A 72,089-nucleotide genomic window follows, 5' to 3' on the forward strand; every position below is an offset into this window, starting at 1 on the left:
TTAAGGCGTTTAAAAGAGCTCAATTTTACCAAACAGTTTACGAAAAGTATAATCTAATATGAATTTGGAACTCATTCTGCCTTTTCACATTAAGGGTGTAATGCCACTTTTTACCACAGGATGGAGTTACAAATCTGTGATATCACAGGCTGATACCTGGTGAACGGAAATGAACACCAAGGGATGGGATTTTATTAAAGATATCTAAATCATTGTTGTCTTGGTTTATATTTGTCTCTTAAACTAGAATATGTATTTTTACGGATTAAAATCAACTTGGTCTAACCTTAAATGTTGTTTTTAAGACAATTACATCATTTTTAAATTGCTTAATTGAAGTGTAACTGCTTGTTATTACCTCACAAAGACATGTCATCATAATTGTGTTAAGCCCTGGTCTGTACAAATAATAGTAATACAGAATGAATGGTTACCTGGTGTGATATTAACAGATCACCATGGTACTAAAATGTGTTTGCAGCACACTCATTGGTCAGAGTGCCAGCGTGTGATTTGTCTTAGTGGCAGCGGGCATAAGGTGGCCAGAGATTAGTGTTAAGTAGTTTGTGGAGACGGTCTTCAGATTGGAACAGATTGGAGTTTAAGTTTTCTAAGAAGCAAAGCTTTTGTTCCTGCAAAATGTATCCCATTGGCTGATTTAAACTTCTGGAGGCGGAGCTTAAGGAGGCGTGGCCTAGTTAAATAGATACGGGTGTTCTTTAAAATCAAAGTTATGTTAACATTCTCTGTCACCAAAATAAATTGTGTGTATCCTTGTGTGTAATTGTATCTGTTCTGTCCCTCCGCTAGAAGGAATTTCTTGAATATTTCAAAGTATGCGTTGTTCACATTCATGCAGCCTTCATCTTTCTTTACTGAGGTTTCAGAACAAATAAAAAGAACAATGGGAAAGCCTGTCACTCACATCCCTATGTGTCTGCACAAAAAATAAAAATAAATAAAGAAGTTACTCAGATAAAAAACCCTCAAGGACAAGGTACCCTAAAGACAGGCCGTGCTATGGGAAGCTACTTAGAATGTAGCATGTAGCAGTTAGCTAAGTTAGCGTGTTAGTTAGCCTTATCTTTTATCTTACACAACTAGAGTAAAAGATGTCCATTATTTTTATATTTTGTCCATAGCTCAAACTTTTCCACTAAGAAGACATTACAGCTGGATACAAACAAGATGTGCTGAACAAAAGAATATCACAAAGGTTATTCAATGTACGTTTGGAAGTAGATGGCGATTTCTATTGGCTCTACTAATTTTGACAAGAGCAAATAAGGACTTCAGGCGTGCAATTATCATTTGTTTTAAATAGATTTTAACAGCAACAGAATGAGGAACTTAAAGGATAACAATAATTAATAAAAATTTAAGGGAAAAATATCTGTCAAACACCAGATGAAGTGAACTAACATTTGTCACAGACCGGATGCAATGCATTGAGCTGTAGTGATGTCTCTCTGAGTGTGTGGCTCAGAGTGTGGAGACGCAGAACAGAGCCGAGGCTGATGAGCCTCCTCTGGAGCTCCACAGCTCTGAAGAGGAAGTTGGTGAATAGGATTTTGGGGGGTGACAAATTGAAGGGGGATTAGGTGTGCGTGTGTGTTGGTGTGTGTGCTACACCAGCTGGCTGAGTCCTCCTTCCCATTAACTGAGGAGTGTGTGAGGTCGTAACCACGCATAATTCCCCTTGTGATGAACCCTTAACATTTTTCAGCACATAATCTATAGTTAGTGAAATATGAGCCATATGTATATTCAAAAAGTGTAGTTTTTCAAAGTACACATTTGCTTTACTTTAATAGCTTATATGATTTTATGTTTAGGATTGCTTAAGCATCGACACTGAAGGTGAATAGTTAAACCAAAACTTCCCCAGTTCATAACAGACATAAAGCCATTTTTTGTATTACAAGTTTTCTGAAATATTAAGTTTAAATATACAAATGCAATGTAGTCTAATGCTAATACATGAAGAAATTATGGAAGTATTTTTCATTTGTTTTCCCTTTTTAAGGAGGACTAAATATAACTTTTCCAAATATTAAAACGGCAGGACAGAGCTGCTTTTTCTTAACGTAATGATTTTGTTAACATTTTAAGGTAAGGTAATGTGTGCAGCTTGGTTTTGGAATCAATATACAGTTACTACTGAAGGCAGTAAGCTAGTTAGCTGGACACGCTAACAATGGTTGGTTACATTAAAGCAGATAAACACAATATGTTACATGTTTTTGTTTTTGGAAAGGATAGGAAATATCTCTCCAAGTGATTTAGATGCTGCAGAGTATGTCTCTCATTCAGCCCCATGCTCTTTTACAAATTGACAGGCCTGCTGTGCCTGGTGACTGTTGCTAGGGCTGCTATTGGTCAATCAGGGGCTTTCAGCATTGTGCTTTTACACGTTTGTAATAATTGGCATGCACTGAATTGACAAAAACATCTCTGACCTGCCTAACTCCTTTAGAAATGTTCTCATGACCAAAGTGCAAAAACACATTAAAAAATAAATAAACTCAGCATTTATCTTCTTGATTTTACCACACTCTGTGCACAGTGTTCTGCTGATTGTTCTGCATTCAGCTGCTAGCCTCGATCGATGCCCTGCAGAGGTTCTCCAGTCTAATATTCTGTAACAAAAACTGACCTTCAGCATGGCAGTGAAACACTTCTTTATGTGCCTCACTTTAAATCAGCTGTAGCAAAACCTTGGATCTGTTATTTACTTCCCCATTGTACGCTGGAAAATAAATGCAAGGAGCCAGGAGACGGATTTTTGAAAAGCAATTTGCCACAAGGGCGAATCCTGCATGTCAATGGTCAATCAATGCCGAGTCGAGTGTCTGCGTGCGGCCTGTGAAGATAATTACAGCGCAGATAATTGGCTTGTTGATTCAGATGCTCCAGTGGAAGCAACTGCTGCAACATAATACACACTAGTCAGATTTTCTCTGCAGATTTTAATGTTCAAATGTGTGGATGAGCAGGCCTGACTACATTGGCAGTACAGTATCTCAACATGATGAACAGAGGTGCATTTAAGTGCAACAGGGGGAAAAACGTAGACACACAAATCAGGAACAACAAATGTTCTCAGTTTTGGTTGAATGAGTCAAACGTTGAAATGGAAAAGCCTGAGACAATACAAGACACCAGTGATTTCAAACGTTTCACCTCATCCACTTACATTGTACCATTACATACATATAAAATGGAATATATCTACACTGCAAAACAGTCTTATTTCTTAATTCCTGGACCATTCATTTGTGATTTCATTCTGTTGGAAATGTAGCTTTAGCAGACACACACCCTGCACAGATCCATAACTTGTGAATTCTGAATAATGAGGAGGTGTGCATATCTCTTTCACACTTCTTGACTTGTGGGAGCCGGAAAAGCTCAGGTGGAATAACATTAATAACCTCTATCTGTTCAAGTGTCATACAGAGCAGCCTAAGGAATTGGAAGGACAAAAATGAACAGGAAGCAGCATTTATTAATACACCGGTGTTGTTTGAAGTTGTGACATGTCAAATTGCGTGCAGTGAAAAAGGAGTGTTAAATGATGGAGTGACTGTTCAGAAAATGATTTAAAAAGGGCATGCATTTATGTGAATACAACCTTGGTTAGATCACTCACTCACGATTGTACATTCATAAATGTAGTTTCTTTGTTAAATTCGTGACTCTAACCTCAGACTATCTGCATCTTCAAATGTTAAATGTTTCACAGAATATTACCCACATCTTCTGGTACACTTGTATCTGATATGAAGGACTTTTTTGTAAAAAACACAAAAAAGGTATTCTAGTAAACCTGACATAACTGCCTATGTATCATGCTATACTGTAACTGAAATAAAAAGTGGAAGCAAAACAACAAAAAACGTTATTTGGCATTATTTACTTTGCTAGGTGTAGTGAGGTATATCATGTTGGTGTAAAGCAATGTAGTTCCTTGACTAAAAAAAATAACATTAAAACAATTTAGAGTATTATCCTCAAAATAACAGACTGTACTACCATAACTCATGTGGAACAACTCAAGTTTGGATAACTACACCCCCCTGGCTTGCAGCAATCTTTCTGACAGAAGATTTAGGCCAGACTTGTATAAACCAGCATTCTTAATTCATATAGTTTCACAGGTAACAACACTTAGGATATGTAGTAAATCTTCCATATTTCTATTGTGTCCTGCATATTTCCCATTCTAAAGGTTGACAGGTGTAACAGTAGAAGGCAAACACGTTCTCTGTTCACACTGCCTCAGTGAACATATGTCAGAACATTAAATCTGATATTTTGTGAATGAGATTGTCCCTCTCCTCCTAAAGGATGAAGGGGGGGGGGGGGGGGGGTGGCAGGAAGTACCTGGAAAGAGACCTTCTTTGTGATGTAACACACGCACTCTGTTGTATGCATGTATCACCCCCCCCCCACCCCAACACTCCCTTTAAATGCACCGGGGGTGAGGAGGCCGGGGTGAGGAGGCAGGTGCTGCTGCAGGGGAACAGTGGCCCACTTGTGGCTCTTTTGAGTGTCTCTCCACACCAGTCCATCTCTCAGCATCTCCCCCCCCCCCCCCCCCACCCTCTATATTCACATCACCTCACACTGTTCACCCCCACCATCATCACAAACAGGTGTGAGGCCTCCCCTCCCCCATCCTCATCATTTTCTTCTTCTTTTAACCTCTACCTACACAGTCTATTTATGGGTTAACTGAATTCTGATTGGTTCGTCTACATATGTACATGTCAAAGTCACAGAGAGGGCATACACTGTACATGTTGTAACATACATACGTTTACAGGTTTATTGTAGTACAATGCATACATATTTACTTGACCTTATATGGTGATATAACATTTTAAATAATATATTTTTTAATATTCTTTTTGCACATGTTTTTATTTAAATCTTTTTTTTTTAAGGAATATTTGTATTCTATTTTTCTCTTTCTAATTGCAAATGTTTCATTTAACTTTTTATGTAATGTTTAATGTAAATATTTTCTAATGGATATAATATATATATATTTTTAAGCAATATTTGACACTTATTGTGATGGCATTTAATTAACTTTCAAACTAAATCAAATAATTTAAATATTTATTTTCCTTTAGCTTTTTTTTAATTTACTCTAAAGTTAAACAACTGTCACCAAACCTTATTCACCCCTTGGATAAATAAAGTGTTCGGAATCTGATTCAACCTGAGCACAGATTATATTTACGCCATATTTCCATGCCTGCTGCAGCTTGGAAGGTGAACATTAAGGAAAATAAAGCCAAACATTTATTTATGAAATGGCTGAAAGTCAGAACACAGTGATTAATTGGACAAGAAATCATTACACAGACCCCGAACTACAGTCTTTCAACTTAGTATTTTAGCTGTGTTGTTGCATTGTGTTCTCTCCCCGTCACCGCGAACAACACCTGCTCAGCAGACGATTCTCTCAGCAGCGTGACTTTTCTATCAAGGGTAATGTTCTCTGAGAGGCAATGAACTATCAAGAAGTGATCAAACTCTCATTCACAGCTCATCTCTATCTCCCCACAGACTGATGGCTCTGACAAAACATGGAAACCTCACATTTTACACTCTTCCTTTACCCTCAAAGCTGCTGTTTGACATGTTAACGTCAAATCAATATCCAGTGCGTGTAGCAGGTCTGTGAATATCCTTTAGATTGAATTGCTGACCTTCATGCAGTCACTGTAAACACAAAAAGGCTCAGTAACAATGACCTATCCTAGAACATAATTGCTTATGCATAAATAATGCATGTTAAAACGAGTTATTTGGCATTTCCTCCAAATGTCAAACAATAGAAGTACATTATGTTGTGTAGCCTCTGCTACTGAACTGCACAGTGTTTGGAAAGATATTAGCAGTTTGTTGTGGGACTGTTAAATATCATCTACCTGTTTAATTATGAAAACAACTGAATGTCACTGAATAATTTGCATTAATATAAGCTTTATTAGCTTTAAGCATCCACAGTTGGGGATACAAGTTGCTACCACTGTATTGACAGACTGCTAACAATTGAAAAGTTGCTAACATGGAAATACATAATACTTAAATATTATAAAGAGGACAAATGGTGGTGAAATCGTCGCCAGATCCACGCCAATTCAAAGAAGAACTGGGAACAAAGTAGCAGTGTATGGGTTCTTATTTTATTTGGTTTTAATGTTAAAAATTCCCCATGAAATGTAACTTAATGCGTTGCTAAAAACAGATGAGTCAATGTTAACAAGAAGATATTATTTAACAGAAATACAGAACAAACTGTTCTAGCTTCGTAAGATAATGTATGTTCATGTAAGCCCCATCACTTTTAAGATGATGATTGAGAAAGTAGGTTTTAAGGTCTATTTAAGACTGTATTTTGGCAGTTTTTCGCAAAAAAGGTGAAAGATCTGCATTGATAGAACGATAGGTCTACTTAATCGATCCGAAATTAGGAAATAATTGAATCATCTATGACTAGACAGAATCATTAAAGTCCAAACCTTTAAATGTAATCCACGCCTCTCTATTCATGTTTCATTAGCTCCCACTCTGCAGCCAACATCCAGTTACCCTGATTGTATTCCACATGACTCACACTACAGTCATTTAAAGCTTTTGTGCCATTGAGGGGATAACTAAAGGCATGAAATACAGAGTGCCTGAACGCCTCTCATCACACCTGAATCCGGCCTTGAATCCCTCGCCCTCTCTCCAGCTGCAATCTATTCCTCATTCTCGTCCCATTGTTGACACGCTGTCATTGCAAAAGCCTCGCTGCCTAGCAACAAAATCCATGCTGACGTTTTTCCAATCTCCTGTCAGTGTGACGCTCCGCCCTCTCCGTCCCCGAGGAATGACTGAAAGGTCACCTCACTTCCTGTCTGACAGCACACACATTATCTTTTCTGAAAACACTGAGATTGTGTTGAGGAGGGGGCGGTTCACAGTGGGTAGAAAACTGTCAGTGAGGGGTGGGTGGAGGCAGAGAGGAGGGGTCTGCTGGGGATCGATAATGCCATGCTATCCTCATCACACACTGATGTGGCCTCCATACAGTGGTGCAGGGATGAAAATGTTACAATATTTTTATCTTGTGTTAACAACAGACCATATTTCAGGCATCCAAACCAATTAAAATAAGATTTGTTTTGCAGACGAGGGGTTCAGAATTAACTAAATGCTAACTCATTTCCTTGTTTTAGGACTCATTTCCTCTGTTTTTGTTCTCTTCAGAGGGCAGAGGCCCTGTAGAGTGGGATTTAAGGACACTGAATACTGACTACTATTAAAACAGCTTAACAGTGGAGCCTAGGGCAAGGACATAGATAGACCAATATAATATCATTATATTGTGATAGAGTAGATATTGTCTTTGATTTTGGATATCTCAATATGTCAAAAGTGTTGTCTTTTACTGGTTTAAAAGGCTGCGTTACAGCAAAGTGGTGTCATTTTCAAAATGTTATTATTTGTCTTTACCCTATTACTCATTGAATCAACATAAATTATAATAATTCATCAAGATTCTCACCGTGAAAATATTTTTAGAGCACAAATAATCAACGAGACAACACCATTGTAATATCCATATTGAGCTATTTGGTCAAAAATATCGTAATATTTGATATGCCCCATATAGCCCATGCCCCAATTGTCTTTTTGGTCCATTTGATGCAGAAATGCAAAAATGCATATTGTACTTTATTGCATTATTATTTCCTCACACACAGGATTCCATTGCACCAGTAAAATATGTCACTTAAAGGAAATGTATAACATCAAAACTTTGGACTCAAGTTTTGTACTGCATTGCCAATCAAAATGCTTAAAGGAGGTTGAAAGATCTGCATTATGAAAAATACTCAGCGTCCCCCTTTAATCTATAGATCTCTGACCAGATCAATAAAGTTCCACATCATAATCAAAAGGAAGAACACACAGCTACAGTCAGCAGAGTACTGGTTGTACAATGGGGGGGGGGACATAAGAGGCTGTGTCTCATTAACATTCCCCACAGTAACTTTCAACAAAACATCTGCTTTCACCAAGTGTCTCCGTTATCATGTCAGAATATTAAATGCGTCATCAAAGTGACTGCTCGTTCCTGGCACAGAGAAAAATTAAGCCAGAGTCTTGAGAGGTAATATTTACATTCTGCCTCCAAGTTTGATACCAGAAACAATCCTGATAACACCTGATTGTATTGTGAAGGCATTGTGGACATTCCTTGCTCTCTCTGATTGAATCCAAGTCTCCTAAATCCTCGCTCTGTTTGAACGCACCCCAGTTAATCAAGCATGTGTTCCTCAGAGCAACCGAGAAACACTTTTTCTGCAGCCAGCACAGCGATGGAAAAGCCATTTATAAGCAGCAAACTCAACATTTTGGAAAACATGTCAGAGAGAGGTGAGGAGATCAATATTCTTTTAGGCAAGATTGATTTTTAAATTTAACAAAATGCACTTGAAAATCAGGAACAGAAACAGAAGCCCAAAACCTACAGACACTGCAGTATTAACAATATAATTGAATGACAGAAATAAAGAAGATATATGAATATACATCATTCAGCATGTATACATAGCACAGGTACATAAATACATAGGATAGAGAGGAAGCAAAGAGTGACTGCTGGAGATGGAACACTTTCAAAAAGAAGGAGGTCATGGCAGAAATGTAGAATTGGTCCAAAGCATGCATTCATGTCACAAAGGAAGATGACAACAGTACTGGGAGTGTTTTTAAAATGCAACTATTAAACATACATTCTTCACACTCTCGTGGCACTGGTGTCATTCAAATCTTATCAATTCCATAGGCATTGCCTTCAAAACAAATGAATAGGAAACTTTTAAAGGGGCCCTTGTATTCTCATTTCAAGGTTTTATAATTGTATTTTGTGTCTCTAATGTGAAATGTCTCCATGCTTTAATGTTCAAAAAGCTCTTTATTTTTCTCATACTGCAGCACCTCTATTCACCCTCTGTCTGAAACCAGAGACCAGTCTGCTCTGATTGGTCAACCGCGTAGAGATGTTTAGCCTATCATGTGCAATATGGTAGAACACTAGCCAATAGAAGGGAGAGTGTTACATAGTGATGTCACTTGAGTGTGTGTGGGAGAACTTTGGGATTTTAGCCTTTGCAAACTATTTACATGCACACCAACCTATATCACACACTAAAGGAAATAAACAAACCCCCAAAACATACTAGGGCCAATTTAAACAAGGCACTGTGTTCTTTGCAATGTTCAAAAGTCATTCAAAGAAAATGCCTTCATCTGAGATGGTACAGCGGCAGCCTGAGGAACCAAGTTTTTGCAAAAGACATCCATTGCAAATATTAGCGGAAGAAAAACAAGCTTATTTCCCTTAATATGGAATTATTTCTTTGAGTCAAATCCAGATAAATAAGGAACACAAAGTCCCAATATATTGGCCTGTGCACTCATTTTTGCACAAAGTTGGAACAGCAGGTAAGGCATTTGTCAAAATGATTTTCTGTAGGCTGCACATCCTTTAGGTAACATAAGTAAAGAGAAAATGAACAGACATTACATTTCTTTCGCTATTTCTAAAATGAGGTATTTTTGCCTGCAGGAGCTGCAGAGACTAACGCAGCCGAACCTGTTAGAGAGCCAGAGGGCGACAACATGAAGATAAAACCATCATCTGACACGGCAGCTGATTGTAGCAAAAAATGCTCCGACAAAGCCTCTGCACGCACCAGACAGCAGACACACACTGAAGCAAGCAGCTGCTATAAACACTTCAGAAGAGGAGATACTATAAGCGAGCCTGAGCATGCTCTGGTTTCATGTGTTGCTTTTAGAAGAGTGTGCCAGAGGTTAGCCAATATTGATGTTTCACAGCAGTGCAGCACAACCCACAGGATCACTGATTTAAAGTAAAAAACGGAAAAATCGTACCTTTACCTCTGCTAGTTCTCACCCCATGTACTTTTCTTCCATTATTTGCCTAAATTCAGTGTCAATGTGATAAGGAACACATTGACACTTACTTACTCACAATAGGGCAATACAGTAGAGACCAATGTTAACAGTTTTTCTAGCCGTGTGATATTAAATAATAACTGTAAAACAGTGAGAGAAAAAAGTTGGTACACAAAGGCTTTCTGTTGAGGCCATCTTGGTTTTTGACAGTTGCCATCTTGCATTTTTTTGGAACAAGAAGTGACACTAGAGGGTGGAGCTAAGAACTGAACATTTTGAGGCAACCGAAAATGTTCAAATGAACTTTCATGAACTGAAAACACTCTATGAAAGGGTAAAAATTGTAATTTTGCTGTATTAATAATAATAATAAATGGGATTTATATAGCACTTTTCTAGACCCAAAGACGCTTTACATTATGAGTCAGGTCGACAAACAAAACAAGAACAAGAACACAAAAAAAAAAAAAAAAATTTTTGACTTTCAACTAAGACATTACACTTATTAGGAAAATAATTACGATGGTGTTACTGTGAGGAGTAGCCTACAATCTTTTTTTCATAGACTTCTATAGAATCACACTTTTTTTGCAATCAATATAGTCACCCACAAAATTAAAGCGTTTCAAACCTGCAGATTTCCAGATTTTTTAAATCTAATTGTTGTCAAGAAGGCCAATAAGCACATGTTGTTCTTATTTCTCATTTATTTGTTGTAATTGTTTTGCCTTTAATTGTATGTAAAGCAAAAAGTCTCATACAAATACATTTTATTATAACTATTACTAAGGCTGAAGGAGGACATGCATACACTGTGGTTAGTGCACCAGCAGCACCTCTACACCTTTGAGTTTCTCAGAACTGCTTTCAGAGACTTTACATATTGCTGCTTCACCTCACTGTCCACAGTCTGAGTCATTTCCTCTGCAGACAGAAGCATGGCCACGACCAACTGACTCCAGTGTTTCCATGGCCTCGGAAATCTAATTCAACATGCAATCCAACCCCTGATCTAACTTTATTCAGTGCACGTCATTTTGTGATTACTTGGAAAGTGGATTCCTCTTTCACAGAATCGTGGGGTTTGTCACCACCAATGCCTCCGGCGTCACACCTGCTGTCTGACACCGCAGGAGACACAGAGCTCGACCAATCACAGCCCTGATCTGGACATCTTATCCAGAGGTGGTCCAACAGCTGCAGCGTGTTTCTGACACTGCAGTTCCTTCAGATGTCTGCATTGGTCCTGAAATGCGTCATGGATGCAGAGGAAACTTTTTGTAAAAGCCAAAAGTAAACATGGCAGTTTTAATAAGACATATTTTTCTTTCTCAGTGAGGCTTCAGGAGGATGAATTTGAGGAAGCATGGAAAAGTGAGAGCTATATTTCACAGAGACGACCCTTCTTTTGATTGAATATGCTTTTGTAAACTGTCCGTCTCATAATAGTAGACATTTTTGGATTGAACAAGCAGATATATAAATACTATGTGACTCCAAATAAGGCATTGACAAGAGAAAGTCCCCAGTGAAAAAACTTGCAATAGGAATTCTGGTATTAAAGCATTAAGTTACGTGTTATCCCTAAAGTACGAGACATATTGTGATTTGTGCAACTTAAGTTTTATTCCTGGAGCCGTACACACTTGCTTAAGTTTCCTTTACAGACTGAATAACAGCTGAGAGAAACTAAAATAAGTTGAGACCATTTCAGGCAGTCATTCCAGGATAAAAATGTGCAGTGAATTTAATGGAAAAACACGTTCTAGCTGCAGCTATCTTCCCTGGAGGATATCAGCGATTTATTTCTTCCACAAAGTTTCTCTTAACACCCAGAAAAGCTGATGACAAAAACTATTTTTTCCCCACCAAAAACCTCTCTCTGTACAGAAGGCAGAGTTACACCCCCCCACCCCCCCAGATAGTTTGAAGGGCCAGTTGTCTCACCGCTGACTGATTTCTCCTCTCTCACATAAATGATCTGCAGCTGGCAGCGCTCCAGCTCGGATGTATTGGACAACTTTGGAGTAATTTGGCTCCCGATGGGAAAGTGATATCTGCTGCAGGGAATTAGTGACTGTTTTTATTTTTCCCTGAGAAACTGATGCCAAAAAAAGTGTAAAAGGAGGGAGATGTACAGCAGGACCAGTACAGTCACAAAAGGTCAGTGAAGCCCCGCCCCCTTCTTGTCTTTAATGGAAGACGTTACAATAAACATTTATTCCCAGGGCCAAAAACCTGTTTACTGACGCTATTTATCGCCTGTGATGGAAATATAGATCTAATTTTAATCCCTTTTCCGGCACGATGCCTTATGCAATGCGTTGAAATGAATTAATTATCATTTAAATCAACAGGGGTATAGACAATTATTTATTATATGGAAAAAGTAGTTTGACCTAGCTGATCTCTGGAACACACACATTTCACAGCCAAAATCTGTCTTTGTGGTTCCTCTATTAGAAAATCACCTCTGCTGGTTTTGGAGTTTAGAAGAAAGACTGAATAAGTCACTGATATTAAAGAGAAGGAACTTTCAACCCTTCACTTTTTTGAGGTACCCCAGGAAAGCCCGACTGAAAACATACTTGTTTACTGGCAAAGGGATAGGAGTCCGTTGCATATCTTTAACTGGTTTTTATCATGTTTAAAACCTGCATATGAGCTTATTTTGTAAAGTGTATCATTAACACATTATTTAAAAAAGGCAAGCTGGGCTAGCTAGCCTAACCAGCTAGCAAGTTCCCCCTACTTAGTCTTTATGCTAAGCTAAGCTAACCAAGCTGGCAATAGCTTAATATTTGTAGGAAAGAAGCAATAGTGTTTTCTTGTCGAAATCACAGAAATATATATTTCAGTATTTCATAAAAACTTCAGACTATTCTTATCATATTTTCTCAAATGCTGTGAGCTCTATAAATCAATTGCATTGGGGTAATAGGAGAAATCTCAGGAATGGTAACTTTGTACCTATATTTTCAGATCCTTTCAGACAAACAAACGTATACACACCCAAACGTATATAAATGACACAGAGTCCAAACAGTTCACATTTAATGCCCTGGGCTTTATTGTCTTATTTTAGTGAGAGTTCTGTCACATTTTTTTTTGTTTTTCAGCCTCCAGGTGGGACAAGTAAACCTCAAGGATAAATCCTGCCATTGGACTGGGCATTCAGATTGTGACAAAGACGAGAAGCACTACTAAGTAATGCTGCCTTTGTGCCTAACTCTTCACAGAAGAGAGTACATTAAATTCCCCAAAGGAAGGCACCCAATACTTGTGGTTTTTGGCCTTGCAGCCGTCTGGAGATTATTTTTTCAAAGAAAATAAAGAAAAAGGGGAAGTGAGAGTGGAGAAAACTGCCGTTCTTCCCACCCCTGCCCCCTCGTTAGCATTTTTTGTTATTAAAAAATGGAATGATGAAACACGTACAGCGATAACTGCCCATTCACCTCCCTTATCACCTATGCATGAACAAGTAACAAATTAACAAAAGAATGAAGTCTTTCAATTAACGGAAAGCTTACAATCAAGTTTACCACAAGAACAAAATAAAAATACAAAAATAACTGAATTTTTGTTTTACAAAAAAAATGTCTGTGATAAAAGAAATATAAAAGGTTGCATGAAAATGAAGAACAACCCCTTTTAAAAAAAAACAAAAATACAAAAGCAGCATTAATATTTATCAAAACCATGAACGAAAACATCACAAAAAATAGTGCTTTAATCAGAAGCAGCAAAGGCTTCTGGGAAGAGACTTCATCCCTGTTTTGTTACTTGTGTTTGGGACGATGTTAATGGAAGCTCCAGGAAGAGGGGCGCCTCGTCTTCCTCCTCCTCTTCCTCCTTCTCCTGGACTCCGGTCCGTATGTCACCATTTATTTTCACATGATCCACAGAGAGAAGCACAGGGACCCGAAATAAACGTCGTGGGGGAGGGGGGAACCTGCTTTGTGTTCACAATATACAAAAATACCCAGGAGTCCGTAGCTACCTAACATTTACTACAGCACAGAAACCAACAAAGGTACAGTATACAAATAAAAAACAGAACAAAGCAAAATAAAGAAACTGTAAACACAGCACAATAAATAGATAAAACAGCAGGCTCCGCACCATGCACATGATGATAAAACTCTTGTCTATACACGCCTCTCACCGCCACAGGTTACTTGGCTTTCTTTTTTTTCCCAAGTGCAAAACATCACAAATGGACAGTTCTGTATTTCAAGTAATATATACAAGGGGGATATTACAAATATGTAGTTACTGTACAGATACTAATTTTTGCCATATTCATAATTTACATGTTGATCTTTTTACTTTTAACAAAAAAAAAAAAAAAGGTTGAAAAAGTATGCGAGATGAGGATCATTCTGTCAGTCTGCATCAGAGTCCTGCTGTCCCTTTGCATTCCCGATGCTACGATGCACAGCACCTAAAGAGGGGACCCCCCCCCCCCGCTACTACGTCACCTCCATGGCCACTGTGTTGTCTGCTATACTGTTCAGTGCTGGCTTCTCCTCGTCGTGATTATCCCTGAGGACAGAGGAACATCTCAGTCAGGGTTCATTCAGGATACAAAAAATAAACGGCTAATTTATTCATAGAATCAGAGGTGGGAGCCAGAATGTGCAAAATAAAAAAACATAATGTATTTATTTAGTCATTCTATGGTTTATAGAAACACAAATTAATAGAGTAAAATGCCCAATAAATATATATTAAAAAAATAGTATACAATGTGCATTAAAAATATAAAATGAAAATATATTTCAAAAATATATATTTATTTAAATATAAGTTAAAGTATAAAAGTTCATATAGTTAAAATAAAATTAAGATATGTACATTGACACAAGTTAAAGTCAGTTGTCCAATAAAAGATGAAAATAATTATGTAAAAACTATTATATGTATTTATTGTACTGCAATATTTAATATGTACATTACAGTTTAAACAACGGTAAAATAGTATGAATAAGATATCAGGAGAAGGTAGCAGGGTATATGCAGGAATCCTGAAGTCAAATTTAATACCTTTTAAGACCTTTTTTAAGACCCTTTCCATACATTTTAAGACCTCATCGCAACTTTGAGTTCTAACCGGTTACATTGGCAACACACTTTACCTCACATTTACTATATTGATTGTAAGATAGCAAAACTAAACAGAGTGTAGACAGACTACTGAAGCCTCCTCTCCACATGAACTTCAACCTCTCTGTGAAGGTCAGGTTTAATGCAGTATGCTGCTTTGTTGCTTCTGTACTCTGTGCTCTTTCATTCCAGTAAAACTCCTCAGAAAACATCAGAAACCAGTATTTGACCAATAAACAAAACAATTGACAAAACTTTGAACTATGAAATATATTAAACTTTGGTGAGCTTCAGCGGGGTAATGCCATATAGGAGCTCCCTCACAAATACCCAGGGGTTAAATTGGGCTGGGGCTGTCCGGGGCTAAGCCCTGGCACATAGAGGATGCTCTGACGTCATCACCCTCACACATTTGTCATATGTTTACAAAAAAGGATATATATGTTAAGACTTTTCTCGTTCTTAATATAGACTATATTTAGGGTCTATATGTGTTGACTTTACTTTAAAATAGCAGATCTCTGTGACCGTATATAGTTTGGCTTAGACCCCGGCCCCACACGGTAAAACGCATACGGTAAAACGCATACGCAAGCGCAAAAAAGGCTTCCTTTCACACGCATTCGATTCATTAATGTGTCCGTTAACAGTAGACCGCTGGAAATGCTGGAAACGATGTAGTACATATGTCATGCCTGTAAGTGGCGCTGCTGCCGCCCGAAATACACCAAAAGCAGCGAAGAAGAACCCGGAGCATGGTTGCCATGGTTGCCCTTCTGTTTATTCTCCTCGGTGGACGGCGTGTTCTCCTGCTGTATCTCTCAGGTAGTCCACCAGCAGATGAAAAACACCCACCTCTCCGCCTTTTCCAAGGAACGAGGGGACCGTGCGGCAGTTTCCGTAAAAAAAATGTTCCGCCGGTCAACATGTCCGTTAAAGTTTAAATCTTCCGTACAAAATTAGGAAAGTGCCGGTCAGAGGTCTTCTTTGTTATTTATTGAGCTTTAAAACAAATTGATAACGACTCTGTTCTCTGTATAATAATATAAGAATATTTAATAAACGGTGACTGCCTCTCTTTTCCTCCCCCTCTTCTGACAGCCCAGCAGCAGCAGGAGACGTGGGGAGAGGGAGGCGGGCTCTTTCATCGTTATCAGAAAAAGATCATATAGGGCACACACGGAGCCGTTGGACCCCCAGAGCGTTGCGTATGCCGGTCTTCCCACCTTGGGACCCGTTACCGTAGTCGTTTATTCCCCCCCCCCCACACACACACACAGAGCGGAGCAAGGCAACGAAACGGCGCGCTATGCATGGGGCCGCCTTTTGGGGTTTCCCGACATGTCGTTTCAGTAAATTAAAGGGTGTTTCATGTTGTCGTTGCTGTGGGACTTCTTAATACCTTGGAAAATGCCATTTAATACTTTTTAATACTTTTTAAAAGCCTTAATTTTCGCTAAATTGATTTATCAACTTTTAATACTTTTTAAGACCCCGCGGACACCCTGGGTAGGTAGGCAGAGTTTAACTAGGCTGATGTCTTTCTGTTTTCACTTTCCTAACGAGGTATCTCTAACTGTCCTGTATATCAGTCAGTGATCTCTAAAGGAACACTCATTTCTTCTTTCAGACGGATTTATGTGGATTCACATTTCTCTTTGGCAGACTACACGTCGGCTTATTTCGACTGAACACAGGGATCGCCTGCTGATGCAGAGGCTTAGCTCACTCATCCACAAACAAACAATAAGTAATCCAACACTGCGTCAACAAGAGGGGACAAACTTACAATAAAGTTATCTTGTGTTGCATATTTAAAAACACATTCCTGCTTTTTATGTATTTATATATTAACGGGTGTTTTTCTGTGGTGTCTCGTCTGATCGCCCACTTAGTGCGGCAGCTTTGGTTCTGCTGATTATTCCCGCTTGTGGCTACACATGTGTTTATTCTGCATCAGTACGAAGTAATGCAAAAACAAATATCTTCTTTTGTCATTCATTCGAGAGTAATGTCAAACTGGTGTTTGTTCACATAGATTCAAGACTTTAAGACTTTTTTGAAATGTCTGAGCTATCCGGATCTGCATGGTGGTAATGCGTAAAGGGTTTTGTCAAAAAAAATGCAGTTCAACAGATTCATATATTTTCCCGTAGTCTCCCAGGTATTTGAAAGACTATGAAGGATATTTTATACCAATGATTGTGAGAAAATGCTACCTGTGTTCCCCTCACCTCGAGCCCAGCTCCATGGCCGCCGCCCCGGAGACTTTGGGCATGGTCAGGTTGGTGGAGGCCGACAGCTTTAAGGCAGAGGATGGCACGGGGCCGAGGGTCCGGGGGATGTGGCGCCCGCTCAGACAGATGTTGTTCCCGATGAGGACCTGAGTGGTGGCGGGGGTGGCGTTGGCGGCGCTGCATCCCAGAATCCCCAGCGCGGCTGCTGCGTGGGCGCCGGGGGTGGAGGTGGAGGTGAGGGAGGTGGGGACGGCCGGGGACGCCGAGTTGGAGGAGGGCTGCAGGAAGGCGGGGGCCATGGAGGGGGGGGTGCGGGGAGACTGGGTGGTCTGGTGGAGGGCGGGGGGCCCGGAGAGATGCAAGCCCTTGAAAACACCTGCAGAGAGAGACAATTATGGAAATGTAAATACAAAAATTCAAGATGAATCCACAGAGCATGCTTCTATCACATCTTTGTCCTGCGGGACATAGAGCAGGTAACATTTAGGGTCTCCTACCTGCCCCCGCCATGACCCCGTTGACCCCGCCCCCCAGAACCAGCTCCTCTTTGGACTTGAAGGTGAGCAGCTGGTTTGTGGTGATGAGCGCCGACGCAGCAAACTGAGCGCTGGCCTGGTCCAACGTCTTGGACATGAGAGCCTGGAGACCGGAGAGACAACATGTGAGAGTGGGCCAACGTTTAACGCTCGGGTACAAGGTTATGGAACAAACTCCCCCAGATAATAAAAACCTCGGCCTCAATAGAGATCTTTAAGGGGCAGTTAAAGACCCACCTGTTCCGACAGGCCTTTGGGTCGTCGGAGGTGGTGAGTTAGTGGCTGTCTTTTTATTGGTGTTTTATCCTATGTATTACCTGCTGCTGTTTTATGCCTTTTATTCTACATGTTATAGTTGTACTTTGAATTGTGTCCTGTGTACTCTAAAGCACTTTGTACATCCGTGTTGAGAAGGATGCTATATAAATAAAGTTGTAATTACTTATGTATAAAAACTGCAGAGTCAGCACCTCTGCTGCCAGACAGGAAGTAAGCCAATGGTATTAACACTGCTCGTGGGAATGAGGATGTGTCCCTTTTCCTGAGGAAGGCTGAGCTGACCTTCACCTGGGAAATATTTCCATATAGAGTCTTGCAGTGATGACGTATGTTTGTAGGATGCCAAAGCAGTGGGATTTGTTTTTTGATTGGATTTTGGAATATCACTGAAATGAACCTCTGTATATATCAGGATAATCGCAACAAATTAACAATACTTTAATGATATCTTAAATGAAATCACCAGAAGGAACCAGCTAATATTTGGCTATAACTACATCAGTCGCATTACTTTATGTCAACACCGCTAAGCTAAAGGTGGCTAATGATCGGCATGATGACGTTGAGTAGTCTCATTGAGTCGCTTGATAACAAATGTTAAATGCACCAGTGAGGTGTTAACTGACATATTTTATTTCGTAAAACAACATTTCTTCAGATTGTGTTAACAGCAGACCTTTTTTTTCGGGAGAAAGACCAAATCAAAAAGCCCATAATGCACCATGGCAGTGCTAATATGCCTCTCAGTAGTTTTACACCCATAACATTTGATATTGATCTGTTTAAAAGTTCAACTCAGGGGATGCAGAGGTGTGTTCCGGTGCTCCCAGGTGTGTGTGTGTGTGTGTGTGTGTGTGTGTGTGTGTGTGTGTGTGTGTGTGTGTGTGTGTGTGTGTGTGTGTGTGTGTGTGTGTGTGTGTGTGTGTGTGTGTGTGTGCGCTCACTGACCTGTGTGTTGTGTGTTGGGACTGCAGGGTTGTTGGCTTGCTGCTGTTGGCTCTGCTCCAGCTGCTGTTTCTGCATGAGGGCCAGCTGCTCCTGGTGCTGCTGGTACTGCTCCGCCGTGAACACTGAGCACAGGAGGGACACCGGTCACAACCACAACTCTGACATCTCTTACCGAGGGGTTCATTCAGTTGACTTGGCATTTAGCAGAGCAGAGCAGTGTGCACAGAGAGCAGACATAACAGAAAGGGTTTGGATTTGTGAACGGCAAACAAAGATTTGTATGCATGCAAAATGTATGCCTCAATGTTCTGAGAAACTGACAGAAATTAATGTATGTGAAGGAATGCTTTCACAGAGAGAACACAACCACACAAGTGTCTGGAGATGTGGGCGTGATGCTCCAGGGTTCAAGGTAAACTAAATGATCACAAGCTTGAAAGTCCAGTTTGAGGCTTATCAAACACACAGTTTACCCTCCTGAGGCCACAATGCAACGGTTTTTTCTGAATTTGCATAATGGTTCAGGCTACAGGTTCTTCTACCTGTGGGTTCAAACCGTGTGTTGCATTAAAAAAACTGGTTGCGTCACAAAAAAACATAACCAATGAAGTAAAACCATTTTTTGACAAAGAGAGTATTTTACTTAATCATAAATCTGTAAAGACAACACACTTTAAATAAAGCTAAAAGTGCACATCTGTACAGACACTGTGCAAATATCTTAATTTAAAACAACTGTCACCGGTCTTATTGATAAAAATCATGTAAGTTGCCCTGACAGGCGACAGAGATCCACAGTTGCCCCGCAGCGAGGCTCCCCCCCTCCCTCCCGTAGACAGTTCACCCAGCTCAGTCACTTCATAACACCAAAGATGGATTGCGGTAAACGCTCTAAAGTGAGGCTCCACTACACTAAGAAAGAAAAAGACAAGGCACAGTGTAATGCCTGTTAATAGCTGGCCACATGCATAGCTCAGTTCAAATAAAGCGCAGCTATTGTGCAATACATTTGTATTGCATGTATATTTTTTATTTGTAAAAATGTCAGTTAAAGCTTAAAAGAATGAAGATATTTTTGTTATCTAAAAGTTTGACCTCTTTCTTTTACAATTTTGGAATCGAAACGGGGAATCGATAAGAACCGGAATCGATAAGCAGAATCGGAATCAATACATTTCAAACGATACCCATCCCTATTGGCGACACACTTTACCTCAGATTGACTATATACAGGATTGATTGTCCTTCCTCCTTATCTTCCAACCGTTTGGATGCAAATGTCCCCATAACGATGTTTAACAACCGGCGTAAACGGAGCTTCGTGCGGTATCAAGCAGTGAGCGTGCGATGTCCTGTTCAGATCACGTTAAATCCAACGGGATTCCATAAATAAACTCCACAGAATCACACTACACACCTACGCAATGATTACATTCAGGAACACTGTAGAATACAACCTCTTTGGACAATTGATATACTTATTGGAAATAAGCTGCAAAATGTAATACCTTGGAAAATGCTTTTTAATAGCCTTAATTTTTGGCTAAATTGATTGATCAACTTTTAATACTTTTTAAGACCCCGCGGACCCCCTGACAATGCATCAGAGAGGCCTTCACAGAGAATAACACCTACTCCAACTGAGGGGGGAAAGGAAGGATACATTCCCAAATCAGTGAGTTTAATCCGGAGATGAATGAAAAAGAAAGCAACACCCACTCATACCTCCAAGCTGTGGGCTTAATCCTCAACAAATAATCTATGTCTTCAACCTCATTCCACTTTAATGACTGGAATAGCCCTCCATGCAGCAATATGTATTTCTTCTACAAATACAAGCATCGATCACTAACATGAAAAACTCAAATAAGGTCTCCTCTTTTCCCTGGAGACCTTTTGCAGACCGCCACGTTTAACTAGTTTGAAGATGTTTTGTCAATAAATACAAACATGTATCAGATGCACAATACTCATCAAGCAGTGACCACTTCATCAAAAAGGAATATTTAAAGACACAATTGCGATTAAAGTTGGCTTGAGTGCCATGACACTGTTCATTTTTACATGCAACAGTGTCTTATGGTTAAACCTGTTTAAGCGTGTACACCGGACTGGCAAATCTGGATCGATCCAACTTTACCAACTACGCTGAAATCAAGACTTATTGATGGTGTTTCACATATTCACCCAGTGCCCCTTTCTGCAGCCACCAGCCCAGACTCAGGCCAACACCTCTCAGGAATCTATTCATAAAATAACTTTTCTAATCGACTCCACCATGACATGGGAGCAGGAACTAATGTATTGTGATATGGAGCGGGGGATGAAAGAGAAACCTTGTGTGATTCACCAGCAGAGCAATCTACCTTAGACAAAAAGAAAAGCGGCAAGCATTCAGAGTTATGCCATTAGCTTATATAAATGGTGATACAGCGCACAGCACAGGATTACATGTCATAGCAAAAAGTAAGATCACATTGAAGAACAAGCTGAAAGATAACCTGGCAGCAGGTTTAAACAAGAAAAACTTCAAGCATAAATAAATGAAAAATAAGTAACACTAAATTAACTTAAAGAGCATCTTGCAGGTTTTTTTTCTTCTACATTTATGCTTAAACTGGCTTGAAAATTATAATTAAAAAAGTGAATGTAGGATTTGATATGTTTTACGAGACATAAGGGCAGGAATTCAGAGGGAAAGGAGCAACTTTGAGCTCTGCTCTTAAAAACGGCTTTTTTTTAAGGTCATACGTCAAACGCGTCATATTACATCACAAAGGGGACACATCTCCGCTCTCTGACCGCGGGTATAGTTAGTACCGTAATTTTCGGACTATAAGCCGCACCTGAATATAAGCCGCAGCAGCGGCATACCACTCTCGGTTCCACTTTTACTTTTGAGCGCTACCTGTCTCACTCTTTTCCGGCCTCCAGCTTTTCCTGCTGGAACCCGCCGCTTAAAGGTGGGGGTCCGCGGACCGGCCATAGAGCCCATAGAGTTAAAGGTGTTGGCCGTTAGCTGTAAAAATCCATAGATTAGCCGCACCGTTATATAAACCGCAGCGTCGAAATATAGGAAAAAAGGCGCGGCTTATAGTCCGAAAATTACGGTAGTTGCGTTGAGTTGAGCGGTTGTGTTTTAGTGAGCTGGTATTTTTCGGTAGTTTTACATTGTATTTCACCATTTGTAATCATGGTGCAGTATTGTGTTTGTGCAGGTTGCACAAATACCAGCCTGTCAGGACATCGAGTCCACAGTAAAAAGGACCGGAGCTAGCGTTCGCTCCTGGGTGCGTTGTGCATCCACCTCCCTGCAGCACATACACACAGCTTTATCAGGAAACCGTATTACATCTCTCTCCCCCCCCCCCCCCTTCGCTGCGCTCTCTCTCTCTCCCCTCCGGTACACGGCACCGTAAGACGTGGAGTTTCATTAGGTAACGCTGTGGTGGCTGTACTACTCCAGCCGTCTCTTTTGTGTTTGTTTGTTTCCCCCTGTCTGTGTTGTTTGTGTGGGCGTGGTGGCTGTCACTCCTGGCTCCCGGCTCAACCTCCACTCACCTGCTGCAATCAGCTGTGCACCCTCCCCGACTACACACCTGCTTTCCATCAAGCCATTTACAACGGCATATCAACGGAGGCTCCACAACCTTTCTCCGCCAGATCGTCAAGTATCAGCCGTATCTCGTGTCTCTCCACCGGTACACAGCACCGTAGTGTGGAGTTGCATTAGGTAACGCGAGATACGGCTGATACTTGCGCATTAGTTTCTGTTATGGATCAGTATCAACAGTCCTGCCAGTAACGTTACAATATTATCAATGTTACTTTAGTTATAGCCTAATATATGATAGCTAACTTCACAATGTTGTGATGTGACGTTAGCTAGCATTCTGTAGCTAACGCCGGTCACTCACCAAGATAGGTCACGTGCCGAGGCTTTTTTATGCGGAAGTGAAAATGTCTTACAAAAAAACGACGCCAGATGTCACTGTAGTGTATATTTCTGTATATTTTTGGGAAAATCTAGTGTATTCATCATTTTCCTACACATTTATTCACAGGTGTCTTTAACCTGGAAGTTGCTCTTTAAGTGTGTCGGACCACACACACTAGAAGAAAGAGGTTCAAACAGATGGATGACCTTTGATAACAGCAGTTGTTAAAATAACTAGAGAGACACTGAAAGATGCTCAGGCTGAATAACAACTACTTTAATAACAGCGCACAAAGAACTTTGTAAAATGTAAGCTTATCAAAACAAAATTAAATGGGCTCATTGTAGGGCTTTCCCGAATACGCCAATTAAGTATGTCGTGTAATTTGGCTTGGTTTCCTATTTTGTATGGGCATGCTTTTATTTTGAAGGACAGTTAGCGCTGTTGACAGGAAGTTGTTGTTGCTATGGAAACAACGTGACGGAAAGACGGAGAAAGTAAACAATAGCGTTTATGGTTAAGTGTTAGCACCCCCCGAAGAGGCACAAGCTCTTACGTTTATATTGGAGTTTTCAATAAAACAAAAAAAGAATAACGAAATTGAAACCCGAATAGTACTCCAACGAACGAATATTCGGGTACAGCCCTAGCTCATTGTGATGCCAAGACACCTTTACTTTCAATGTTATGAAACAACCAAATACTTCTAAAATGGAACTACTATTAGTAAATGAAATGTTAAACAACTTTTAAGATGTAAAATGCCAGAACAGCGCACAGCATGGCAGAGAAAAAATGTGACTCACCGTTGATGGGGGGGGGTGGGGGTCCGGGGCGGGTCCGGGAGTTGGTTCCTCCCGACAGAGTCCGGGTTAGTCCTGACACCGTGCGGCTAAAATCCCTAAATCCTCTGCGAGACAAGTCTCCTCCACCCGAGGGGTGATGGGATAGCGTCCGTGGTCTGAAGTGCCTCCAGCGGCTGGATTTAATGTTCAAAAGAATCTGGCTGAGGTCCATAGGGGCTGGCGATGATGGCGATGAAGAGGCGGGGGGGTGGGAGGAGCTGGTGGCGTGCGAGGTATTGGTTTCTGAGGTACTGCCGTTGGAGTTGCGGAGCGGAGAGCGTGGAAGTGGAGAGGAGAGCGGCTCGGGCTCCGGGTCGGAGTCCAAACTCTGACAGACGGCGTCTAGTTCTGTGTGCGCTCGGTCCAACAAGACCCTGAAACAGAAACAAACGTGCACATCAGAGCTGTTCAACAAGGATCTGAGGTCAGATGGAAGGGGAAACATCCTGCAGTCATTAGCAGGTCATTACAGCGCCAACATCCTTTGCTTATTTTGAGGGATTGCACAAGAGTGGATATTCCTTGCATACCATTCATGTAATTACAATGTGCCTTTGGCTAGTACTGAGCTAATACAGCTGGGTATTGCATAAAAACGGAAGGTTTACAGACACGCGGATATCATAATTAAACTCCAGAAATTCAGCTTGCGGGTTGTTATGAGAGCAAAAGTCATATTGTTGAAGAAATTGTAATAGTGACAATTTTGGATTTCATGCCAACAGGTCACACGGCTTTTGTGCATAAACAAAGATACAAAATCACATATTCTGCACACGCACTACATGCTATTGCTAATCTCATCAGAGTCAGTGAAACAGATCCCCCGTAACATCACCTGGCCCACTCCTCCAGTCTGTGTTTAATTCACTCGTGTGTGTAATTACTCAGGAGATAGGAGGCAGAGCTGAAGGACATGCTGCCGTTTGAACCTGTCTCTTAGTGTCCTGATTCGTCGAGAGGCCAGTGGCGGGCGAATCCCCCAAAAGGGACTCTCATGTTTATCGTTTTAGCAGCCAGCTTGATATTCATAATAAAATGAGCCCGCCGAATGAACGCTGGTCACCTGCCAAAGAGCTGGTATGGTAAACAGCCCCAGCAGCTACTGCCAACACTTGGCTCCATTTCCCCCCCGCTCAATATTGGCACTGGCAGCATTCCTGCACTCTTCAATTACAATTTTACATTTGATCAGACTTCATTTTATACCAGAATTTCCCAGTTACAATCACTTAGAATAAATGCAAATTAGACAAACAACGGTATATAACCCTAACCCTACTTCAATTTGAATATTGCACTATTCAATAATGGACATTTGATCAAATTCCAATTAATCGTGCAGCCCTTGGCAACAGGATTACCATTTTCTCAAAATATGAGGTTATGCATATTTTTCTGATTTATTTAAATGTATTGGAAGCGATCCACTTCCATTTCGCTTGTGTACCTTTGGAACAATCCAAGCCTCCCTGATCAAACCTCTATGTGGAGCACTCAGTGGGACTGAACTCACCTTCCTCCTCTGCCCATCCGGCGCCGGGCCAAACCGATGCATCGCCGCGGCACGTTCAGCGAAGTCAGACAGTAACGGAAGCGAGAGTCTCCGAGACCCCCGTCAGACGGGCTGACCCAGGGCCAGCTGCCACTCTGCTCCGGACGAGACTGGAGGGAGGAGGAGAGCAAAATGAAAAAATGTTTGATTGAAAACTATAAGAAAACAAGTCCAAACAATAGGCTTTCAAAAAATATAATATAATGCAAGCAGTGCACTTTTTGTAAGTCACTATGTATAAAATTGCCGGCTAAATGTTATGTTATATGAAAACACAGCGAGACGTCGCATATTAAAATATAGGGCGACAAATAAGACACTGGCAAGCGCAGCGTGTTTGTATTGCATTGTTTGGTCCAGCAGAGTGGAAGACTAACAGCCAGTCTGGCCAGCCTGCTGCTGCTGCTGTTGGCACTAAAAATAGAACCAGGAGTCACAGGAGGGCACTCACAGCGTAGTACTGACAGCCGGCCTTCCTCCTGAACGCATAGCAGCCATCTGGGTCATTCTCCTCCTCTGCCTCTGAAGAACCTGAATGGATCTACACAATGAAAGCAACGTAAGTTAATAAAGATTAAAGGATTGAAACCACACATTTGTTCACACAGGTGAGCATATCACTGGCAAAGCTGTATTTTAAGATTTGCTGAAAAAAAAAAAAAAAAAAATCATATTGATGCAAATAATGTTGCTTGAAAATGAAATAAATAAAATGCTGAGAAATCATCAGAAATCCAGGGAAATGGCATTACTGCACATTCTTAAATGTAACTTATGTTTTAGGAATACTTTAATCATATTTTATTTATTAAGTCTTTTATTGTACAGTTTTCCTATAACTTCTTCTTCTCAAATATTTTATTTTATTCTAAAATGTTCATGAAACCCAATGTCCCCATGAGGTATTCTCATCGTGAAATCTAAGACGATACCTAGTCTCATATTACGCTAAGGATATCATATCGATATATCGGCCAGCCATAGGGGCATTACAGCTTTCCCCCTCTGTTTTTAATATAAATATTCATATGACAACTGAACTGAAACAACATGACATCACAACACTCGCGTTTGAAAGGAATTTACCTGTGAGAAGGGTTCTTCGTCTGAGCTGGGGAAATCGTACTGGTTGAGGTCCTTGGGATTGAACACGGAGGGTCCTGAATGTTGAGGCGCTGACAGAGGCGGGATCTTGGGTTTCTTTTCGTATTTCCTCTTGGTTCTTATTGCCTCTGTCTTCTCCGGCTGTGAGAAGGAGAAGGGGGGTAGGGGGGTGGGGGGGGGGGGGACCGTGATAATGTTATAACGGCAGTGTGCGTAATCAGAAAGGCATTTAAAGATGCAATGCAATACTGTTGGTGGCCGTCTAGTGTGTGTAGAAACAACCACGAGTAAAAGAAGCATTGATATGCAGATGGCAGCATGTGCCAGATGCTGCTGCCTAGCCAGATGGCTGACCCCCCCCCCTTCTCAAGCGACCCGTGCCACCGTTCACCCCGACTTCCCCATCGGGACGACCCCTCCCCGACTGAACAGACTCCAACTCTACTAGGATTAGTCAGATCCCATTCAGGCCTTAGACAAAGCAAACAGAGAGGCAGGGACTCTACAGTGGAGGACTGCTGCATCAAATCAACACAAGGAAGGGAGTGGGGGGGGGGGGGAATATAGCTAAATAAGCATCGGTAAACAATAGGGAGAAGTCAACCAGCTGGTAGAGGAAAAGGCAGAAAAGAAGGGGAAACTGGAGGAGAGGAGGGGGTTGTTGGACACTGGAGCTAATGAAGTCTTAATGACTCAGAGTTCACCATACTGCTGTGTAATGAAGTCGTACACTGCAGAAACATATGGCAGCCTGGCTTGTCATTAACTGGTTTGAGTTTGAAGGAGTCAGCATATTTAAATATGTACCAAGCAGCCTTAATCTCACTCAGTGGTGTTCCCGCATGACCTCTGAACCATGTCCAGAGGAGAGGGTCATTTGTCTGTAAAATGACCCTTCTTCTCCACCCTTTTTGGTTTCTTAAGGTTTCTCAAGCTGCATGATAGAAACATCACGGACTAATTCATGGAACAGAAATTCACTATTTTCCCCTGTGAGCAAAAATCGGGCATTATGCTGACTTTGAACTAGTTAGCTGGGAAGCTAAAGTCTGGTTAATGTCGCACATTTGCATTCACACGTAAAGCTCTTCGAATGATGTGTTGCACTGCATGTGTGAAAGAGGCCGAAGTGTTATAGTGCGAGTCTTTTGAGCAGAGCCTTTCATTTGACACTATAACGTATTGTCCTTTGAAAAATAAATGTGCATTATTTTTCCTCTGAGAACTATTCACATTCATGGTAATCATTTTTAAATAATTCATACCTAGTTGCCACTTTAATTAGTCAACATTTTCTCTCTAATCGAGGAGGAAAGGATAGATTTAGGACATTATTAGGAGGAAGCACATGTGGATTGTTTTACCTTCTTGTAGTCCTTCATGTCCAAGTGGTCCTGGTGTCTGTACTGGTTGCTGTTGGACGGGGGAATGATGGGGATGGTGTAGACAGGCTTCACCAGAGCTCGCTGTGCAAGAGCCTCCGCCATCACCTCACTGCCATAGTCTGGCATTACATTCCTGAAGAAAGGAAGAAAAGGTAGAGGCGTTGGTAGCTGATGTTTACAAATCAACTGCAGGACTTGGCAACATGATTGTAGGTTGAAGCTTTCCACTGCATACAGCCATGACAGGACAAAAAACAACCTTAACATCAGTACACAGGAGCATCCTAAAACCACTACTTCCTGTCAGACTACACATTCTCTATGCCGGCATAATATCATGAAGTGGGCCGGGGAAGCGATCTATTGAGAGTGGAGGGGTCCAATCTGGGAGTGAACGCTGGCAGAGATGCACGGGCAGAAACCAGGCCGGGATAACAAGAGGAAATTGAAATGTCACTACAAATCAAAAGCACTTCAAGGAGAAGGGTCCAATTTAAGCTTACACTGACAGCTACTTTCAGAGCAAATTCATTCCATTCGCATGTCATGTTAAGATGGATCACAAAGGCTCCACAGGGGGAACAAAGAACAACTCAAAGTGTTGCTTGGGTAAGAAAAGAATGAATGGAAACACAAAATAATACTAACGTACAGTCTAGTGTACTTCGTGAAAAGATCCACACGGAGAAGTCAATAAGCTAATTGGCTCCTGACACTGCTGAATAAATAACGCGAGCTTTAAATTGATAAGGCGTTGTACATAACTGCGCCCCCAATTAACACATGCAGCGACGCCTGACGATACAGAAAAAGGGCTGTTGAATTCTTTACAGCATCAATCTTGGCAGACACGTTTCCTAATGACCTCTGCTTGGGATTCCAACTTATTAACGAGTAAACAAAACCTTGATCAAACATGAATGTAAACCACACGAGTCAAAACACCACAGGTCTGACACTCATCAGGAGATACACAGTTCACTTTAAACCTCACCAGAGAACATTGCCAAAGAATGACAGGATAGGATATAATAATGTATCTTATATGAACCCTCAAGTGAAAAGACACCCAAATATCAGCTTCTCACAGACGACTCCAACAAACAACTCTTGCTGGTCTTTCTTACCTCTTCTCCACGATCTCCAGTGTGAGGTGCAGCAGTTCCCTCTTGCTCTTCTCCCTCCTCTTGATCATCTCCAGGATGGTGACCGCTCGGCTCAGGTCCCTGCGCAGCTTCAGCATCTTCTCGTACGATGCCTCGTCGTTCTTTCGATTCTGGAAACAGAAAGGAAGTGATAAGAGTGCTTCTTAGAACTGTGATTTCAGTGTAATAATTAGAGATGTCCCGATCCGATCACGTGATTTTCAAAAGATCGGAATCGGGAGAAAAAAAAATCTGGGATCGGGATTTTTATTAATTTTTTTAAATACTTTTTAAAAAATGTTGTATTCAATGTTAAAAAACAAAAATGAACATGTTCAAGTCTTAAAGTCATCCTGAGGCCTTGGTTTTGGTTTCAAATTACACAACATCATGTATGTGTTGCTTCTTTGGGGCTTGTTTTCATAGACCTGGTTGCTTATTTCTCTCAAATCTGGCAACAGAGTGGGCGCAGTGTCTAATTGTAGCAGTAAGCTAACGAGTACTGAAAGCTTTATTTTGTTTTGATCCAATGCTGCACAACTGAACTGATCCAATGCTGCTGTGAAAAAAAGAAGCTATATCCATGTTGGATAGAATATCCAATTTAAATAAAAAAATAACCTTAAGGGACAACTTGAATGCTTTTTTTCTCTTAATGCATTGCATAAAGATCAGATCGGGAAAAATCGGTATCGGCAAATTGTCAAAATCAAATGATCGGAATCGGATCGGGAGCAAAAAAAGGTGATCGGGACATCCCTAGTAATAATGACTATCCAATGTAGCGGCGCGAGAGCCCATACAAGCTCAAATGGAGGGATTCCTACCTTCCTGGTCTGCATCTTCTCCGTCCGTCGGCGGAAGGCCACGTAGGGGTCGCTGGTGCTGGAGCCGTCCCTCTTCTCCCCCTTGCAGGTGGGGATGAGGGACCCCCCCGTGCAGGTTTTCCTCTTGCGGCTCCAGTAGTCGAACACCTCCTTGATCAGCTCATCGTCCTCCTTCAGCAGCAGCTTGGCCTCCTGGAGACTGACGAGCTGCGGGGCAACAGAAGAGAGACAGAGCGATTAAAAGGTAACAAGTCCTCTTGGGATGCATGGAGAAGAATACAGTGAGACCAAACCACAGAGAGAAGCCAGGGGTTTTAAGCAACTTTAAGTCCATTTAACAGCAACATGACAAAACACACATTTTTAGCAAGTCTAGTAAACTTATACTTCTAAGTTTGACAGATGTATGATTTTGAGTTTTCAGAGAATGCAATACCTTGTTGTGTAAAAAGTGTTTGAAACTATTTATGAAACCAAAGATCAAGGCTATGACCCACCTTTGGATGGACTAAATGACAGGGTGAGAACCAGTATTTCAGTCTGTGTAAGTAAAGCCAGAGATGCAAACAACATGCAAACAAGTGTTTTCTTCCCACACAGACTGATAGATACCTGCTGTCCGCTGCCTTTCTCCAGGCGGTCTATCATTTCCTCAAACTGTAGGGCTGTGATTTCCATTTTCTTCTTCAGCTTATTCACAAACGTCTCGTCCTCTGAATCCAGGTCGTAGTCTGGCTGCTCCGCATCCAAACTGAAAGCTGTGGGACGGAGAAGGGCTGGTTACTGAAGAGACAGACACTCATTTAAAAAAGGCATCACCAGGAACACAGCAACCTCAAGTAGACACAGCATTGCTTCTGGTAAGACTTTATTACCCAGTAATCAAGTCATTATGATAATTGCAATTAAGTTATTTGTCCACGTTGTGCAGCCCTTTCTAAGTATTAGTGATATATTTCCACGTCATGGTTATTATGCATAGTCATACAATTAGGCAGCAGTGCATTTCAGGCAATAAACAAGTCACTGTGTTTGTTAAATAAACAAACACACGCTTTTCTATGGCAGAGCACTGAGCTTGTGTTTGTTTATGTGCCTTCCCCAACTCAATGAAGCTGCAGGGCGAACCCCAGAATCCAGCCTGGGAACTTGACCAGATATTTGCTCATAAATATTGCCCGTGGCTACGGTTCGTCTGGCCAGAATCTGCAGCCATTGGCCTGGAGATCCTCCAGACAATAACATGGAAGTCTGGTCGAATATGAAAAGTGTCTGTTATTATCCATGAAATGCTGTGAACAGCAAAAGAAACATCACTGTCACTATGCTCTAATCATGGCGTTAACTTGCCAGAAGGTGAGGCTTTGTAAAAGGTATGCAGTGATCCTCTTCACCAGCCTGTATTTAAACTGTTAGATAACTCCTCAGGTCTACATGTTGCTGTTCAAACACCTGTCATGGCTGGCGTCGATAGCAAAACAAGAAATGTGTTGTAATTGTATGTTGAGATATACTTCTTCATGTGACTTCCAGTCTGTTGTGTGATTCCATTCTCTCCAGAAGAGGGAACTTCAACACATCACTGTTGCAACCAGAAAAACAAACTATGCTCGCACAATATATTACAGCACAGAGGGAAGTTTGGAATCCAAGGCGGGAACACAAATGATAGACGGCTGATACAGGCTGCACTTCCTTTTGGTTGCAGAGCTATCATTTCAGCTTCTGCAAACATGCCAAATCCAAATTTAGAATAGAGCGTGAAACTCTTCCCTCTTCCAACCGCTCCAACACTTCAGAACATTTTCTGAAATCACATCTGCTCTCTGAACCTCTAGGGATGACTACAAACCCACTGTACCACACAAGACAGATATGAGATGTCCTGTCCCCATATTTACATGCCATATGAAATCTGCAACACTGCTGAGTCTGATTATCCCCATATGGTGGGGAGGTTTTGTATCTAGTATATATGACGAGTGGTGCACCAATGAAAAGGCAGATTTTTGCCCATTTCTTTAAAATAGTTTTCTGCACGTCACCCAATTTGCGGGTGTGATGATGGGAAACACTTTTAAAAAAGGGCTGAAAAGCTCTTAATTCAAGATATTATGGAAAAAGGAAAATATTCTGGCACAAATGAAAACATTTTAAGAAATAGCAGCATCAGCCAAATAGTTATATAGCGTCAGTATGGACTAAGAAATCGATGTATCCCTATACATGACAACTCTATTAGTCTTTTAGCATGCAATCTTACGCAACTGGGGCTGAAGTTAAATACACAAATCTCTCACTCAGCAGCTTATAGCCTGTGAAATCAGACATATCCGGCGACGACACCACTACGTGCTCACAGGCCACAAACACAGTTGAAGGGATAATCCTCCTCTACTCACGCTGTATGTGAATAAGCTGCTTTGGCATCTTGAACTCCCCGGGGTAAAGGGAATCGTAGTGCGTGATGTTGCGCTCCGCCTCGGGGACGGGGATAACCATGTTGTCCCGCTTCTCGCCGTATACCTGCTGCGCCGAGATGGCCCGCTGGAGATGGTGCTCCTGGAGGGGGAGGAAACAGGTGTTACTGACACTGTCTGCACACTTCTTCTCCCAAATCGTTTTTGTTTTTCCTCGCAGAGACATGTTCACACAAGCACGGCAACGTGAGCATCTGATGTGTCAACTAGTAGACAATAACTGTTTCATAATGATCACTTCTGTGTATGGAACTGCATCTATAAATAAGAATACTGTTGTGTAATTGGAATACAAATAAAAAAGCGGCTTAATGCACATTTTTAAAATTAGTTTCCAGATGAGGAACACGAGTATACTTCAGAGAGGACTAAACCATAAAACTATCAGATATTGAAGATGACATCCTGTTCCTTTACATACTCGCACTGGCAGCGCAAAGTGAAAAATATATTCATCAACAAGTAGACAGAAACTGTATTTCATTAATACGCAGCAATTGGAAAAGTATTCACAGCCTACTAAAGTACCAATGCACTACCTGATGCAGAAAAACCAAAAGATCACTCAAAATAATTCTGTAAATAATCACTGCCAATTAACTCTCTCTCAGAAGCAGTTCTTTTACATTGCAGAATATATAAATTGGTGCACCCTTACGAATTTGTTCTACATCTCTGTATTAGTCCTGAGGCATGTAATGGGAATTAAGGCCTGCACATATAAAGAGTACAAAATGTTCTGGCAATTATCCAAAAACAAAGCATTTTAAAACAGGCTGCCAGAATCACATATCTCCCCAAATCCATTTCAATTCCTTTCAGTTTATTTCCCTGGTATTTCGTATCTCTTATTTGTCAAGGCACGTCTAACCAGGCAGAGCATAATATTTGTCATAGCACGCTATGCCCGCCCCCACACACACACACACACACACACACACACACACACACACACACACACACACACACACACACACACACACACACACACACACACACACACACACACACACACACACACACACACACACACACACACACACACACACACACACACACACACACACACACACACACACACACACACACACACACACACACACACACACACACACACACACACACACACACACACACACACACACACACACACACACACACACACACACACACACACACACACACACACACACACACACACACACACACACACACACACACACACACACACACACACACACACACACACACACACACACACACACGCGCGCTCTCTGGCATCTTGAGACCTGCACAGGTAACCCTCATTTTACACCAGTGACTCATTGTTATTATTTACTGCAACTCGCAGAAGTCACAAAGTAAGTCTGAAAAGAAATCTGTCCCAAAGTTTACACCGATACTGTTGCACATGGGATCATAGATTAAATATTTGCAAGTCTCTCCAGCAAACAATCTGTTGCTTTAACTAACTCTGCAACACAGCCATGAGTCACAGTTTGACTCTTGAACTCAGCCGGCGCAGAATGTTTTATGTAAACTGAGTCACTGAATTCAAATGTGCTGCTAAGAAGAATCCAGGAACAACTTTAAATCGCATACTGTTGAAAATATGCCAGAATAACTTATAGGCCTCATTTAAAGATTCCCACACCTGTTTGCTGCTGATACAGATTGCAAATGAAAGGGATGCTCCGATTGATTGGCCGATATTCACTCTCTGCCGATCGACCGTGCTCTCTATAAAGGCCGATCAGGAGAGCCGATCACATGACGTCAAATACATGACACTTTTCTCTAGGGATGTCCCGATCACCTTTTTTTGCTCCCGATCCGATTCCGATCATTTGTTTTTGACAATTTGCCGATACCGATTTTTCCCGATCCGATCTTTATGCAATGCATTAAGAGAAAAAAAAAAAAAAAGCATTCAAGTTGTCCCTTAAGGTTATTTTTTTATTTAAATTGGATATTCTATCCAACATGGATATAGCTTATTTTTTTCAAAGCAGCATTGGATCAGTTCAGTTGTGCAGCATTGGATCAAAACAAAATAAAGCTTATCTGTACTCGTTCGCTTACTGCTACAATTAGACACTGCGCCCTGCCCACTCTGTTGCCAGATTTGAGAGAAATAATCAACCAGGTCTATGAAAACAAGCCCCAAAGAAGCAACACATACATGATGCCAAAACTAATGCCTCAGGATGACTTTAAGAATTGAACATGGTCATTTTTGTTTTGTAACATTTAATTTTTTAATCCCGATCCCCGATTTTTTTCCTCCCGATTCCGATCTTTTGAAAATCACGTGATCGGCTCCAATCCCCGATCACGTGATCGGATCGGGACATCTCTACTTTTCTCTGTGCGCGGTAAAACAAGCTCGCCAAGATGGCTTCACCGGTCTGGCAGTATTTGAATGTGTTCGAAAAAGACAGTAAAATAGCGGGATGCAACGTGTGTGAAGCAGAAACCTGCAGCTCCACCCGCTGTGACGGACCGGTGAGCGGGAAACACACACTAAGAGTTAGACCTAACACACTTAGCTATTTGATCTACTTCTAGAACTAGCTAAACTAGTTATAAATATATTTATTCTTCACTGTCGGGTCACTCATTACTGGATCAGTGAGCTGCATGAGATACTGACAGGCTGTCAGGAGAGGGGGAGAGAGGGGGAGAGAGGAAAATTGAGCGCTTCCGCTAATTTCTCCCGTGTTATTCTCCAAAGTTAATGTAAACTTGAATAATGTACTTCATTTGAATGTAATCATTATGTTGGTTGTTGTTTGTGGAAGCGCCACTGAATGAGCCCCATTAACTGAGTTTTAAACATCACTTTAAATGGAAGATCCCCATAGGCCCCGCCCACTCAATCGGCCCCAAAATAGGCGATCGGAGCATCCCTAGCATGAGCCATATATTACAAGTCTCCAGCTTCATACCTTTTAATATGATTTTAATACGGGCCCTGATTAAATAAATATTTATATTAGTAGATAATATAATGCATTACAAAGGGTGTTTAGAGCTAGAGCTGGGAAGTTAAACAAGTCGTAGTTTCCTCTCTTATATCCATTTAATATTGCTGTCGAAACATCAATTAGTATTTAAAATGATTGCCAAATACAACATTTCACGAGACTACTTTATTGAACTTATCTAATTCTTGTTTTTACCGTGTAGTTTAAACACATCATATTTTTTGTTTTTGGAGAAATCAAGGCATTCTTTATAATATTGAATGACTAGAATATAAGTGGAGAACTACTTTATTTATAACATCTGCGTCTAATACATTTCAGCTTTTTATTCTTCCTGTCTTTACAGGCCTAATGCAACAGATGGCAGATCCAGTCAAACAAACCAATATCTCTCTTGCTCTAACAAGTATTTTAACAGGGCTCCTACTCATTTTACACATTACCAATTTACTTTCACAGCCAGAGTTTCTTGGTTGGATTTGGAGATATGGGTCAATGACATACCAAGTACGGCTGGCAAATACTACCATCAACGAAGGCACGTCTGTGCATGGCTAATTTCCATTAACCATTGAATTTTAGACACTTGCGTGGGAGTTTTGAGTGTTGGAGACCTTAAGTGTAATCCGAAGCCGTGAGGAGCTCTGCATGGAGTAACAGGAGAACCATATCAGAGCCGAGAGCTGCCATGAAAGGACACAGCATGCGTCCAAACTCAACCATCTGCCCCTGGTAAGATTAACAACACTTTCTCTACAACCAATACACAAAGAAAACAGCTTATTGCGTTAGCCACACTATTGTTAGCGTAACCTCGGGACTAAAGGGTATGGCACCAAGTAAACCATCACCCACTGTCTTCTTGTAAGTGGGTCTAAATGAGTTTAGGATACAACCCACAAATTACAATCTATTCACAGATCATTGGGTATTTCTGTCACGATGGTTAGCTGGCATGCTACGACTGAATTTGGCATGTTTACACACCCAAATCACAGGTTTCACATAAAAAGAAACGCTGTGTTTGGCTTTGTTGCAGTGTGCGCAGAGAGTCCAGCCAAGCTTGTTGGAACTTTTGCACATTCTTGTTCACTGCACACAAAAACACAACCACATGCAAGTAGTCAACAGTTCTATGTGATCCTACATTTAAAAACCCTTAGCCTACAGATGCTGGGCTTCTTCATCTTCAGATCTCGGCAAGGTTTAACAATAAAATAAACACATTTCAATTGGAAAAATCTCTTAACAAAAGGTTGGAATGTTACAGCATTCACACAATTCCCTCAGCTCTTTCTTCAATATCAGTTTGAAAGCTGTGAACTCTGAGCTGTGAGCTGTGAAAATCAATTTCATTTGGAGAATACTGCAAGCCCTAACCTAATATTACAAAGCTAAAGCCATAGTAAATATACGGCCAAAGTGTTTTGAATTGGACACACACTTAAATTACAGTTTTTAATGACATGTGTGTGTTGAAATTGAAACACCGATTATTTAAGAAAAGATGGAAAGCATAATATTAACTCTGGTTAAGCTTAATCACATTGTGTAATAGGGTAAGGGTGGAATACATGAGATAGAACCATTCACACTTCGATTCCCACTTCCTCAAGACTACAGAGGAAACCAGAATATCCAGCGGGAACTCACCATATTTTTAACGTCTAAATGTGAAATATGTTGCTTCCAAAATCACCCCTAAATATTGTATGCACCATCTGGCACACACAAGGACAGACTACAGAGGAATCAAAGAGTTGTCGGCAGATATGACACGACCTTATGTAAACCTTTTTGAACTGATGCTTAACCAACACGGCGCAGGGTTTGCTCTCTTGTTGCTTGTCAAAGACATCCTCTAAAAGTCGCCCTCTGTGCATCCCACCGTCTGACACGACGATGAACTCTGAGCATGGCAAGGTTAAGGAACATGCATACAAGAGTGAGCGCAAGGAACCAATTAAACCTGAGCCTGGCCCAGACTGGCCTTTGCAAGCGTCTGCAGAGGATATATGCTCGGCACATTTCAGCAAGCTACACTGAGCTGCCTCAGATATAAAAGATATTCTGATCTTTGGCAGCTGTGATCCTCGCGACCGCGGTTCACAGCCTGGGATTTCCTCTGTTGAGGAATTGTGTGAGAAAGGATAGAGGGCTTTGGAGAATGGCACATGGGGACGAGTATACTACGATATCCTAAGACCTTGTGCAACTGCCTGTTTCAATCCATTTGAAACATGTCACTCCTGAATAATGTTTCTGAACCAATTTCTAGAAGTGTGTTCACACTGAAACAATTATGTTCATTATTCACACAAATAAAAAATAGGTAAGAAAGGGTTCCTACAGTTTAAGGCAAGATACTATTTAAGACTTTTTAAAGAATTAATGCCACTTAATGAATATAAAAAAGAGAAACGACCCCAGTTACCTAGAGTTTAGAACCATTTCATTAAATTGTTTGATGATCAGTCTTTTGGCCATAACGTTGTTAGCGAGCAGACAGTTGATGGGTTTCCTATCCTTTACTGAGTGACATTAACGAGGGTAATTTGGATAATTATTTTAAAAGATGATATCTCTGGGGAAAACAACCAGTCAGAATCCTAATTAACATTTTAAAGACTTTTGAGAGACATTTTATTGCAAATTGAGGCTATATTTTGAATTAATTCAATGCGTTTTGGGACTTTTTCAAAGAGCCACTGGAACCCTGCAAGAGTACAAGAACACCTACAGAAAAAAAACACAACCGAATGATAATGCTGGCTGCCAACGGACGCATTGTGCACAAATGCTAAAACCAAATATAGAAAAATCGCAAACCGCTCTGCCTTTTACTCCAGAAAATAACCTAATATCGAACCTCTGATTGTCTTGTTCTTTCCTCACAAAATGAGCTCTCACTGTGGAGCCTTCACAGCGGCGGTGCTGCTGCTGCTGCTTTCTGTCAGGGCCACAGATGCAGATAGCAGAGAAACACAAATGAAAATCTATTTTTCAAAATACCACACGCTACTTCCATTAAATGTTTTCGAGAAAAAAAGATGACTCCAACAAAAGTTGCCATGGAAACAAAAGTGTGGCCTCCAGCAGGTGTTTTCAGCTCACGCCGACCAGAGGAAGTCTTGAGGAAGGCAATTTGCTCAGTCAGTCAAGGCATATCTAAAATCCACCGAGCAGATGCAATGAGACAAGCGGGGAGCGAGAACACCAACAATCCTAAACCTTGAGACAAATTAAAGGATATTATTGACTTCTGAAGCTCAAAGTGGAATCAGCGTTTCACTTAATAAACTACAATTCAAACGTTTCAATTCAACTCATGTTGTCATCGCAACTTCTTAATTTAAGTACTATAGAATGAATGTATAGATTAAGCCACGCATATAATGAAACGTATACCTCATCGCAAAAGATGGCCTGTGCATATCTGAAGTAGAGTTCATCTTGTTCTGCTTGCTTCTTCAACATCAGACTTTACTGCGACAGCCATTGTTCTACTGACCCTTGTGATACCTAACGAGATACATCTGCTCCTCTGATCAGCACTCAACGAACACTACATATTATCCAACCATCAGTGCAAATGTAACAATCACAGACTCCCTGATTAGGCATTGGCACAAAACGTTCCTGTTTGCCACAGTCTGTGTGAATAAATGTACTAGCTGTGTTTCTACAAACAGCAAACTAGCACTGAAATACAAAGCGTTACATATACTCTTATGCATGTTGAAAGCCACAGTGGAGCACAGCAGGTGAATTATTGTATGCTGTGCAGGACATTGTGCATGCAGATTAACAGTGAATGAAGTGCCATATTTCTAATTCATTTGCAACCACTGATGGCACACAAAATGTCCTTTAGAGGTTAATTATTTCTGTCAGGTTTGCCATCATGAATGCTGATGAGGCAGGCCTACAAAAGATAACTCAATCAGAAAAGAAAAGATACACTGGCTTCCGATCTATTATTTATATTGAGGCTGCACAATGATTCCTAATGTAATCAAAAAAAGAAATATGGACTTGTGCAATATTCAAATGAAAGGAAGCACAATATTTGTTCATGTCAAAATATGTGTTCAAATATAATTTGGGATTTAGTATTGTAAAGATGCAGAGATAAATCAAGCCTACGTTCACTATTGGCTTTTAAAAAAAAAAACTTATTTGGTACAAATTCTCTTAAAAAGTCACATCATATGCATTTTTAATAACGGGAATAATGATGCAAAAACAATCAATTTCCCCCAATATCGTGAATCAGGTTATAATTGTAATTCAGTCAAAATGATCACAATGTGATTTTTTTGCAGCTCTAATGTCCATGAACAAACTGTATATTCCCCAAATAGAACTAGTAGATTCCAAAAATATATTTCTTCCATGTACTTGTCAATGCATGTACTTGTCAATGCATGTACTTGAAAATTCCCTCTGCATGCTTCTTAAATAGACATAAAGCTGAGGTTAGCGTGTGGTCACTCAGCAGAGCGAGACATTGTTGCTGGACAGGATGTGGGTCAGGGAGCTGAGCCATGCGGAGCCTTGTAGTAAAACTGTCCTCTTTATCTCTGCCGTCACACTGTTATGTAATGCCACTGTGTGTATGTGTACAGTAGTGGGGGGGAGGAGGATTTCTGCTGACTTTGCAAGCCCCTGTATGTGCTTTCCTAGTGTTTGTCTCAGCGGCTCTCCTGATTATAAGGTGACAGAAAAATCTGGCATATCGGCACCATGAGTAGTAACAAACACCTGCTATTACACCGCCAATTTATACTTTCTCCAGCACCAGCAATATTAACTACCTATTAACTGACAACAACATACACTTGTCAATAATTTAACAAATGTAAGCAGTTAAAGTGAAAAATTTAGACGTGGAGGGCTAGCATTTCTGCAGTAGGTGAATTGAATGGAGTGACCCCATTTGACTTTCAATGCATTTTGAATGGCTAAATCTGGGCTATACTCCAATCTGACAAGCTGTGCTTCAATGGGTCATATCTTTATGGCTTTGCATAATCTGTCTATAGCCACAATGTAAATAATTTCTATATTTAAACGCGAGTTGAATGTGAATAATGTGTACTACCAACCTATTACACAACAGAGGGAACTAAAGTAGGGTTAGGTAGTACACACCAGACTCCACAAACTAAGAAAAATATTTAAGACAAGCGCTATATATGATCATAAAAAGACCTGAGTTTAAGTAAAGGATCCAGAACGTTACATACAGCCTGAGAATTACCTGAACTATCTAGGATGCTATAGTACACAAGCTAAAAACAAACATAACCTACAAAAAAGAAATACTATACAACTACAGGCCTTATCAAGGCTTCCAGAGTTGTTACTTAAAGTCAGAGTTATATAGAATATTCTGCATGAAACTCTTAAACGTTTTACAGAATTATGTCACAAATTAATCCCCTATACTCAAAATAGTCTTCGAACAAAACTGAAGGAAACCAGCCTGGTTTTGGCCAATTTGGTGGCCATTCTCACTTCTCATTAATAAAAAAAAAAACATTATCCAAGTAGAAAAACATGCAACACAATGTTCTTGGTGCACAGGAGCTAAGCAACTGCAATGAGGGTTTCTTCCTTAATAAAAAGCCCTTATCAAGTTTATATTTTAACTACATGAGCAATTTTTATAATTTAAGCCACAAATATTTGTACACTGATTGCAAAATGATTTCTTTTACATCTGAGTTTAAAAAAAGGCATGCTTTTCTAAATGTCAAAATCAGCAACTATTACTGAAACAACACGCTAATGTAAGAGACACTTTGTTAGTTTCTCTTCTCTCATTCCTACACTGCATCATAAGACTTGAAATATAGCTGAAGCACTCAGACTGCTGTCATTGTGTGCAACAAGAACATGAATCCGCCTGTAGTCTAACACTATCATAGCCATACCATGCATGTCTTAACACATTATGCTCCCACAACACTGTGCAATCCTGCAGGTGTGTATTATGATTAAATAGAAGGCAGGATCTGCAAAATGTCTCCGCCAAACTGGCGACTGCATGCGCGGGCAGTGTGCAGCACACATGGCGGAGCAGGAGCTGTCAACACGCAACACTTAGCTGTCAAACCGGGCCGGGGCTCAGTGTCTCCCCCTGGCATTGGTGCACGGAAATCACACCATAACCAAGGCCTATCCCCGCCTGCCTTTACTGAGGAGAAAGTCAACAAAATGGTGGAGCAGAGACACATCACGTGACTTCTTTGTGCTTTCGGGTGCAATTTCAAGTGAAACAACCGCACACAACACGACTCACGAATACAAAACCAAATCTGTGCAGCATTATAATAACACATGTGGTGGAACGGGCGGATAATAATGAAGATTCATCGAGATCCGTCGTGTGCACGAAAGAGCAGACATGGCGGCCATTTTGCACAGCCTTGCGCAGGCAGCATAGTGGCGCCTCTCGATGTGAAAATACCGCCAAACCGATCCACCGCCAGTCGGGCAGTAATAGAAAAACATACCGATTCCTCCTCTTTCTCCATCCCTGTCGGCATCTGCGGCACTGCCCGGTTGATGGAGGCATATTCATGCAGGTCCGGCAAATCCTCGCAGCGGAAAACGGGCAGAGGCTTACTAGCATCCAGCGCCCGAGCCCGAAACGACAATTTACTCATTTTTATATTAAAAGATGCAGCATAAATCTATTGGATCTGCTCGGAATAACAGCAGGTATGCCTCGAGTTCTCATGGATGAATCTGTGGGAGTCAGCCAGTCAATTGAGCGTGGTTAGGGTCCGTAGCTGCGCGAACAGAGCCGGGAAGGCCCGGGTCTCGGTCGCTCTCTGTCGGTCTCTTTTCTCGCAGGCTCCGCTGATCCTCCCCGGTTCAATACGCCATGGCCAACATGGCGGACATTACAAACTCATGCAGCTCTCCGCTCGCTGCAAGCGGCCCAACCCCCTCGATCACGCAAACAGCCATTCCCACGCAGTTTTACACGCGTGCGCGTTCGTGAGACCCTTGGGGTACGGTGGAGGAGGGGGGTGTAGTGAGGGTGGGGGCTGGATGGATGCTGATGAAGGATGTGAACTTCCCAGGTTTATTCTGTGCTGACGTACCAGATCATATTTATTCTCTGATGAAAAAACGTGGCAATAATAAAATTAATAAAAAAACACAGCAGTGTGTAGCGCCATGGCAATAAAATAAATATATTTATGGGTCAACCATCACAGGTTATGAGTGTTTTTAAACCTTGCAAAGACATATCATATAATGTATGTCGTGTGTTAACATTAATGTTCAAACACAAATAGGACACGTTCCGCATGTCCGATACAACTGTTTTGCAAACAGTGCCACCCTGTGGTACAAACAAACCATACTACTATCCTGCACTCATGTGAACAGCATCTGATTGATTTTTTTTGGAAATGCACAGGACATAAAAACAGTGCCTAGAAGTGGGGAATTATTGCCTTCCTCACAACTTTGCAGTCATTGTTGTTTTTAATATTTTTCACTCATTAAGGATTGTGTTTAATCACATACTATGCAGAAAGGGCGGTTTATACCAATTTAGTTTATGTAATTTTAGTTGAGGAGGATAAATGATTTATTTTGGCTATTATTTTAATTCTTTTTTGTAGTATTGGAGAGCAGTGCTTGTTGCAAACTGAAATATGGCATATATGGCAATAAATTGTTAAAGTTAAGATGGCAAAAGCTAGAGTGTTTTCCATGCTGCTATAATATAGCAATATGGAAATGTACTTGTTCTTTTAACAGAACAAGAACAGCTAACCTGTTATTCATGACTTTTTGACAATGCACACATTGTTGTAATGTTTCCCAAAAAAACAAGAGCATGATAGCTGTAAGCCTTATCAAGCTATATAAATCGAAACACAGGCAACATTGTTTAATTTGTCAAAAATCAACAAGTGTTGCTTCCTCTTCTTGTTCGTAGCTGTCAGGCGTGGAAACATGCACGGTATTCTGCTGCTGGAGCCCGAACACTTCCAGGATGGAGAATCTGTGCATCTCAACAGGTCCTTCTGATAAGACATGCCTTTTTCTTTATCTGCCAATTGCTTTTGACAAAGTGGCATTTTCACAATGTTATTGCAACTATCAAAACTGCAAATCAATGTCTCTGATACCTCACCAATCACAGGGCTCAACAACATTCAAGGCTAATCATTTCTGTAATGCTGAATGTGTTCGGCACAAATAATCCAACTGTTATCAAATCAAGGGCTTTGAAACATCCAAGCACAGGCTCAACACAAAGGCAGTTATGTTTTGGAAGGAACTTTTTGGTAAAGGATGACATTTATTTTATTTTCAGCATCTTTCTGTTTTCCCTTTTGAACTAAAAACATACCAATCCTTAACATAAAAAACGAGGTACACACTTAGCCCTGAATTTTATGTAAAGTTAAACTGCTAGTGTAGTGTTTGTTTGATCTAAATGTGGCCCAAAAGAGTGACTTACAAAAGAAAGGTTACCCATTGTATGATACTCAACACTTGCGAAACAGGTAGACATTTGCATTATATGTTTCAGTGTTTTCAGTGTTATTACAATTATAAAGTTTATAGTCAGGGGTGCACATCACTTTTTTTGTGAGTTACTCAGATGAGTACCAGGAGACAGCGTTTGGTACTCACCCCACACAAAGCGTGGTCCTTCTCAGTGTCTCCTTCACTGTCCTCTATTTACACTTCTTGCATGCTAGATGACGAAGATGCACCTCCCTGTCTCTTTTTAAGCCTCCGATTGGCTTTCTCCAAAACTTGTTGCCAAAACTGTGAAGTCCTTGCATTTCCTGAGGCCAAAATTATCACATGACTTGAAGTCATATCTGATTTCAGATGTGGGAAGTTACTAAGTACACTTATTCAAGTACAGTACTTAAGTACAATTTTGAGATATTTGTACTTTACTTTGATGCTACTTTGTACTTCCACTCCACTACAGTTCAGAGGTAAATACCTTTAGTTACTTTACAGATGTGGATGAATGATGTGAAATATAATCAAGTCTTAAATCAGACTTTAGTTCCACCTGGAGTAAATTCACAAGCTACCCTGCAGTATACAAAGTCATTACAACTAGCTGCATCTCTACCAGCTGTAATAACACTTTAATGATCAATCATTATAAAACATATATGTATTATTCTGAAATGGACCAATCTACTTTTACTTTAACTATATTTTGATAATACTTTTCCAATTTTACTAACGTAACATTTTGAATGCAGGACTTTTACTGTAACAGAGTATTCCTACGCAAGATCTGAGTACTTCCTCCACCTCTGTCTGATTTCAAACTCTTCCATTAACACCCTGAGTAAGTTTGCAAGTGTGTGTTTTACTCCACTTTGTTGTAAATCAAACTGCAGCAGCTCGACCACAGAGCGTGAATGTTGTGATCAGCTGATTTTGCACAGTTCTCCAGTGTGTGCGTGGGGCACAGAATGTGCACAGGGGAGTCTCCCACTGCAGCCAGTTGGCAGAGTTTTGGCACAATTCTGTTGTTCATACTGGCGTTAACCTTGTCTGTGCACACGGTGAACAACTCTGTCGTCCAGTGATCTAAGCCTCTGCCTCCTGTAAAGCTTCACAGGTCCGTCGGTTATGTCCTGCGCGGCTCGCCCAGCTCCAGTTCAATCAGTCATAGAAATTCCGAAGATCTTTTGCAGGGAGCGAAACGGCAACGTAGCTGCCTAATGTCTTTGTTTTTTTTGACATGTCTAGTAGTTTACTCCATTGAGGGTTTACAAGAAACACGTGTAGACGAAATGTGTGTATTGTTTTTTATGTTTTGAGGTACGCAAAGGCGCGTAGCGACACAAGTGACGTTACGCAATTCAGATTTGTGCCGCACATGCGTACCAGTTATGGCACCCCTGTTTATAGTGCAAGAATCAATAGGGAAATCTTAAAACATATTAAAGTTACTAAATCAACTTCCTGCTTGCCCTTCAAGAATATGCCTCAATAAAGATGTCTCAAAGTAAAATCTCTGAATTCTGTGTTCATCTATAAACATAGAATGTTTGCTGCATATGATGCAAGACAGCTCAACCACTCTAGAGGGAAATAAACTCATATGCATCATTACTACACCTCTGTGGGTAAAGTAGTCTGACACTAAAACACATGTTTAACACCAGGTGGACAGTCAAAAATACAAATTATCTGCATATGCAACACTGAGAAATAAAAAAAGATTCTGCAGACATTTTTAACGTGGGGCCTAATCTTAGCTACCTGACCTTTACATGTTATAGTCATATCACAACAGAGAGAGAAATAATAAAAATGCAAATAACCTGCAGGGATGGCCGAGAATGCCTGGGGGAGTGAGTGACTGATACCGATGTGGGAGGCTGACATGGTAATCATCATCCATTTGGGAGCAATAGGCTCACAGCTGCAGACCATGATGGAGACCTGTGAAACAGACATTTGCAAGAAGGACAGAATTAATATAGAACACATCATAAACAGTGTCTATCAAAATGCATGGTTAATATGATTTATTAGGCACAGTGCCTCAGCAATGTTGTTTTCTTCTCTGTTGGGCATTATAATTAAACTGAAATATGTGGGATCACTGGAAAAAAAAATATATGGAGCAAGATTTGATCTACAATACACACCAACACTAGTTCACACTTGCAATTTTTTCAATGCATGATTTTTTTCTGGGATGCATTCGCTTTTTAATAAATGCTGAACAAGTATTGCCACATAACATTAGTGCAACCCTTTTAAGGAAGAGTAAAGGGGTAAATATAACAGCACACGACAGAAAAAGAGAAATAGTCTTAACAAATGTAGACGAAAAACATGCACGAATACGAAGCCGATTACAAGGCAGCTTTTAACGGGTTTGTAATCGCTTCGAGCCCAAAGATCAGACACAGCTGTGTTTGCACAACCGAGCCTAGCAGATGCTAACGATATCCTAGCCCAGTTCCCCTGACCCTGCGCCATTTACCAGCCAGCTAACAGGCTGCCAACAGTTTGATTTCAACTCGTAACTTACTTGTCCGCGATTAAAATCCGTCACTTTCATTTTCCTCGGGGAAAAAAGGGATAAAACTACCTTGAGCCAGAGTTTTAACTTACCTGCTGCTAGCAACGCCACAGGGGAGGATGATGATGATGGCAGTTCTTCTTATAGTTGTCATGCTAGCCCAATGCTAACGCTGGTTAGCTCCCTTCAGGACGCCTCAGAGGAAATAAAAAAGGATAAATCCTTTAAAAAAGTCGCGCTAACACACCGTGAGAGGTTGCTGGGAATAAGAAGCCAAAACAGAGGAAGTGTTATCCTGTCTCTGACGGTAAACTTTGATAGTTTCCTAAGGTTACTTCGACAACAAAAAAAAAAAGAAAAAACATCCAAACTGACCACCAAGCCACTTTGCAGGCGGAGTGTGATTGGAGGGTGCACGCCACCAATCACCTGTGGAGAGCTCACTGTTCCCCCCGCCCACTCACTAATAATAATGTATTTCATTAAATGTTTTGGTTTAAGAAATGCATTGTAGTAAGTACAAAAGCAAGAAATAACAACATAGCCTTAAATAATAAAAAAAAAAATTCATCCTCTGACTGAGTATCACTCCTTTATTTAGGCCATTAACAGATGATGCTACAGTGATTTTTCAGCATGGTTGCAGTATTTGTTATGTAACTGTCTCCGGGGCTGGTCACCTCCCTCCAACCCCATCCTCCCCACCCCCCATCTCTGCCCCTTCACATGCAGGGCAATGCCGCCTCCTCTGTGATATTTGCACGCCACATCTTTTATGATGACACAGCTGCATAGTGGAAGCGGAGTCGTTTACTCTGATGCTCCACCAGCACCAACAGCAGCACCACCTCCCACTAGCTGCTAAAGCTGCATGCATGCCTGCCCTGTGACTCTTGGATTGGAGGAGGTGCGGCTATGATTAATATCGCTTTGTTCAACACTCCAAGCAAGGTCATCAGCAGCCATCTGTAGGCAGTGGAGAAACCCTAATATCCATTTACATTTGAACATCCCATTGTTCCTCTGCGCTTACACGATGCAGCCCAGTGCCCTGGCAAAGTGGCTGCACATACACTGGCTGCTCTTTTAAGAGTTGTACATCACCATGTGAAGCCTGCAGTGTTCTGTTTGATTGATTCAAAGGTGTTTGCCGGAATACTGAAGCACTGAGAGTCTAGGTTGCATGTCGGCGTCCAGAATACCTTCTCTGACTGCTGAACTGTAAATGAATGTGAAGATGCTTCATCATTTGCATCAGCGAGGCAATTTCTTCTCCTGTCATCTAGAGGGCAGTGGATACCTTTGTAAAGAAATGTGTCTCCACTGGGATTACACTGCAAAATGCTAACCTCAATATCTTTTGCCTTCTGAGAGCAAAGTTACACAGCTGAGCCACACGTCAGCATATATGGGATTCTTCTTGGAAAATATGACGAATAATGATTAAATGTGAATAATACATTAATTTAACTTTGCATGCATTCCATAGACAATTAACGAACCTTGTGTTGCAAGCAGTTCATGTGGGGATGACGTGTGAATGTGTGCGTGCAGTGCATGCAGGGAAGTGTCTAAGGTGGCAGTCGGGGTTTCATATTGAGATCAAAGGAGAACAAGTCAGAACCCAACAACCGTTTCAAGCCCCTCTCCGCTTAACAAGTTGGACCAACTGGCTGCTGAGAAGAGTTCAGAGGAAGGCTGTTGCTTCATTGTGCTTCACAGCAGGGATCCTGATTGAGAAGTAGATCTGTTTCCCTGGCTGCTATTACTGATTTCGTTAACATTTGGGGTTGAGAGTTGTCATGAAGGCCCTTTTAGAGACGGGCTGTGCAACAGAAACATTACTCTTAGATATTGATATTGTGTCACATTACAACAGATTAAAGTGTTTTTTTATTGTAATTTTGAGTTTATGACATAAGCATATCATTCTGCTTTCTATATACAAAATATATTTGCAACCATTTTTAGGAAGTCTCATGGTTTTTCCTCAGATCTTATTGTACTTCCTGTGTTAATTTCACCAATACATTTAGATTTATTTTCAGGCACAGACGGAAGGCTTTGTTTGGGCATGGCTCACCTTCTTCCCACGTCTCTGCTCAAGCTTTTTCTGATAACAGGCAAACTCTTGTGGATGCTGGTGAGTAGTTTCCATAGCAGCCACAGAGCCACACCCAGCATCAGCAGCTCATAGCACTGCAGCGATCAGGATTGGACCTCATGGGCGTCCCTGAGAGACAGGGGAAGCCAGAGCTCTTTATCGGAAGCAGATTGTCGATATTCATTCCAAAAACGTATTTTGCATGAAATGAATATGCTCTTTAAATCTTAAGGGAGGTGAGCGAAAGAAACATTAAGTGATTAAACTTTCCCGGGTGAAATGTTTTAATGAATGCAAATAGTTATGTAACATGAAAAAAAAAGTAAGAATGTGCCATAACAAGTAAAAATAGATGACAAAATGAATACATACATAAAAAGTAAGGGTACAAATGTGCAGATTGTTCTACATTACAATATACAATGGTATATTAGTTAGGAAGATATACATGCTTATTAATAGTGGACAAAATGATATACTGAAAACTTTGCACTGCACATGATACACTAATAACAAATAAAGGTTGCTCTTTTATCTGAATACACATCAGTTTGTGCCTATTACATTTCTCGACTTGTGTAGAGGGATTTTCCAGGGAATATTAGAGGGTCAAACTTACTCAAACATCCAAATTAAGGGCAACCTCTCGGGAGGAAATCTCCTCGTTGGGAACACCGGTCCTTTGTTGTTGTTGTTGCTGGGCTCTGAGGAAAATGGAAGCCAACAATAATAACACTTAGAGAAGCATGGTGGGGAAAAAGCTGCCATTTGCCACTTTCAGGAAAAACATCACTTAAAGCTGCATTCACTGACAAAATCTATTGAACTTTTCCATTGTTATGGATGTATTGGTGCAGTAATAAAATAACTACCCCTTACAAGAGGTCTATGAACATTGAGAGAGTCTTCTGTTTGTCCAGTCGTCAGCAGGATTTGTTCTCTTTAGCCCTCAGTGTCCACGTCCATATACCTGAGGAGGCTGGAGTTGGAGGCACTGTTGCTAAGACACCAGCCTGAAAGACCAGCGTGAGGTTCAGGTGGGAAAACCCCGTCTCGCGCTCCTATAGATTATAGGACAAAAGATGCATTTCTGGGAAAACGAACAGTGTAATCAAAGAAAGAACCAGAGCAAGCAAAGAGAGTATTTTGGTATCTTTTCATCATTAAATATCCAGTAAAAACGTCCATACTCTTTTGGAATTTCTGCTTAATTTGCCTGAAATAAAAAGGATGTGGTACCTGCACAGTGCAGATGTTGGGCCTTTGGGAGTAGTTGCCATGGCAGGAGCTACAGTAATAAAATCCCCATCGTTTCATACCAAAACAGACAAGACTCCAAGCTGAGTGCACTCACATGCTCCACCACAACGGCCCAGACACACCAAACTGACACCAAAGAACACGTCCCGACGGAACACGACTGTTGTGTGTGTCGCCTCATGTCTCCTGCGTCTTGGCCAACAGTCGCACTGGAACACACCGCAAAGACTTCAGCTGACGGCCAAGTAGCACGTACGAACTGCGCATGCGTTACGGCCCCCACACACGGCGGCGTGCGTTGCCGCTTCAACGCTTCTGGCCATTCACTTTGAATGGGGTGACGTCACGATTCGCCGAACTGCATTGTGGGAGCAAAGCGTAGCTTCTCTCGCAGTGCTCGCTGCAAGAGTAGAGCAATGTTCCGGCTCCTACACACGGCGGCGTGCGTTGTCGCTTGCCGGCGGGGGGGGGCTGAAACTCAACCAACAACCAATCACATGAATCTCCCGCCCCAGACACACAAGCACGCGGTTTGATTGGCTAGAGCTTGTACTGGCATATGATTGGATTTGCTGACGCCTCCGTCGAGGCGGCAAAAGTAGAACATTGCTCTACTTTTGCAGCGAGCACCGCGAGAGAAGCTACGCTTTGCTCCCACAATGCAGTTCGGCGAATCGTGACGTCACCCCATTAAAAGTGAATGGGCAGAAGCGTTGAAGTGGCAACGCACGCCGCCGTGTGTAGGGGCCGTTCTACTTTTGACGCCTCGACGGAGGCGTCAGCCAATCGAATCATATGCCAGTACAAGCTCTAGCCAATCAAACCGCGTGCTTGTGTGTCCGGGGCGGGAGGTTCATGTGATTGGTTGTTGGTCGAGTTTCAGCCCCCCCGCCGGCAAGTGACAACGCACGCCGCCGTGTGTGGGGGCCGTAACTCTCCTTACCAGCAGGTGGTGGTAGTGTGTATTCGTCATTCAAAAGAGGCAACAACCGGAAGACAGACTGGGTGATACAAAACTAAACTCTTGCGTCCAGCTGAGATGAAAATAAAAAACAATAGCCGTCTGTGTGTGCCTTCTTAATCGTTTGTTTGGGTCCCTCACTTCCGTTTCGCTTCTCATGCACTGATTCGCTAGCTGAAGAGCCAATCAGAGTGATTTATTTGACCAACAGCCTTTGTTAGATGGTTTTCGGCCAAAAAGGAGTCGGCACGGCCGAAAAGACAAGACGTTGACACACCAATCTGAGTAGGGCGACACGACGCTCATCGACGGCCAGACATCTATCGGCGGCCGAAATCGGCCTGGTGTGTCTGGGCCTTAACTGGGTGACACATCTGCCAAGTCCAGGAATATTACTGTGTGATGATATCAGTATATCCAGATTTGTATTTGTTTGTCATTTAATTATTACACATTATACAGTATGCTAACATATGCATACTAACATGTGCATCCCACTTTGCCCAACCCCTGGGACACTGGCCAATACAACCAATATTTTTTTTTACAAATGTATATAAACATCTGCAACCCACCCACCCCACCCCCTGGGAAACTGACCAACACACCTAGATTTCTATTTTTCAAAATAATAATAAAAAATATTACTGGAAATAAATATTAAGTAAATGATTTAAAACAATGAAGTGATAACATACTAATATATAATTTATGAATAAAGTGAAAGATTCTACAGCAATTCCAAAAAGTTATGGTTATTAGTTACAGGCACTAAGTTATATATCTTGCAGTGTCGACATTATTATAGTAGTCCAGAAATGATTTCCATACTTATTGGAATTTATTCACCGAGCCCTAAGAGGTAGGACACTGAGCTTTTCTAACTTTGTATGAACCATTACCTTCTCTACCCAGCGGCTATGCATAATTTCCAATTATATATTATGAGACATTTAGCTAAAAGCGACGAAGAACACACAGCGTGGGCCGGGGTTCGAGAAAGATTCAGATTTGTTGATTATATTTTGTATTATTAAATCTGAATCTTATAGTAACTAAAGTTATTAAATAAATGTAATGTATTTATCTATGAGATAGTGGAGAAGTATAAGGTAGCAGTTAATGGAAAGAAAAGTGTTGAAAAGAGATTCAAATGAGGACAGCAGAACTTTTCCTCTCTAGACTTAAAACCCATCTGTTTCAATTCACCATGGAAAATTAAAAGATTAGTTAAAAAAATGAAATTCAAAAGTATGTATTTGAAAAGGTTTAGATTATTTCCAGCTGCACCTCGGCAATAAACCAAATAAATTTGTATTTAGCATGAGTACATGCACTTAATTACTGTCCACCACTGCTCGGCCCCGGACTCATCTTGTTCGCAATTCCCCGCTTTTGTAATTCAGAAACAAATAACTCTCCCTGGTTTATTTCCTGGAAAACATGAAATTAAGCTTGTTAGCAAAATGGTGCTATAAAGTCACTTCAGCTCCCTTCATGTGCTGCACTCCAAAGCCTCGTTGCCATAGCTACATGAAGGACTATAAGGAATTATGTCCTTTTGACGTGAGTACACTCATATGGGGCTCAGCAGGACCTTGGCTCCTTTGCAGCCTTGGGGCCTAAAAATACCACAGTGTGACTGTATTGCTTACATTACTGCTCACCTTGGGGGGAGACTGCTTTGTGCACAATTACAACGTCTACTAATGAGGTAAACACGATTAGCATTACCGTCGCTCCGGCTTTGAATGTCCACATGCTAACAGCAGCACTTAACCACACAGAAAGAGAGCCACGTGAATCCCCATCTTGGCCCCTGGAAGATGTCGAAGCCTCTTTTTCTACTCGCTGTGCCTCCACATGAGGTCCTTACAGTGTGATATATATAGGCGATGTGAAAACCCGTTTTCCATAATAACTGTAAAGGTCAGTGCCTGCGGTCAATAGAGCAGGTAGCCTCTTATTCTTGAGGAGGAACCAGAATGCTATACACATGATGCCAATTACCTCAGTTACATTATATGCCTCCACTATTATCTGCAGGATGTTGTGGGGGTTGCAAAAAGTGCACCATTTTTGGAAGATGTTTCCTATGCCCTGCAGCAAAGCCACAACACAGATGAATGAATGTGAGCTCATTGACAATCTGCCAGCTGATTTACTATGCTACTCTTTCTAGCATCCACGACTAAACGCAGTGTCAAAGCATGAATGCTTCAATTGGAGACAGTCAGAATTCCCCCGCTCTGATGGATGGAGCCATGGAGGTAGTAAAGGGAAAATTGGCTGAACAACGCAAATGTTTCCACTGTTGATTGACCTTCGCAGGATATATGAATACCAAAGCAAAATTCACATTAAGATATTAGGCCAATGCAAAGCCCCTGCATTCTCTCAAAAACATCCAGCAGGGGGCGACTATAATGGTTGCAAAAAGAAGTCAGATAATGTAGAAGTCTACGAAAAAATGTGCCTACTACTTTATTTATAATCTTCTCAATCGCTAGTTTCATGTTTTCTTCAATACAGCATGATGATCATTGTGTAAATTATGTTCCCATTTAGAGTGAAATAGACAATGAAGCAGTGTATGCTTCAAGGCATATTACGCTATTTCAAGTTCAGCAACAAATTTGCACAGTTTACAGCATTCACACGCATTTTCAGCAGGAAATACATTTTCTAGTTTCATTATGTTTTTTTGTTTTTTTAACACTGTTAGACTACACCCACTGTTATTGTTTTTTCACCTTCACTGGACTAGTAAGTTATACATGCTATCATCTTATTCAAAGCTACTTCTCAGTTCCAAAGATATACGAAAAAAAAATTGATGAATAATGAATGACTACAGATAGTCCCTGCTGTAGCTCATGCATTTGTGACAGTTCTTTCCTGACAGTGAAGACGATCTGGATGTTCCTCTGTCTCAATGATTTAGCGATGTGAGCCCCCAAATGATAATCCTGATAGAGTAGGAGCCATGAAAGATGCAAAACATGATGCATAACACTCAGACAAGAATATATACTGTAATCAGGAGTTAGGCCTGCTCTCCTTCTTCCCTCTCTCCCTGTCCTCCCCATCAAACAACTCTTTATATCGCTCATTTCATTCACTCTCCCTGACAGACTTTCCATTTCCTGCAAATAGATAAATAAGTACCATTCAAGAGAGATGTGCTGTATTGCGCGCATCCATTTTCAGCCTTGGGTGGTCATTTATCCAGACAAAAAGATATTAATAACGTATCTATATTTACTCCACCTCTCAACAGCCTGGACTGCAATGAGGTCAAGAAACAAAACACTACTTAATAGAGAGGTAATGAGTCCCAAAACCCAGGAATGAGTCAGCATTTTCCCGCTTCGGGTACCTCGTTTCGGAGTCAATGTTAAGAGACTTTCACTATTTGATCTACGACATGAAGTAAATACTTCACTGGTGAATGTATGAAGCCTCATGTATCATAGATAAATGGTTGATTACAAGCAAGAAGTGTTTAAATAAGACAACTAACGGTTATCACGTCGAACATTAGCTGCTTTCAGCTTAGCGGTGGTCGCGTGAAGTCATGTGACTGATATGTTGATCCCAGCGCCATATAGAGAGGGTTGATCCCTTATAGAGTGGCGAAGTCACGCCCATCTATTTCCGGTCCATGGGACCTTATTTCGGAAAAATTATGTATTGAAGTCAATGGAGAGAGAAAACGTATCTTTCGATCCCGTTTGAATTGTGCCATGAATTACACATATGATGTTTGTCGATCTTAAAAAAATATTTCCATGTCAAAAAAGTCACAGTTTGTCGAAAAACTGTAGAAATATAAGACTATGAGAAATACGCAAGAAAGACTCAGAAATCCCAGAGTCGTGTAAGTGATGTCACAATGGTTTTCCTCCACCAAGAGATAGCTAAGATCAGGCTGGCTAAGATAAGATAACTTTAACAATATGCCTGGGTGTTTAGTACCAGGTTTTTATCATACCAGCAATGGGTCTTGCTCGTTCTTTCGCTTCCCGTCTGATGAAAGGACCAGGAGTGGCTGGATCAAGTTAGCTACCTAGCTAGTAGCTAGCACGTTAGTTAGCATTACAGCCTTGTTATTTGTATTAGCCTTAATATGAAGTAACATCAAGTAACCCAAAATGTTAAACAGTAAGAGTAGTCATATTTCATGAACCCTTTGAAGAGTACTGTCACCGGTGTGATAATTCTGTAATACACAATTTAAGCCCGGGGGAGAAATGCTAACGCTAGCATCGGCGATCGCCGATCTTTTCTACTTCATGCTATCTGCACAAATGGTTGACATTAAACATTAAAAAGACCAGGCAGTTCAGAGGGAATCAAAAGAAGGCAGGCAGGCAACTTTGCATGACATTCTTCTGGACGTGTTTCATTGTGGTGAGGGTGAGGGTTGTAGTAGTGATCACTCATTAACACACTGACACATAATTCACACATGGAACTCAACTACAGTTGGGGGTATTGTTTCCGCACGGACATGTATGTGGTTTACTATATATATTGTGTGCCCTCCTGGCTTCTTTCTCTTTTCTTCCCGGACTGCAACCGGACAACATGACCTTTGCTTCTCCTAAATAAAGTACCCTTTTGCACCTTCGATGCACCGCCTCCGACTATCTCTCGTTACTACAGGGTAGTCAATTGTTTTGTTGACAGCAGTGAAGGCCACCTTGGTGACGTGTGTTGTTGTGGGAGACCAGAGATGTAGTTCATTGAGCGTTTCAAACAAACAAATGTGTTACTTCACAGTTTTATGAGACATTTTTTATTTTTTGACTTTCAAAATTATCTTTTAAATTGACAAACATCGTAATTCGTGGCACAATTCAAACGGGATCGAAAGATAATCTTTCTCTCTCCATTGACTTCATTACATAATTTTTTCGAAATAAGGTCCCATGGAGCTCCCCCAGAAGAGGAGTGACTTTGCCACTCTATAGCCTATATTAGATTATTAGTTCAGAATTTATGTGCGCTTCAACAATCACAAAAGTGGTGTTATCCCTTTGAACCAGACATGGTATTATAAACGTGTTTGCCAAATTTTGTATTTTCTGAAATGTTCCAAATCCAATACCCCACTATAGCTTTTGGTCGAGGGAGCCTTTGCAATGCCAACTCCCAGGGCAGGTAACAAAAATACATCAGCGCTATGAGAGAGCTAAATGGATGTTTAACAATGGCATACAGTGCACTCAGAAGACAGGCACGTTCAAACACCCCAACCAACATCAATACAGAAACGCAGTGCGATGACGAGAAGAGAGCCTGGGTTTGGATTACTCCGCAAACACTCCAGCTGTTTCCCATTATGGGTGTGCCTATCAGCGTCTCCTTCACCCAGAGAACTGTGCTGCTGATGCTGACCTTTAAATCACTGTCTTTGACTTCTGTCGGCACAATCCTGGACCTCCATTTTGCCGCTAGGATTGCCGACGGGAATCAATTTAGCACACGCTGCAGAACCTGCTCCATAGGATAAACATTGTATGCTCTTTGGGACCACAGCTACCTGATGAATGCTACAGAGTGCACACAAAACACACACACACACACACACACACACACACACACACACACACACACACACACACACACACACACACACACACACACACACACACACACACACACACACACACACACACACACACACACACACACACACACACACACACACACACACACACACACACACACACACACACACACACACACACACACACACACACACACACACACACACACAAAAGGAGAATAATTGGAAAACAAGCATTCCTGAGCAACATTATTATTAAAGTCATTAAAGTTTTTCTGTTCAACTTTGGAAAGAAGTACAACATTGAAGTCCTCGGAAAATGATCTTGATAATAAAAATCTTAATGCTTAAAGTTGTTTTTAACCTAGTTTAGTTTGTCTGTTTTTGGCCCCTGTCAGCCTTAATAGCAACATTTGATGAGTTCAATTGAATCAACACTGATGCCTGACATAAAACCAAATTGAATCAATTCATCAGTCATTATCTAAGAGGATGCCTGGGATTTAATTTTTGATAGATTTTTCTTGATTGAAATAATGTTGATTAACTTCACTAATTCATTACAAAAAGAAACCTCAGTGCTTCTTCCTTATTGACACATCTTTACCACATAGATTTGTTCTAAATGTGTTAAAGAGAACTTTTCATTGAAAAAACTAAACATAATTGAATTAGCTAACTCACATAATTCCCCAAATTATATTTTCATAACGTTTACAAAGAAAATGATCAAATGTGTCTTGGAATATTAATGAAACTATACTTATAGATGAAATATTTAAAGTGGAATCACAGCATGTCTTGCAAATTAAACTGTGAGTGTTAAGTCTTACAATATTAACGCCTCACCTCGGGTGATTTCACACTTCAATTATTTTTAATCTGAAGTTGTTCCTTTATTGTTCCTCTTGTCCTCTCTCAGAGTCTACTCTCTTCAGATGACTTATTCTCTGAATCTCAGCCGAAACATTTTACTGCAGTGGAGTTCAGGGAGGGTAATATTTTTGAAAAGTTGAAAAACAGAAAAACGATATCACGATGAATTTACAATGTTATTAGTAACCCAGGCAGGTTCATGAGAGGATAACATGACATGAACATATTTGAAAATGTTGTATTATATATTAACTAGAACACTTTGTTTTGAAAAGTGGTGGGGACACTTTTTTCAGAGAAAAATAAATCTGTATTGCGCACGTTTTTTTGGTTCGGGTGACTATTTTAGTAGTAGGAATACGTGTGGCGTGGGGGAAATGATAGAGGAAGCCAATAATCTCCATCTTTTTTTTAGACTTGCACAAGCCTGTTCTCAACGGTGAGACACATACCTGCATAAATGATTGTAAACCAAAACCCTGTAGGGGGGTCTGGGGGGAACTATGTACCTATTCAGGTACTACTTTAGAAAAAACACAACATTTACTTCAGGCAAACAAGCCAAACAACAAACAACAAACAACAGCAAGGATGTTTTTGTGTCGTTTTAGAGTCAGTAGAGGAATAATTTTGTGTTTACATTACTTGCTTAGTGCCTGCGCTCTGCTGCTGCAAAGCGGGTTTGTTTTTACATTTTCTATTTAAGATTTACTACAACATGTCCAAATTGCACATCTTGGGTCTCCAGGAATACACAAGTGTGAATGGAAGAACTGCAACTCAAGATGCACATTTTATGTTTTGTAAAAATAAACCGTTGTTGTTTTTTAATACATTTCTTTGTGCAAGTTATTTTGCAGAAAACGTATTTCAAGTTATACTTTTAAAAAGTGGTGGGGATAAAATTGGCCATTTCAGAAAGTGGTGATGACATGTCCCCAGCATAAATAACACCTAATTACTCGTATTATATTTGATACTTATTCTTCACATATTCCATTCTTTAAAAAAAAAAAATGTTGACAATATTGCAGTAGATACTTACCATGAAATCGTTTACACACATATTGTACATGGACTAAGATAGTCCTTCACATATCATCATTTTCAGGTTTCAAACTATATATTATTTAGGTTTAATTTTGATTATGACTATCCTTTTGTTTACTTTCAAGAACAGAACATTATTTCAAGTGTGAACAAAATGTTTTATATTCCTCAATTTGTTGTATGGAGGGAGAAGTGAACAAGGGAATATTAAGCCTTAAAGAATAACAAACCTGAGTGTAAAAAGGTAAAATATTCTGAAGTGCCTGAAGTTTTTCCTACAGAACAGCCCCATTCACATTGCTGTGTTACCCTTAACATGGTTCTAAATTGAGCTTTGCAATATAAAACACAAATATTTAAGCTTCATACCAAACCTGTGAATTTCCTCTGGTGGCCACATGTTATAAAGGTGACACTTCATCGGGAAGTACGATGGTGTTCCTGTAACTGAAAGACATCAAAGTCAATGAATGTCCAATTGGCAGCAAATGGAGAACCGTGTCTGATAGAAGCGATTCTGACAGGCTTCGGGAAAAAATAATTACCTTTCTGCTTTTGCATGTTATCAAATGAGTGCAGATGAGTAATATGTTCTGCATTCATGCTCTGCAGGGCTGAAATCTACCACCTGTCATTGTGAAATTATTGAAGTGAAATATTCATGTTTAAAAAAATCATAACGAGGTTAGAATCCTCCCACATTGACTGGTGCATTTTCTCAGAGAAAGCTTAGCATTCTGAAAACCCCCTCTTGTTTATTGTTTGCAGTCTTCACACTTCCTCCACACATCGCCCACCAAACAGAACAATCTCCGTATTGCATACTGCCCCCCCGCTGGGCTTCCTCACATGACCTGTCTCACAGAGGAGGTGAAAGAAGTACTTAGATCTCTTTATGAATTAAAAGTATCAATACTAAATTGCAAAAATGTGTGGTTACCAGTAAAAGTCCTGCACTCAAAATCTCAATGAAGTAAAAGTACAAAAGCATTTGCAGCAAAATATATCTAAGTAAAAGTACTAATCATGCGGCATGGCCCATTTAACTGCCCATATTACTTTAACTCCTTATGTTTATATATTTATTTTATTCTATGTACATATTTTGTATCTCCTTTTCATTCTTAGATGGAACAACTCTTCACAAAACCCAATTTCCCCTGGAATAAATTATTCTGATTCTGATATATATTGGACTGCTGGATTATGATTATCGATGCATTAAAGCGTTCATCTCAGCTAGTAAAAGTGGAGCTTATTTTAATGACGTTATAGACAGCTGTTGGATATCTTGACCTATAATCAAGTTCAATGTTTATTTTTTAGTTGATTTACATTTTGTATTGGCTAATAATCTCGATTTGTAAATAAGTGAAGCAGTCAGATACATAAGTACACCTTCCTCAAAATGTTACTTAAATTCAGTTCTTGATATGAAGATGGGGATTTTTGAGCATTTCCCTCGCAGTGTCATGTCAACGTTTAATCCAAGAATCCACCAAATCCTCTCGGAGAGGGAATGAATGGAGGCTGAGTAAGACGTTTTGGGAAGTGATTTTGGGGACTGAAGGGTGGAAAGTGAATAACTTATGCTCTCAATTGCCTCAAAAGCTACCATTTGTCCTGGAGCAAAGCACTTAATCCCAAATCGCTACTAGCGCTGCAGCTCAGAGTCTGGTGGAGAGATTATTACTGTACAGGGAAACTGTCAGGGCGGCTCCCAGGTGGGTGAGAGGGAATGTGACACAAGGGTGAACCACAAAAAGGAGTGAAAATGATGTTAGCCTACATTTTAGGTGAGAAGTAAATGGAAACAGAGGCATTCGTTTACATTGTAGCACATGTGAAAAAAACATATTTTTTTGATTTTGACAAAAACAGCAAATTTACTTAACTCTTAAAATTCTTAAACCTAAAGATGAAAGTCTATAACTGCAGTGAACAAACAAATAAATAAATGTCGACAATATTGTTTCAAATGTATATCATTCCGAGCATATACTTGCACACTGGGGGTGTGGGGTTGCATGTTCTATAACTATAACATCACTTTATAACTGTGTGATTGGTTATAATATATATGATTAATTATGATTACGCATTTTCAAACAGTTTTAAAGAGTTACAAACAATTCTCCATTTATTCCTCTTATAGTAAAAAAAAGTCTATGAAATAGTATATTAATCAATAATGGGAAACAAACATTGACAACCTCTTAAAATATTTTAATCTGTCGGTCAAATTCTAAGACTGTAGAAAATAAATAAATACTGATTTTGCTTTTAAAACAATAATGAATTCACAAAAAACTCATAGCATTTCATAAAAACAATCATTTTTGAAAAAGGAATTTGTGCACGGAGGAGTTTCTTCCTGGTCTCAAACAGTGCCAAGGGGTTGTGTTAACAGTGGTCCCTGTGCAGAGTGTATTTCAAGGCCACTCACCCCCCCAAAGTCAGTGTGGCCCTTCAGAAGACCCTCAGTGACCTCTGACGCCTGACTCTGGTATCCGTGATCTGAATGGTCCGTCAGTGGAACAGAAAGCAGCAGAAAGTTTGACTTATCCACTGCATGGATGCACCATATCACACTTGTACAAGTTTTCATTTCAAATATTTGGTTGGTATTTTGGGAGCAAAGGAAATGTACTTATTGTTCCTCGAAGAACTCTGATGTAAATGGCCAATTGTTGGAAATATGGGCTTTAATGATGTCTGCCATCCCTCAAACATACTATTGGAATATTCAACAGCAAAGTATTTTCTGATGCAACGTAACTGTGCAGTGATACTGTTGGCGGGTGTAGAAAGAAAATAGTTCCTACATGAAATGGCACAGTCTGACGGATTATCTTTACTAATCAGGTCATGATTTCTGGAAGAAGACATTTATATACAATATATTAATGAGAAGCAGACAACACTGATATCTCCAACACCCACTCCTCCATAATAATCAACTTTAATAAATAGCACTACTAAGATATGTATTTTTGATATTGGGGTGAACCGTCCCTTTATGCTTGTGATTGAATTTGCCCCAAAAATCCCCTATCTTTCCTCATTTTCAATTTGGGTGTCACTTGCCTAGCGACAGTATTCTCACTGTTTACCATTTTAAAAATCATGTGTGTCTTTTACTTGAATTTCCAAAGAAATACAACCTTAAATATTCCATTTGAAGGCAGCCTGTGATCTGAAGAGTGCTGCTGGCTGCCTGCACATCTACACACATCTATACACATACTGTATTATTACCTTATTCACATGATGGACTCACATTTGAAGTAAATACAACAACCAGAGGTTATTCTACTTCATTTTCAGTATGTATTTATGTGTATAGAAGGTTTTTACTCAGACTTTTGATAAGTAAAAAGGTGTGGGCTATCTAACAGATTATGTGCCAAACCATTTATTGGCTGCACAGCTGTGATTTTTATTTTATTTTTGAGTCTCGCCTTCATCCTGAAGTTGCCAGACAGTCAGTTGAGACTTCAGGAAGTAAATACTCGCCAGCCAAGAAAAAATCTGGCAGACATCTTGTAAAAACAAAATGTTTTAGTTTGTACAGTTAAAAAATGGTGTATGTGTCAGTTATTGTGTGTAGTTTCCTTGGAACAGACACAGATGTTTCCACTTGTTTTCCAGCTAGGGCTAGGCAATACGGAGAAATTCAATCATCCCAATATGTTTGACCAATAATAACTTCAATATGGCTGCAATATTGTAAAGTTGATCATTGGCGCTTTCAAAAAAGAATTACTGAATGAGATTTTCATAAATCAGTAATATGGATATTATCAATATGTGGGTAATGGTAAATAATAGGACAGTCTGTGAAGTTCAGAACATTATATGATTTTACTGTATTACAGCCTTCAAAGCAGGAAAAGACAACCCCAAAATGTAGATTAATCCCAGGAGATATAATATTTTTAAATAATAAGAGAGTAAACTTATTTTCTAACTGTCGACAAGTAAACTTAAAAGCATAATACCTCCTAAACAACATCTTTTAGAGCCATTCCTCCTCTTTCTCACTTTATCCAACTGGTTTCATTTGATCAACACCCCCCCCCCCCCCCCCCCCCTCCCCCTTGTGTGGATTCAAACTGCATTTAAAGCAGAGCCTCAGCCCGAGGAGATGACAAGTGCACATTTTAAGTGGCAAACAACTGTTGGGATCCAGGCTACAATCTAAATGAGAATTTCAGAGTGGGAAGAATAATGAGACAGTTTACTTTTATTGCATCCTCAATGAGTAAAGTATTGACCCACCTTGTGTTCCTGTGGCGTTGTATCTGCAGCACAATAACAGGACGGCGGCAAATAGCACGCTCATCTGGAGGGGGAAAAAAAGGAAAAGCAATTTACTGACTGAAAATGTGAACCGTTCTTTCCTCTCAAATCATTAAGGTGAAGTGCAGTTGTAATTGCTGTTTAAGGAAAAATAATCTGTACACCTAGCAGCTCACAAAAGAGCCCAATATTTGATCTACTGGCTGTTTGGTTTATACAAAAGAAATAAAAAGGGCACTTACTTGCAACGATTCAACCGTGTGGGGGAGGGACAGATGTTCCCGTCCGCCGATCCCTCTCCTATTCTTTTTATTTTAGCCACAAGTGGATCTGCAGCTTATGTTTGAGCAGCAAATGATCCCTCCAAGTAAGGCCAAAGATAACGCAAATAAGTCCTTCAGTTTTCTGCTGAGAGGAGCTGAAGAAAAGACCTTCTGTCATACTTTTCCTCGTGAGAGATATCGGCTATAATCTTGGCTACACTCTGGTTCCTCGATTGTCTGCCTCTGCTGACCACTGCAGGAGACTAAAGCCTATACGGAGAGATATTGACCCAACTTCACACACGCTAAATTAGTTTTGAGGATGCTACTCAAAATCCACCGTACTGTACCCGAGCCGAGCGTGGGCTTTTAAACCTCTGGGTCAAAGGTGGATTCATCCGTAAAATGTGGAAGCTGATCCACAGTTAATGGCAGGTATATTTGCATCCATAGTAGGATTGCATTTGATCCCTCAGAGGGGTCACTTAGGGCTATGGGGAAATAAAAACTCCCCGTTGATTACAAAGCATCAGACTAAAATAATAGAAGGATTATGCACAGTTCTTTGTGAGAGCTTTTAAGTCAATATTTGGGGAATTTCTTTGAGATCAAGCAGCTTTCACTGCCCACTTCATAAACCACTGCAACTGCACGAGACAATGGAGCTAGTCTGTTTGCAGAAAGTTGGTTTGTTATTCCCCTTTGAAAGATAATGGCGCTGAGAATGGAACGATAACAGAAAAAATACCAATTTCCATCATTGCTGACTTCTTTCGGTTTAATCCAATTGAATTGTCTTTATCAGTCCGTGAGGGGAATTTTGCTTGAAGGAAATAAACATGCATAACGAATCACCTCTTCCTCGAATATTTGATAACGCAAGATATGGAGCAAAATTGCACAAAGCATTTCAAGCAATTCCATGTTTTTTTCACAGCTATATGAGGTATTGCCATGAAACATGCTAAAAAGTTCTGCAAATTGTAATTATTTGTATTTATGTACATGCCTTTTTGTTTTATAATGTGCTATTCTTTTCGTCTCTTTGCTGTAACAATGTCATTTCCCCTCTGTGGGACGAATAAAGGAATTTACTGTGACTCTGTTTCTGAAGCACAATGTGGAGCGCTCATCAAAGGAAGCACACCACGCACCGTTTACTGCTGCACTTTAAGGAGATTTCCTCTTCGCCCACTAACGTCCCACTCTCAGCTCGGTGCCCTTTCTGTGTTTCTACTTGCTGACACGTTACTTCCAAAATACACCGTCAGTGCTCATCTGCTACCCAGAGGGACATTGATCTCAGGTCAGTGAGTTTGGGCAGCCATTGAAAGACTTTAACAACTCTCCTATGCCCTTTGCCGGATAAATTATGCATGAACTTCCTCCAAATGACATCATGTGAGTGTTAGCTATTTAGTTAGGCACTAACCAGAGACCTGTTGAATCGGGGAGAATGAAAGAGAGTAAAGTGTTTTTCCTTCATCACGACCAAACCCATGATTAGTTTTTTTCTGCTTTTCCTCAACATCTCATTGCAGTTGAGCAAACTTTGTTGGAAAGTCTTTTATTTCAGAGGTCAAGCATGACTATTTTTATTTTGATGGCATTTTCCAATTTTCTGCTTAAGCTGAAGCAAAACAAAAGCTAATCAGTGGAACTAGAGTAGAGATATATATTTTATGAGACTGTGGGGAAAAAAGTAGCATTTTGCCTTTTAGTTAAATATACTAACTTAATGAAGACAAATCATGTATTTTTTTCCAAAGCTATCTGTCCTTTTTTGACAGTCTTGCAATGACGAAGACCGTGCAAACTGGTTTGAAGCCAAAGAAAAGAGAAAGAGATCTTTGGTTTTACTTTGTCACTTTCCAAGTTTAGAATCGTTTTATTTGATTTATTTTAGCTGCACAACAAAACACCGGGTTGATTGATTGCCTTTTCAGATCATTAAGAACATCGATTTAACATTGAGTGACTGTTGGTGAAGTTTTTCTTCAGAAAAAGGAAAACAATTGTGTTAATACACAACACATCAATAAAAGAAAAGATAGTCACAATAAAAAAAATGCGTTTTTACTTAGATGTTTTAATGATCCTTTCCGAGGCTTTTTCAAATCTGTATCCAATAATCGTTGTCGGTTCAGTCGCATCCATGACTTATCATCTGCAACCAAAAGCATTCATCAAATGTGATTAAAACATAAAAAGAGAAATAAATCCATAATACATGATGTTGCTAAACATGATTAAACTTCACTTGTAATTGTGTTTTGCATAATATACTCGCTGTTTAAAGCACTCCTTTCTCATACTAACATTTTAATTTAAAACTTCTCACTGGAAAAGTGGTTATTTTGAGAATGCTGCTGTTAACAGCTTGCATAATGCATGGAGGAGAGAAAGGGCTCTTTAAACCTCATTTTAACTCGACAGCGGCCTGTCACCAAATATCTGGATTGTGCTTGCAGTTGTTTCACAGTGATGTGGGGGATGCTATGTAGGAGGAGTGACAACAAAAGGAAATACTACAGCGTGCCTTATTTGCTTCTTTCTTTATAAAAGATAAATCATCCTGCTGTCTGGTGGGCTGTTTTAAACTGTTTCAAAAAAGGGAAAACATCTAAGAAAAAGCAAGTTTCTCTTCTTTTACGTCATCCTTTCTAAGATTAGCTCCTATTTCTCATATCTGGTATGAGCCTCCTCTCAGGCAGGTGATGTGGTGACTCATAATGATGTAGATGAGAGCCATTAGTCTGAGCTGTGTGAATAAAAGGAGGCTGGAGGCCTTGTGGAGGTGGACAGCTCTGTCTCAATATAAACCTGGACCCTCCAAATTGAAAGGTGTTCACTTACAGCTTAACCCGAGCACAAGGAGCAACTGGAGGAAGAAACCTTCAGGGGGTTATTAGAGAAGCTTGACTGAAGTTTCTTTTGTCACAACACCTGTCCCAGGCACTTTTGCAGCTCTCAGGTTTGGTACACACACACTGAGCATGGGACAGCTGGTTCCCTCCATTAGCCTTCTTATAAATCTGGTGCTTCAGTTGGATGGCGTTGAAGCTCCTCTGGCTGGATGTGGTCCAGATGCTCGGCCCTGCTGCTGCTGCTCTTGGTTTCCCTCCAGCGACATGAGCTTTCCCAAGCCAACATTGGTGGAGTCCGCAGAGCTTTCGTTGCCACTCGGGCACCGGGAGGAGCTTCGGGATGCCCGCTGCCGGAGGTTCTGAGAAATAGAGCGATGGAGGTTCTTCATGGAGGAACTTGCTGCCATGGTGGACACCCAGGGGTGACGGAGAGCTTGGTCTGCGCTGAGTCGAGAAGCGGGATCCAACGGCAGCAGGCGATGGATGAAGTCCTTGGCTAGGTTGGACACTGAGGGCCAAGGCTGTGGAAAAAGGAAAGAGAGTGATTTCGGTCAGTGTGAATATGTGCACTCGCACCACATTTCAACCTACGCACAGACACTCAGGAACCTGCTGTCCTGTAAAAGCGCCCGCTGGGTATTCAGACGAGGCACGTGCACACATTCAAAGACAGGATTTCATTCTAACACACAAATTAAAACTAGGATCCCTGTGCCGTGCAGACCCAACAAGCAGAACTAACCTCAAAGGAAAGCTGAATGTCACCGGTCAAAGGGAAGCAGCAGTGTTGGCTCAAATAATTTGAAACCTGGGAAAGAAGGACAGCCCTGCCATATGTTTGGGATTTGGGCACATGTTTATTCTAAGCCTGCATTAGCTTCTTAATAAAGGCACCACAGATGAGCCTCGCTGGGTTTCTTTTGCTGTTTGTTTACTCAAATAGCAAATCATTCCCCTTGTCATTAGGGAAGCTGACATTCAAGAATGCTTTAAAATCTGCCATGCCATCTTTCCGAGACAGAAGGCATCAGGATTATTATCATAAATCACAATTTTCATTATTCATCGTGACTTTGGTTCTCTGTCATGATAACTAAATTGTGTACGCCTGCCACAGGAAGTGATGACCTTTGAGCTTCTGTCCTATTTTAATTAAGGAAGAACAGATGGATATTTGGCCACAACACCATGGATTGATTACTACACATGCCTCAAAGGCTCAGGGGCCAAAAGGGTCAGATGCTCCCTGGCCTTCACCAAAAAACAGGATGTCACTCAAAGAGACACATTCCAAAAAGCAAAAGACTAAAATTAACTTCAAAGATTTCAAAGAAACTGAGAAAGACCAAGAACAATTATAAAGACACAGAGAATTAATTGGTACAAGTGAAAAACAACCCAAAATAGACACAACATGAACACAAGAGAAACAAGTCAATTAAAAAAACAAGTTACAAAAATGGTCAAAATACAACTATGTGCAAACAGTTAATACAAAAGACAAAAATAATTGTATTACAACATCGCCCAGATTAACCACAACAAGACTTGTGATGACAATAAAAAGAGGGAAAACAGACACAAACAGCCACTAAGCAAATATAAAAAAAAAAAGATTAAAAAAAAGGAGACAAAAATGACCACAACGAGGAAAATATGTTAAGTAAGAGATGCGAATAGATCACAAAGAAACACAAAAAAACTACAAATAGTAGCAGAATATTTAGAAAGTAATGTAAAATAACAACAATGAGACTCAAAGATACAACCAAGAGAAGAACAACAACAACCAAGAGGCCAAACTTCTATAAAGTATGTGTGTCTGGCTCATGTGTCTTTCCGATTGTTTTATAATCCACCCATACACAACACAATAACCTTTATCAAAAAGCATGGATGACTTCGTCTACATGATGTTTGCTTGTGTAAATGTCAGGTAATTATCAGAGACTTATCGCTTGTATCAGTTGTTTTTAACATGAACAAATGTTTCCACCAATCAGCCGTGTTATGCTCCACTGTGTCTGTCTGAGGTGGATAAAAGCTAAATACAGTAAAACCTGCGTGTGCAGAATCCTCTCATTCTTCGCTCAACCTGGCACAGACTAAATCGCTCTCTTTAGGGAGGTCTCGCTCTCCATTTTAATCCTGAAATGCATTTCTCTCCCCCTTTTTTGTCTCTCGCCGAGTAATGACAATTAATCAAGCGTGAAATTGACAATCGTAGGACTGAGAGGAATTTCAAAGAAGCTGGGACTCGCTTATTCTCACGGTGCACTGACTGGAGAGGAAGTGTGTGTGCGAGCACAGCGCAGAGTGCGGAGCCGAAATGCTTCTCACTCAAACTTTCTTCTCATTGTGTTGTTATTTCACACCTGAGAGGCAGGCAGAGTGACACTCGGCAGCCTGGGAAGGAGAGAAAGTGTCTGATTGAGCTCCCACGACCAACAAGTCTGACTTCCCTCCTTCTCCGGTGCTGTTGGTGATTTCATGTCGCTCCTTATCTGCTGTGCCATGAAAAACACAGGTGACGGCATCCGGGGCTAACAGGGGCCTTCTGTAACCAAGTAGTTATTTTTGCCATTTTTGTACTTTACTTGAGTTATTCTTAGGCTACTTCATACTTTTACTCCACTATATTTGAGAGGTAAACATGGTTCTCTTTACTCCATTACATGTTATATCAGTTACTAGTCACTTTTTATACATGAAAAGAAATGATATGCTTAAATGATATGTTAGTCCACTATGTAAGTCTCATAAATTGGCTCCCTGTTGAAAAACTGCAACATTCAAATGCTTTTAAATGTATTTTCAGGTGACAAAAAAACAGGAAAATACAATAACTAGTAATATATTACTCTAAAAAAGAACAATTCTGCGGAATGACTATACTTTTGATACTTTAAGTACTAAAAGTAGTAGAAAATCCTTCTGTACTTTATGTTAAGGGTTAGGGTTAGGGTCACTGGGATTCTAGCATTTGCAGACCATGTACATAAAAAACCTATAACACACTACAGGAAAGAGAAAATAAAGCATAACAGGGCCTCTTAAATTAGAAATGGAAGTAATATGAAATCCCTTTTTATACTTTAAGTATATCTTGATGCTAATATTTTGTATTATTACTTTTAACCAATATTATTTCTACTGAGGACTTATTCCCCCTCTGCTGGAAGATGGTGAAGCTCAGTGGGAATAATGCGGGAAAACACAAGTTTGCTCCCCTCCTGCTTTCAACATGGTGCACCTAAAGGAGAAGAGACATAACTGTGTTTCCTGGAACGTAGCCACCTGCAGGAAGTTTATCTCTCTGCCTTATTTCAAACATTTCTCACGTCAAAATACACAAAAGGCTTTATTGTGTTTGCAGCAGAGGGTGAGAGCCGATGTTATACATCACTGTTGAGCTAGACCAAGAGAAGGGAGAATGGGGGGGGGGGGAGTGCAGATATGGCACAAGCAAGGGGAAACCTACAGGGCTTAGCAACATCTTGTTAGAGTGAATGAGAAGCTGAATTTGTTTGCGGCGTGCTACATCTTTACCTGACAGAGCAGTAATTGCAATAAATGAAGAAAATGCTCGAAGGTTGGATTAAGCTAATGTGATCACGAGTTTGAGAAATGAACTACTTCACCCGCCTCACAATTCACTCAGATCTGATTCACTTGGCAGCATTTCCTGAGAAACAAAGCCAAGTTTAAATATGCCTCGTCACAATGGGTCCAAATGGGAAACACTGCTGCTTCAGCTGAAAGCCTTTTATAACGGAATTTGGTCATCAGGATACAAACAAAGGTAACTGTATTGTATTTAAGTAAAAAGGAAAAAAATGACTACGAGACTATGAGAATTACAATCCATTTGGAAACACTGAACGATAACGAAGAAACGCTTTGAGACTATAGCTTCATTTACAGTTCATTTTCATGGCTAAAATAATGTTTTCATTACATCGCTTTTCTAGGAGAAAAAGGGAAAAAAAATACACTTTGTTACAACCTGTGCCTTCCAGCTGAGTCCAAATCTAATTTGAAGAAGCATTACAAAAGGTACATGCTTTGTAGCCTAAATTATACACTTTATTTTCTTTCTTTCTTTGTATGATTTGTTTAACAAAACACAGTGAATTCTAGATAATAAGGTATATATTTTCTCTTGTCTCTATTTGCATTGTATTTGATAGTGAGGTAATACAGAAGTAACAGTAAGTAATCAGAATATTCCTAGTAGTAATCCTCCCCCTCCCCTGTTTAAAACACTATGGCCATGTAGAGGCTGGATGTGTTCAAATGGTGCCCAGAAGGGGGCAGGCTGGGCTTACCATTACCCAGACTGCACTGCTGCTGAGTTATGTTTGGCTTCGACCTGGAGTCTTTAATAACACACGGCAGAATGCGGAGGAGGTTACCTGCTGGCTGCTTTTCTGGCCTGAGCTGATGCACAGATTCGTGCTTTACTGCCACGACACGAGCACACATGCACAGAACCCCCCCCCCCCCCCCCCCCCCCCCTCCCACTCTAACACACCTCAGATGAGATGCCCTTATTCTGAGCGAGGGAAACGCTTCGTGCTACGAGCGGGGAGCGGATTGAGTGATAAGGTGTGAAAAGCCCCCGAGGCTACAGGCGCTCTTCCTCTGTCCTCTCCTTTCTCTTTTCCACCCTGCTATCCATCCCTGACTCCCCCACCCTCCCACTGTTGAGTAAACACATCAGTGTGAGTCTGCTCTACAAGTCTTCAGGGGCTGTTGCACCAGTGGGGGAAATATACCCAGGGTGTGTGTGTGTGTGTGTGTGTGTATGTGTGTGTGTGTGTTGATAGTGCAGGGAAGGGGTGGGGGCTGCTGGGGATGCAGAGGGACCTGTTTCATGGGCAGGTCCCGGGGCCCTTTTGCATTTCTTACCGAGTCTTACCCCCTTTTTAATGCTGAATCCCCCAACACACACACACACACACACACACACACACACACACACACACACACACACACACACACACACACACACACACACACACACACACACACACACACACACACACACACACACACACACACACACACACACACACACACACACACACACACACACACACACACACACACACACACACACACACACACACACACACACACACACACACACACAGGTTACTGATTGTTTGTTTGTAATTTCAGCCCCTGAGTATTAATTTGCATAATAAAGAACAATAGTTACTTTCTTTATATGTCCATCTGCAAAAGTGATACCTGCAGTTATTCTTTTTTTTACACTTCTGTTGCTCGCTGCATGTTTATGGATGAGCTTCTGATGACAGTATTCTACGATCTGCTATTGATGAACCACAAACACATGCTCAAAATAACTGTGCCAGCTATAGATATATATATAAGCCTCTACACACCTGCACTGCAAGCTTCAAACCACCTATGCATAGTGCTTGATGCGTGTCCGAATAGAGAAAAGATATTTAAAAAAAAAAAAGTTTTATGTTCATGACACAGACTTTAAACCAAGATGAAAACAATATCGCGTTTTCAATTTTGGCAAGAACACCCTGAATGCCTCACGTATGGGTTAACCCTAAAAACATCAAAAACCCTCCAGAAGGAGTTTCTCTCCCACACACTCCTCGCTCCCTGCCTGAAACGCTTCGATTGTATCCCTTGACGACTTCTGTATCATAATGACATCACTCTGGAATTTCCAGCTTATATGGCTAGTGCTCCAACACATTGTACACAATATAAAAAGGGGTTGGACATTTCCATCTCTAAGCATTTGCTTCTTATGCGTTCCGTGTTTGGCTCCAGCGGCTCATGATCATGACCCGTTTTATCGTATGTTTCATGATCATTTCAAAAGCTCCCTTGACACTTTGACTGTCATTGCTCATGTGAGCTCTATTCTGGTCCGTAGACCTGTTTCAAGGACTCCATTTCGACATGTCACAGTAGGAAAAGCACGGGTGTCGGTAATCAAATGAATGATGGCTGAATTTCGCTTTTTTTTTTGTCATTTAGCTGCCTTGGTTTCAGGCTCCTGGTACTGTGCTCATTGGCACGACATAAAGAGAACAAGAACAGAGCCATTGGAAATACTATTAGTGCTCTCTGTGCCTTTCTTACTATGATAGGTCAACATGTCTGCTGTGAAAAAGGCCCATTGTATTGACATCCAATTAAGTTGACAAGTGTCATGTTGAGCCAACAAGACATTACCCCATCACATCTATGAAAGAAGGTCCCTGTTTCTCTTTGTTGAGCTGGTGGACAGCTCGTTTCAGATGAAACTCTTCAAGTCAAGTTTAATATGAGATGGGAATTGCTCAGGTCGTTGAAACTGTTCTCGTCCCGAAGAGAAGCACCCTTCTGAGTGACATGAAGAACCCTTCTGAAGACGGAGG

The 72,089-nt window shown here is 40.7% G+C and overlaps 2 protein-coding genes and 1 long non-coding RNA gene across 5 annotated transcripts in view; all 3 read right to left on the reverse strand.

The window, feature by feature from the left end:
- Positions 1–13,039: 13,039 nt before the first annotated feature.
- LOC307026579 (enhancer of polycomb homolog 1-like) lies at positions 13,040–46,786 on the reverse strand. 3 transcript variants are annotated; one of them, XM_079662095.1, is made up of 15 exons: positions 46,511–46,786; positions 45,709–45,829; positions 32,301–32,460; positions 30,511–30,656; positions 29,899–30,105; positions 29,054–29,202; positions 27,906–28,059; positions 26,524–26,682; positions 25,889–25,978; positions 25,399–25,547; positions 23,844–24,256; positions 19,100–19,221; positions 17,834–17,975; positions 17,334–17,712; positions 13,040–14,538 (listed from the first exon to the last, which is right to left on the reverse strand). In XM_079662095.1, the coding sequence occupies exons 3-15, from the start codon at positions 32,398–32,400 to the stop codon at positions 14,466–14,468; spliced, it is 2,283 nt and encodes a 760-aa protein (XP_079518221.1). In that variant the 5' UTR covers positions 32,401–32,460; positions 45,709–45,829; positions 46,511–46,786; the 3' UTR covers positions 13,040–14,465. The 3 variants fall into 3 exon arrangements, with proteins under 3 accessions (XP_079518221.1, XP_079518220.1, XP_079518219.1); XM_079662094.1 differs by lacking the exons at positions 45,709–45,829; positions 46,511–46,786 and adding an exon at positions 41,887–42,454 and having other exon boundaries at positions 17,319–17,712; XM_079662093.1 differs by lacking the exons at positions 45,709–45,829; positions 46,511–46,786 and adding an exon at positions 41,887–42,453.
- Positions 46,787–48,413: 1,627 nt separating this feature from the next.
- On the reverse strand, positions 48,414–54,283 carry LOC307026531. The gene is made up of 4 exons (XR_013804397.1): positions 53,912–54,283; positions 49,402–49,583; positions 49,142–49,226; positions 48,414–48,651 (listed from the first exon to the last, which is right to left on the reverse strand). It is a non-coding gene; the product is annotated as an uncharacterized lncRNA (long non-coding RNA).
- Positions 54,284–65,852: 11,569 nt separating this feature from the next.
- The window catches only part of LOC307026459 (serine/threonine-protein kinase H1-like), a gene marked incomplete at its 3' end in the record, with an annotated part of 54,208 nt that continues 47,971 nt past the window's right edge, over positions 65,853–72,089 (reverse strand). Inside the window, exon 4 of the mRNA XM_079661848.1 lies at positions 65,853–66,197. Coding sequence (XP_079517974.1) covers positions 65,853–66,197 — 345 coding nt within the window. The remainder of the gene's footprint in view (positions 66,198–72,089) is intronic.

The sequence above is a fragment of the Notothenia rossii genome (genome assembly GCF_949606895.1).
Source record: "Notothenia rossii genome assembly, chromosome: 12".
NCBI lineage: Eukaryota > Metazoa > Chordata > Actinopteri > Perciformes > Nototheniidae > Notothenia > Notothenia rossii.

Coding starts and splice junctions, on each gene's coding strand:
- LOC307026579 (XM_079662093.1), bottom strand. CDS start 42,039: ATGAGTAAATTGTCGTTTCGGGCTCGGGCGCTGGATGCTAGTAAGCCT. Junction 26,683..27,905: donor ACATGAAGGACTACAAGAAG/GTAAAACAATCC, acceptor TCCTTCTCACAG/CCGGAGAAGACAGAGGCAAT. Junction 24,257..25,398: donor CGGATGGGCAGAGGAGGAAG/GTGAGTTCAGTC, acceptor TTTCTGTTTCAG/GGTCTTGTTGGACCGAGCGC.